The sequence below is a fragment of the Leuciscus leuciscus genome (genome assembly GCF_965113295.1).
Source record: "Leuciscus leuciscus genome assembly, chromosome: 16".
In the NCBI taxonomy this organism is placed as follows: domain Eukaryota; kingdom Metazoa; phylum Chordata; class Actinopteri; order Cypriniformes; family Leuciscidae; genus Leuciscus; species Leuciscus leuciscus.
In genome coordinates this window covers 3,722,181-3,794,269 of record NC_138740.1, presented here as the reverse complement: position 1 = coordinate 3,794,269, position 72,089 = coordinate 3,722,181, and the positions used below count along the sequence as shown (strand labels likewise).

General features: G+C 39.0%; 2 protein-coding genes and 2 long non-coding RNA genes across 5 annotated transcripts in view; 2 read left to right on the top strand and 2 right to left on the bottom strand.

The window, feature by feature from the left end:
- Positions 1–2,937, top strand: part of LOC309477576 (uncharacterized protein) — a gene marked incomplete at its 3' end in the record, with an annotated part of 3,358 nt that extends 421 nt beyond the window's left edge. Inside the window, exons 2-3 of the mRNA XM_082140850.1 lie at positions 334–621; positions 2,881–2,937. Coding sequence (XP_081996976.1) covers positions 334–621; positions 2,881–2,937 — 345 coding nt within the window. The remainder of the gene's footprint in view (positions 1–333; positions 622–2,880) is intronic.
- A 19,615-nt stretch (positions 2,938–22,552) lies between these two features.
- LOC309476813 lies at positions 22,553–25,896 on the bottom strand. 2 transcript variants are annotated; one of them, XR_014198376.1, is made up of 5 exons: positions 25,831–25,896; positions 25,125–25,190; positions 24,809–25,031; positions 24,557–24,685; positions 22,553–23,374 (listed from the first exon to the last, which is right to left on the bottom strand). It is a non-coding gene; the product is annotated as an uncharacterized lncRNA (long non-coding RNA). The 2 variants fall into 2 exon arrangements; XR_014198377.1 differs by having other exon boundaries at positions 24,557–24,657.
- A 21,149-nt stretch (positions 25,897–47,045) lies between these two features.
- On the bottom strand, positions 47,046–47,829 carry LOC309477469. The gene is made up of 4 exons (XR_014198647.1): positions 47,593–47,829; positions 47,512–47,557; positions 47,258–47,352; positions 47,046–47,081 (listed from the first exon to the last, which is right to left on the bottom strand). It is a non-coding gene; the product is annotated as an uncharacterized lncRNA (long non-coding RNA).
- Positions 47,830–69,126: 21,297 nt separating this feature from the next.
- The window catches only part of LOC309477823 (uncharacterized protein), a 10,385-nt gene continuing 7,422 nt past the window's right edge, over positions 69,127–72,089 (top strand). Inside the window, exons 1-4 of the mRNA XM_082141259.1 lie at positions 69,127–69,465; positions 69,939–70,033; positions 70,147–70,282; positions 70,363–70,392. Of these exons, the coding sequence (XP_081997385.1) occupies positions 69,950–70,033; positions 70,147–70,282; positions 70,363–70,392 (250 nt within the window). The 5' untranslated portion in view covers positions 69,127–69,465; positions 69,939–69,949. The remainder of the gene's footprint in view (positions 69,466–69,938; positions 70,034–70,146; positions 70,283–70,362; positions 70,393–72,089) is intronic.

Sequence of the window (72,089 nt, the reverse complement as noted above, 5' to 3'; positions counted from 1 at the left end):
TTCACTCCCATTATAAAGCTTGGAAGAGCCAGGATATTTTTTTTAAATATAACTCTGATTGTGTTTGGCTGAAAGAAGAAAGTCATATACACCTAGAATGGCTTGAGGGTGGGTAAATTATGGGGTACATTTTTGGGTGAATTAACCCTTTAATACTTTCTATATATTTGCAATATTCAGAAAAGTTTAGCAAATTATACAGAAATAAAGGGAAAATAAACCTGTCCTGCTCCATCACATTCTCTAACTTATTCTGGAATGTGAAAATTGGCTTTATGAGTGTTTTACAGACTTTGTGACAGAACTTTCTCTCTTTCTCGTGACCGACCCCAGGGCAGCGGCTCGGCAGTGGTGGACAGGGAGAATATGGACGACACCTCGGGCTCCAGCTTCGAGGAAATGGGAGAGATGCATCAGCGCATGGAGGAGGAGGAGGAGGAGGAGACGGAAGAGGAGGAGGAGGAGGAGGAGGAAGAGGAGGAGGAGGAAGAGGAGGAGACGGAAGAGGAGGAGGAGGAAGAGGAGGAAGAGGAGGAGGAGGAAGAGGAGGAAGAGGAGGAGGAGGAAGAGGAGGAGGAGGAAGAGGAGGTGACGGAGGAGGAGGTGACGGAGGAGGAGGACGTGGAGGAGGAGGAGGAAGAGGAGGTGACGGAGGAGGAGGACGAGGAGGTGACGGAGGAGGAGGACGTGGAGGAGACGGAAGAGGAGGAAGAGGAAGAGGAGGAGGAAGAGGAGGAGGAGGAGGAAGAGGAGGTGACGGAGGAGGAGGACGTGGAGGAGGAGGAGGAAGAGGAGGAGGAGGAGGAAGAGGAGGAGGAAGAGGAGGAGGAGGAGGAAGAGGAGGAGGAGGAGGAGGAGGAGGAGGAGGAGGAGGAGGAGGAAGAGGAGGTGACGGAGGAGGAGGACGTGGAGGAGGAGGAGGAAGAGGAGGTGACGGATGAGGAGGACGTGGAGGAGGAGACGGAAGAGGCAGCCGCTACTGACGAGGACAACAGAGGATATGGAGAGTTCCTCGGGATGAAGCATAGACAGTATATAAACTGGACACAGCGACCCCATTGGATTCAATGGAGACAAGTGAAGTCAATTAGAAGCTCTCACTTCCTGATGGTCGAGCGTACTGCGCAGACTCAAACCGAGCTTGACGACGTAGATGTGACGTGAGCAACCCGTCTGTCTTCTAGTAGCTGTGCCGAGAGAAATCTGAATCATTCCCTTTCCGAAACTTGCAGAGACGGAGAGTGTGAGTAGGAGGTGTCCATGAGCTGGAGCAGGAGAAACTTTTGCTAAGCATTCTGATTAATTATTTTGTCATTTTGCCTCCACGTCCCCCCTATTGCCTACGAGCTTCTCCTCCTGTCTGTACGGTAATCTCTCTACTGTGCGACAGAGAGTCGAGTGGTTATGACGCAATCGTTAGCCCAGTGGTTCCCAATCCTGGTCCTGGGGACCCACAGCTCTGCACAGTTTGCATGTCTCCCTCATTTAACACACCTGATTCAGATCATCATCTCGTTAGGAAAGAGCTCTGAACTGAACTGGGTGTGTCAGATAAAGGAGACATACAAACTGTGCAGAGCTGTGGGTCCCCAGGACCAGGATTGGGAACCACTGCGTTAGCCTATTTTTACAAAAACTGCTTCTACGGGGCCATAACGTAAGATACAAAGTAAGGGAGCATTTTACACATTTTCGTGTTTCTTTAGAAATAAATAATGGACAAATGGAGTCTTTAAACGCCTCAGATGTAAAGTTATTCGCTGTCAAAGTGACGCCAAAATGAATGGGAGTCAATGGAATGCTAACAGCAGGTGTTGGTCCGCTAATCAATGGCGGCGCCCGGGGAAGCTTCAATATTTTATGAAACCCTGCCCCCCTGGGATGAAGGGCTTGAAGGGACAGTTGGGCAGACATGTTGCTGATGAGGTGAGACAGAGGGAGGGCTAGGAACCTGATTGACATGTGAGGCCTGTTTACACCTGGTGTTAATATGCGTTTTGGTCGATCGGATCACAAGTGGACGACACTAAGTACAGGTGTAAACGGGGTCTAAAACATTTTGAGCTTGTCCACTTTTAACCACTTCCAGAGGAAGAAAACACATTCAACCGGATTGTTTTCGTAGTGTAAACGCTCATGTGATCAAATGTGTTGAAACAGCAACAAAAGACCGTCTACTCTGCGCCTACTGGCCTAATGCGTGAACATTATGGGAAGCGCACTAGCCTGACGGGATTCAAACTTTATCGGCTGAAGACCCAAGTTTGGTTTGAAGATGAAAAATGTATCAAGCACAATGTTCTCTCACCATCATCGTTATTTGTTCATCGTTCTATCATTTGCATCATTTATTTGTTGGAAACACACATTAAATGTTCGACTCGTCGGAGTCGGGCTTTAACAACAGCATAAACTGTGTGCATTGCCCTGAGATTCTTAGCAAGTTCCTTATGGAACAAACATATATGGGAATATACTGCAAATTATAATGTGATATATTACATAACGTTATGAAATCTCTTGAATAAAGACCCTGACCTTGGTTCAAATCTTTCAGCAGATCAGCCTGGTATGCTTTCAACACAGCCATTGTGTGCAAGGCATCACCAGCCAGACCCGCCGTCGCGTATGCCCTGCCATTAAAGCGTGATGTTTGTGAAGGCAGGGCCGGAGCACTTAGAGGATCTCATGTTCTCTAGGCGCCCCTTTTATACTTTCATCGAAACGCGAGAATGATTCTGATTTTATTACATTCAGTGTAAACAAAGATTGATAATGGATAGTGTTGTAGGCTATATCCGGTAACAAGGTGGCGCTGTTGAGGCTCGCTGAGACCCTGCTTTCCAATATGTACATAACAAACATGCATATCATTTGCAGCCATCAGAGAGCCTCTATCAATATCTAGGAGACAACCGGACCTTAAAGATGTCCTGAAACCTCTCGCTGTAGTCCCTGGCTGAATCTGAAATCGCTCCCTATACCCTCAAATAGGGCGTTATTTGAGGGGACAGCCATTTGTAGTGTCCAAAACCATAGTGGACATTATTGAGTGCACTTATTCAATCCCACATTGCACTGCAACAACGAGTGTAAAACCGATGTATGCTCAACGGCTGTTCGAAATCCTCCGTTATGAGGTTTGATCGACAGTTTGATCCAATGGAGTTATGAGGTTTAGTCACAAGCTCTTTTCAGTAGGTTTAATTGGTCAGTATTCACAAAAGAGGTAAAGGCTAAACAATAGTAATCAATTATGGGGGGTTCTTTATCTCTCTTTTTTTCTTTTTTTTTTTTGTGGCTTATTTTATCTGTAAAAGAAAACTTGCCTAATAATTATGCACACCTGAATACAAGGCGTTTTTCATTTCCAGCTTTCATGAACAATTATATATCACTTATCAATGATTCAATACAAAATGAATAGTAGTTATTAAGATTAATGTGGTTTGGAATTGGTAAAATGTGCCTGGAGAAAAAAAATATGATCAGAAAATCAACGGCCTAATTATTCTGGGCCGTCATTTTTTTTAAACGCATGTGACTTGAGGCCGAGCTCTAATTGGTTTGTTTCAGATTGGCCTTGTGTCAGACCCTCCCACTTTTGATTTCAGCGAATCAAAGTTATTTTTTATATTTTTGTCTTGTGTGATTGGACCGTTCTCGACTTTCAAGGTAAAACCAGCCGCAATATCTCTGAATTTAAAATCGGTTTTATCTTTACAAAATCCTTTCTCAGGGTGTTAAAACGAAGAAAAAATAAGGATGCGATGTAAGTCATGCCTTTTATTGTTTTAGCTGTTTGCTGTTTCAAAGTCCTGTCACGTAAGCGTTGTGGGCAATGACACAGAAGGTAAATGAAACAATGCAGTTTAACTTGAGGCGATCGTCGGTGTTGAAGCACAATGGCTTGTGCTGATGATATATAGTTATACAATGGATGGACATGTCTCTTTTCAAATAAAATATGAGTTTTTAAGTGTCTCTTTATGGAAGTATTAATATATGTACTATATAAAAGTAGACAGTTAATATAGTGCCTCTTCTTCAGTTGGACATACATTCATGTCTGCAACTTGACAAATATGTTGTCAATATCATTCAAATTAAAAAATTAAAAATTCATGGTCTGTAAGTTTTTGCAAACTCATTCTTGGGGGTCCGTGTACTTTTTGATCATTTGATTTCCTGTTTGGAATGGAATAACGAGAAATGAAATCCAGCTCGTTTATTCGTTTTTTAGTTTAGTTTAAAAAACGAAAAATTAGATTTTGGCTCGATTTTTCATTTTTCGTTAGTGGTTTACAAATCGGTTAATGGCCTCGATATTTCATTTGCACACGTGGGCGGCGCTGAAACGCCCCTTTCATCTGATTGGTCGAAACGCTCCGCCTTCAGTAAGCTACGAGCTTTTCTTTCTTTCAGGCAGAATAAGAGTCAGTACGAGTGCGGCACTGACAAATGCACTTTAATAAAATAATGTCTGAAACCACCACTCACTGTTAACTACACACAATATTTGAAGCAGAAATATGTTGCTGGTCACGTAATTCGGGTTGCTGAGACTTGCAAGCGACCCCAATAATGTGAACTACAGTATGACAGATTATTTTAGCATGATGTATTTCCCATTGATAAATACAGTGCAAATAGTTCCAATAGCATCCAAAAGGGAAGTGGAAATAAAAATCAATAATAGGCTGAACTGTACCATGATAATATGTCCGTAACATTTACCACTCTCGTCTTTTATTTACATCAAAAGGCAGGTAGGCGTGTAGGCTTATATGTAGGCTATAAATCATTTTGAAAATTGAATAGAAATAAAGTTTATATTTATGAATGTAAGCATGTGTAGCCTACTCAGTTCACATGAAAAGAAAGAGACAGAAAAGAAAGAAGCTAGAATCAGTGAACGTACATTAATAATGACAAAATTACCAGGTTTGGGATTAATTAAAATCATGTAAATTGAAGAGCACGGCATACCTTTAAAATGTTATTAGTTTTATTATAAAACTAATACAATTTTATTACATACTGAATTGGTCGATGTTTCTCTGAATTTTCTTTATTATGTTGGCTTAAGAAAGCCAGCATATTTGAATATTATTATTATTATTTATTATTATTATTATTATTATGAGAAATTGACTCCGCCTAGAACTTTAATGCTTCACCAAATTCAGCTCAGACCTTCAGACTGGTCTGACTCGCTTATATCTTTTCTAACTGGTCAGACTTATTTCCCTCAAAAATCCATTGACTTGCGTTATCTGAGCAATGAAGGCGGTAATACTTAATGCTGTCCACTAGAGGGGGCGACAGGATAATAAGTGTTTTCTACTCTCTTTCCCTGTTTGCATCAGTTTAAATGACAAATAAATGCATTAATTTCATTCATAAACAGGCCATATCTGTGTATCCACTCTCTAGTTTATTTTAAGATATTGTTATTCACTCTGGTTTTTGCATTTAATGTTTGTCCATATGGAACTTTTATTTGTCATGAGCTCTATATTTAAAGATGTAGCCTACTAGAGAGAAAAAATAACACAAACACTGTTTTTACTTGGCAAATTTGTTTTCCTTTCAAGTAGGCTATAGCCTACAAGTTATCCTGCTTTTTGCCATGGCTTTGCCATACTGCCCAGAACAAACAATATTTTCTCCACACGAAATGTTTAAAAACCCTGCATGTAGTTTTTGTGAAGACGAGCGCATATCTTACAAAGGCGCATCTATCTATCTATCTATCTATCTATCTATCTATCTATCTATCTATCTATCTATCTATCTATCTATCTATCTATCTATCTATCTATCTATCTGTCTGTCTGTCTGTCTGACTGACTGACTGAGCTTCCTTTGAGAAAAATAGCAGACCACCTTTTTTAAACTGTTATTTAAAACTGTGGTCTGCTATATTTCACAAAGGAAGCCCATTTGTGCGGTTGTTGGCGTTATACGAAAAGGACATTCTGAATATGAGCCTAGGGGTGACCGGGGACAGTTGCAACACTTTTTGCATTTCTCTCAATTACTCAGATACTATTTGGACTAGACCAACCAAATTTGTATATATTAAACTTGCATCTGTCTGCTAATTACCCATACCATTTAAAGATGATTATATATGACATATCGTTCACAGTATTTATTTGAATGGAAGAAGTCAGATGTTGCAACTGACCCCAACCCAGGAGACGGTTGCAACATGTTAAAAATACCTTAAATTTCATTAATTAACTTAAGCTTTTTGTCTCAATGAGCAAAGAATTCTGAAAATATTAACTGTTTTAGGCCTACTATAATATTATAGTATTATTTATTTCAATAATATTATTGTAGCCTATTATTTATTTATTTAGTCATATTTATCAAATAACAGTTTTTGAGTTTTGTTTGTTTAGGCCTACATAGATTCAGTGTGCAGGTGTTATAGATGCTATTCAATCTCTCCATATTTCAGTGTCAGACAGGAAGAATTGAACAATTTGCAATGCAACAAACCTTTATTAAACATGCAATTTATAACATGTTGCAACCGTCCCCGACCCTATGAGCCATGACAGAACATCATATTCCTGCTAGACACACTGACTTTGACACATGCTAACCATGTCACTTAGAAGTCAACAAAACAATAATTCAAACGAAGTAAGTTTTGATTAATTCATACAAAATTTCAGGACAGTATGACAAAAATATATCTCATGGAAAAATTTACTTTCATACCTCCAAAACAAGTTTTGTTCAATAAATACATCAGCAGATGTTGAATATGTCTACTGTCTTCTTGGTGGGGGGAGGGTCTAACTGTGCATGTGCAGTGTGAGTGTCATCACTCTAGCTCAGCTATTCCCAAACTGTGGTCCGTGAGGGTACTGCAGGTGGTCCGTGGAAAGGCAAAATAAAATATAAAATAATATTTTTTTTACCTTAATTTTACCAGGAAATTCCCATAAAAAAAAAGTAAAAGAATAATATGTAGGCCTATATTGATATAACATTTTAATTAAATTGTCAAGTTATTGTGTGATTACTAAAATAGCCTAGTGGTGTTCGGCCTTGACATTCAAGTTCAGTGCCGTTAGAACCACAACATTGGTTCGGTGGATAGCAACAGGTTCTCTGAAGAGAAAAGGGCAGAGGCAAATATGTTCTCATTATCACATCACACGCATAGCCTTTAATGGTGCGTTCACACCGGACGAAATTTCGCTTCAAACTTTTGTTTTTACGCGCGTCAATTTCGCTCTCGACGCGCGAATTGATACAAAGTGGTCAAGCGTATCACTAGACGCGGTAGGCGCGAATTTGACATATGATCCCTTTTTGAATTTGACGCGCAATTCGCGTCCGGTGTGAACGCACGGTTAGGCATAGGCAGTAACGAAATGTTTATAAATGGAATGAATAAGGCCTGTTATTATTTAAATTTCCAGTTAGTTTCTTGATCTCGCGTTTCTGAAATGTTTTCCAGATGTGCTGTTAAGTGGACAAACTCAAGCCTAGGTACTTTTTGAGGACTTGTAAAACTAAAACTCTGAAGATTAATAATCCCCTAAAATCGCCAAAGGTTTTGAAATGTTGACTATATTCCAGTGTTCTGTATAGATTTCATACTCCATTGCTATGGAAATAAGCCTGTTGTTCAAATGAACCTGATTATGCCCTCGGGCGCTTGAGTAAATAAATAAATTAAATATGTGGTAGCCGTTGTGTGCAGTAAACTTTCTTCTAACAAGCCTGTTGTACTGATGTGATGACCAATGATAGTTTTAGAGCTAGTAAGCCTATTTAGAGGTGCAGATTAATTCAGGTAGGACTCTGTGTAGACATATTTTATTATGTGTATTATGAGGTGGTCCGCGAAAATTCTTGATTACAAATAGTGGTCCACACACACAAAAAGTTTGAAAACCCCTGCTCTAGCTTGTTTCTGATTGGAGAAAAATGACATGTTGCAACCATCCCCGGTTGCAACTGTCCCCGGTCTCCCCTACTATAAAATTAGCTGGCTTAAAAATGTGGATTGATCAGTGCAGAGTTATTCCAGACGCCTCCCGGTGCTATTTGTATTGGAATTGTGTAATCACAGATTATGAACAGATGTTTTCAGAGGTGGACAAAGTACACAACTTCCTTACTTGAGTGAAAGTACAGATATACTGGTCAAATATTACTCCGTTACAAGTAAAAGTTGTAAAGACCGATTTTTACTTAAGTAAAAGTACAGAAGTAGCCTACTCGTTTTTAAAAGTACTTAAGTATCAAAAGTAAATGTCAATGCATTGTTTTATTATTGTTGCATTGTTGTGTGTAATACTTACAGTAGGCCTACCTTATGCCTCTGAATCTATGCCTGCCTTTCTACCCTCATATCAACATCACATTTATTTCTAGAACACAGTTCCAGTAATGGGATTTAATGTTTTTTTTGGCTTTTAGTATGAATATGTTAGCCTTACTGTTATCTATAAGCCAAAACAATGACAACATTTGCATTTAGAAGACCAAACCCAACGTTGAAAATGAAAATCAGTTTCAAGTACAGTAAAAGTACAGTAGCCTACAGATACTCAAAAAGTGTACTTAAGTACAGTACTCAAGTAAATGTACTTTTTTACTGTCCACCTCTGGATGTTTTACGCATTAAGGATATATTCCCATTGGGTTGTTGGGTTTTCATGTTTAATGGGAACTTGAGACATAATGATTTTTATACTGTACAAACTGTGTCATCCCCTAACTCTAATGTAACAGTTATGGGTAGGCTATGTCATCTACGGGCATCTAATATTATGGACATATTATCATGGCACAGTTCAGCCTATTATTGATTTTTATTTCCACTTCCCTTTTATCCAAGGAGATATTTGAACTATTTGCACTGTATTTATCAATGGGAAATACATCATGCTAAAATAATCTGTCATTTAGATGGAGTCACACTTGCAAGTCTCAGCAACACGAATTACGTGACCAGCAACATATTTCTGCTTCACATATTGTGCGTAGTTAACAGTGAGTGGTGGTTTCAGATATTATTTTATTAAAGTGCATTTGTCAGTGCCGCACTCGTACTGACTCTTATTCTGCCTGAAAGAAAGAAAAGCTCGTAGCTTACTGAAGGCGGAGCGTTTCGACCAATCAGATTTTTCGTTTTTTAAACTAAACTAAAAAACGAATAAACAAGCTAGTTTTCATTTCTCGTTATTCCATTCCAAACAGGAAATCAAATGAACAAAAAGTACACTTGGGCTTTATTCAACTTTATGAAACTATAATGAATGTATATGCTATTTTGACTACAAGTTATTGAACAATTTTCATAGTCTTTTAATTTGCTGTTCTGTGGCTCCCTCTGGTGGACGACATTAGTATTCGTCTCTGAATCGCATTGACATAAATGTCTAAATACTTTTTTGAACATTAACATTTTTTATATATATTTTTTTTTATTACTGATATAATAATAATATCAATCAGGGTATCTTCCGTCCATTTCATTTCCTATTTGAAATGAAATAAGCAGAAACGAGAAACGGCGCCTTTATTCGTTTTTTCGTTTTTTCCAAAAAACGAAAAACGAGATTTCGGCTTGATTTTTCGTTTTTTTAGTTCACGGGCAAAAAACGAATAAATGACTTCAAAATTCGTTTTGCACATGTGGACGGTCATGAGGCGCCCCTGTCAGCCGATTGGTCAAGAAAATCTGAGCATGTGACGTCATCGGTAGTTCCCCAGGTTTATTCAACAAAATAATAGTCCTATGGCTCTGCGTACCGCATATTAAACTGTTCAGGGCAGGTCCTGGGCTTACTTATGTGCAACTTAACGCATTTCAGAGAAATATTTATATATCAGAAATATTAAATATTAATCTGCACCCAGACGGTTTTATTAGCTGTGCGGAGTTAAATCTGTGTGAAGCACATACGCAGCAGTCATAACTCTTCTTTTAGAAGCTCAGTTTTGGACAAGGGGTGGTTATTGCAAATACTGTAATGCAAAACTGCTGATGGTGGTGGGTACCGCGATGATGGTAAATAAAATTGCACTGTAACTGTAGCTAGCCTGTTCTTTGGCAGTTGGGTCTGTTCGAGGTCGGATCACGTTCTCACCACAAACGAACCGCTCCAGAGTTCGTTTGAAAGCGTACCGCTTTTGGTGCGCACCCGAGTGCGATTGCTGCATTCACACCTGCCCAAGCGAACCGCACCAAGGGGGAAAACGAACTCTAGTGCGATTCAACAGAACTAAATGAGGCAGGTTTGAAAGAAGTAAGAACCCTTAGATTTTCTAGTTGTTGGAAATACTGTTAACCCTATGGTTTTTTTCTTGATATTTTGTGACTTTCTCATTTATCATGACGAACATGCAAAGTTTCAACATGCTGATGTGTTTTGACCATAGGTTTTGACATAGCCTATACAAACAAAATGACTATAGTAGCCTAGGCTACGTTCCTGATGTTCACGGGCCAATTTGACCCAAACATTTTAACACTCTAATGCAACTGTAGGCTACTGACCCAAAATAATAAAATTGCTTGGTTATATTTTGTTATTTTGTTTGTTTTTTTACAACCTTATGAAGCTAAAATTAGCTTTTCCACACTTATTTTAATACAGAAAAATATTTTGTTAGCCACAGATGGTAAAAATGAGCCATCATTTATTTTTTCAATCTACCTGAAATAATATTAAACCTTTGTTTGTTGGTATTTTGTGACTTTTTTTCATTTATCATCATGATCATGCATGCAAAGTTTCTACATGCTGATGTGTGTTGACATACAAACAAAATTACTATTACATTTGTGATGTTCCCGCCCGGGTCAATTTGTCCCTCAGCTATTAAAATGCAATACGGACACATGTGTTTGTATGACAGGGCACGTCAACTCCAGTTCTAAAGTGCAAGTGTCTTAAAGTGATCTAACCCTATGAAAAAGCTAAATCACGTTGTTCAGAATTAATTGCAAATTACAGATGAAAATCTTTGTCAGACAAATAAGCTCTCATTTCTATATTCAAGATATCTGAAATACCTAGCTTTTAACCTTTTATGATTTTCAAAGGCAGCTTTACAGAGCCAATAAATGAATAAAAAACATTTATTTGATGTATGTTTTTGTTATGTTTTGTTTCTCACTCCCATGTGAGTGAATAATGAGCTTTCCCACAATTTTGCTCAGTGTGGCACAAGACTTTGACATAGACAGCAGGAAAAATGAGCTCCCAAAAATTGACATTTAAATAAGTAATTTCACAGGTTTTTGATGATACTGATACAGATGAAGATGTTTCCGAGTTAGAGGATGCTTCAGAGATTGAGGAAAATGTTGTTGAAGATACAGAAAATGAATGAAACTAGGGAAACTAGGGAACTATGTCTATAGGAAACTAAAGGGAAAGTTAACTTAGGAAAAGTCAACATTATTTTCATACAGCTACATTGAATTGTTCAGTTATGATGTTATAAGCATAAAATGTATAAGAAAAAATGAAAACGTAAACAAAACAAAAAATATGGAAAAAAAGTCAGTAGGCCTACACTGTTTATAAAAAGAAAACGGTTTTAAAAAATGGTTACAAAAACAATTTGACCAAGGCTACGTTCAGCATATAGCGCTTATTTTAGATTTTTTTAATGTTTGACAACATCTTCCTCCACTCTTTGAACAATTTTAATTAACATTAGCCTATTCGTTATTAACAAAGAGAATAAGACGGATGAGATAACACAAGTAAATGAAAGACCTATGGATTAACCTTTCAAACGAATGCGGTTCATTGTCATTTTTTAATGAAAACACAACAACAATAAAATAGTAGGCTACAATAAAAAAAATAAAAAAAAAACTCCTGCATAGTATTAAACTTGAATTAACAAAACGATTAAGACAGAATAACAACAGCATAGGCTAACAAATAAATAAAATATATTTGGAAATGTCCCTTTAAAATGAACACTGTTATTAAAACTTTTTGTTGTTGTTGTTGTTTTCAAAGACAAACTCACTTCTTTACTAACAAAATCTTGCGCTTTTTCCTCCGCTATCGTCCTGTCAATCATCTCGCTCTCGCAGCTATGATTAGCTACAGTTACAGTACAATTTTATTTACCATCATCGCGGTACCCACCACCATCAGCAGTTTTGCATTACAGTATTTGCAATAACCACCCCTTGTCCAAAACTGAGCGTATTGTCTAAAAGAAGAGTTATGACTGCTGCGTATGTGCTTCACCACACAGATTTAACTCCGCACAGCTAATAAAACCGTCTGGGTGCAGATTAATATTTAATATTTCTGATATATAAATATTTCTCTGAAACGCGTTAAGTTGCACATAAGTAAGCCCAGGACCTGCCCTGAACAGTTTAATATGCGGTACGCAGAGCCATAGGACTATTATTTTGTTGAATAAACCTGGGGAACTACCGATGACGTCACATGCTAAGATTTTCTTGACCAATCGGCTGACAGGGGCGCCTCATGACCGTCCACATGTGCAAAACGAATTTTTAAGTCATTTATTCGTTTTTTGCCCGTGAACTAAAAAAACGAAAAATCAAGCCGAAATCTCGTTTTTTCGTTTTTTGGAAAAAACGAAAAAACGAATAAAGGCGCCGTTTCTCGTTTCTGCTTATTTCATTTCAAATAGGAAATGAAATGGACGGAAGATACCCTGATTAATATACACACATCAAACTCAAATTCACTGATTCGTGGTACCTTATTTCATGCTTTAACATATCAAATTTTTAGCTAAGCAGTTAAGATACATTATTATTACAACATTCAGTCCTGATTCAGTTTGTTTCCAGATTCGATGTGCGGTCACGCGCTCTGCTCACGCGCGCGACTTCAGGTATTTCGAATAATGCTGTGTTGCTAAAGCGACGCGTGATTTGAATTCGTTATTGCGGCGTGTTATGAATTCTGTCTGCAAATATCTACAGATCGCTAGATCACTTACTGCTGGTTGAGACTGAATATTTGCTCTGCTGATCTTGCGATTTTGAACCTGTTTGGAGGATTTCAGAGAGGAGACTTTTATTCTAGAAGGAGATCGGAGGATATAATCATTTACATAGTTTTATTTATAGTTTTATCATATTATTTCTGAGGACACTTCTATTTGATTGTTCTTTTCTGATTTTAGAGGGAGTTTGAAGGTTTTTGTTGTTGTTGTTGTTGTTGTTGTTGTTTTATTGGGAGGGGTATTTCTGAGGAGAATTGTATTTTATTGTATTGTATTTGTATTGTTTTTTTTTAAAGTTTGAAGGAGGATGCCAGGCCCGAGCCGGGAGATTATTCCTGGATATTTAACACCTAACGTTATGTCTTGTGAGTTTGTTTCTGTGTCCACAGGTCCGGCTCAGAGGAAGAGAGAGTTGCAGAGGCCAGAATCAGATGATGGACGTCCGTCCTCTTCATCCAAACGCTCTCGCAGAGGTCAGAATTGGTTTTTATTAAACTTCATAAATTATTTGTCATTGAAAATAGAAAGTTGCATTTTTTTTTTTGGGTGTAACCACTGACATTGATTATTAATATTATTAGAAATGTTCCAAGAGTGGATGTGTCCTCCACTGCCAGGTCAAGTTCCCGTCGAGCCAGTGAAGACTTCAGACGTCCCGACTGCTCCGGCTGCCATGGAGGATGTGATCAAGAGCTCCACAGGTGAGACTGAAATAAGGCAGAATGGAGACTGCTTAAAATAGAAAGTTGCATTTGTTTGGGTGTGAGACCACTGACATTGATTATTAATATTATAAAAAATGTCTGGTATATTCCAGCCTCAGGCAGATCCAGTGGAGATGCTCCCACAGATTCTCCACCGGACATCATGTCCACACCATCTTTGTCCGACTGCGTGAGGGATGTGGTGCGGCGGTATTGTGGGTCGTCGTCCAGTTCCGACAGCTTCCAAGAGTGGATGTGTCCTCCACTGCCTGGTCAAGTTCCCGTCGAGACTTCCAACATCCCGACTGCTCCGGGTGCCATGGAGGATGTGATCAAGAGCTCCACAGGTGAGACTGAAATAAGGCAGAATGGTGACTGCTTAAAATACAAAGTTGCATTTTTTTGGTGTGAGACCACTGACATTGATTATTAATATTATTAGAAATGTGCCAAGAGTGGATGTGTCCTCCACTGCCTGGTCAAGTTCCCGTCGAGCCAGTGAAGACTTCCAACATCCCGACTGCTCCGGGTGCCATGGAGGATGTGATCAAGAGCTCCACAGGTGAGACTGAAATAAGGCAGAATGGAGACTGCTTAAAATGTTTGACAAGTTAAGGTCTGGTCACATTTACTGTTTCTGTTTGCATGGTCAAATACTGACAAAATTGTGTCAAAATGGCTGTTGTGACCAGTATTCATGTAAACAGAGTCGGTTAAGTTATGTCTTTAATAAGACATTGCTGTATTTAATAAAATCAATGTTTATTTAAATATATTATATTTCATAAAAAATAAATGTGAAATATATTTTAAGACATGATGGCTCATATGACCTTTACCATTGCCAGAACTGTGCCAAATGAGGCCTGGAAATGTATGCTCTCTTTTTAATAAAAGATCAAGTAAAATAACAAAAAAATCATTATCGTGAAATAAAATGATTATTACTTAATATTGTGAAAAAAATGTTGGTCACCGCTAAGGGACATTTATGCAGGTATTATGCAGAAACAGGGCGTCGTCAGGCGGATAGCTTGGAAATATTTGCATTACTTTGGATTTGTGACATTAAAGATAAGAATTTAACAGTAAAATGGAAGTTATATCATTGTTAAATGTGAGGTCAGAGATGTTTCTAATTAGTTTTTTTAGTTTTTTCAGGAAAACCTACAAAACGGAAGAAGATGGAAAGAATTCGTTTGTTCATCAGGAACTTGTGGAGGAGTCTGTCCCGCTGCTGTTCTGGCAGTAAATCTGTGGATGCTGTGGAGCGTTTCGTTCCTCCTCTAGATCTGGACTCAAATCATGGTAAATCTGCAGTCATTATTGTTTTAAACAGTATTATCATCTTGTTTTCCACTAAAGATATCTTGAGGCTTGTTTTCAGAGAATATTAATATAATTTTTTCGACCTGCACTGATATTTCTAATATAAAACAAAGGAAGCTCATATATTTCTCATATTTTCCTGTTTGTTTTTCAGACTCCTCTGAGTCTCGGGAGAGATGATTGGATCCGGAGGATTCGGAAGAGTGTTTGAGGGAACATGCAAATTTGATGGCAAAAAGGTTTTTGCTGATTTTGCTGAATTGTATAAACATTTTGCTCTTGCACGCATCAAAACATATTTAATACACATGGTTTAATACTTAGAAGCTCAAATGGTAAATGTTATGTGCACGCTCAGGCGCTTGAATGCTGTTACTGTTATTGAATACCGTTTCTTTTTTCATTTTTGCAGGTTGCCATCAAGCGGATGCGCAAGACTTGCTACGATCTTTATCCTGCTATTATTGTAAGTTGGCCAAAAGCTGAATGTGTATTTAGTTGTTTAAGTGCTGATTACTGTAGTCAATACACCTGTAGGAAGCATTAGGTGTAAATGTAATAGACAAATAAGCCTGGAAAGGCTCTGTTGATCGTATCTACAAAGATCAAAGAAAAGTACCTTTAAAAATGAAGTTTTCTTCAGATTTTTACCCAGCTAATCTTCTGTCTTCTTTTCTTTTCTCTAGCCTGGACGTCCTGAACCTCTCATTACAGAAGTGGCTCTGCTGCTAACGAATGGAGTATCCCGAACCCTGCGAGAGCTTGCTGGACTTTATCAATCGGAATCCTCAACTGGACGAAACAACCGCACGGGTCATCATGAGACAGGCTGTTCTGGCAGTGCAACACTGCATTGATCATGACGTTTTTCACAATGATGTTCATGCACACAATTTCCTGTTGAAGAAGGATGTAATGACTTGCTGATTATTTGACACTTTGAAAAAATTGCTCAACAATGCACAAATGTCTTTCTTACAGGAGTCCTGGATTACTGCCCTCCTGAAGTCTTCACAGAACCTCGATTTCACGCCGTCCCAGCAAATGTCTGGGCTCTAGGAGTGTGTCTGTACGAGATGGTGAACGCATGTCCTCCTTTTCACAATCCAGCGGAAATCAAAGAAGCCAAAGTTACATTTCAGAACACCAGCTTATCCACCGGTGAGTGAATGATATTGATAACATCGATAAACACACACATAAAGCAAAAGGCTCAGTACAGACACAGTTAAAGGTGAAGTATGTAACATTCTTGATATATAGTTAACTACTATAAGAAATGTAGCTTTAGTCACAGAAGTGAATGCCAAAATTCACTGCATTTCTACTTTCGGAGATTAAACAGGTCATGAACTCGTCAAAGTGAACCGATCATTGTGATGCTACACGCTATAAAGCATGCTTTAATACCATACAGCATCATCATGCATCCGTTCAGATAGACAAATGTTCATAAAGACAAATGCAACACAGTTAAAAGTATTCCTAATATGTTGGACCTGAAACATGCCTTCACAAGAACCAGTAAGAGTTGCGTTTGTGATGTTTGAGTCGGGGATGACGTGATGACGTAGGTTTTTTAAAATATGCTTTATTTTGTAATTTCGCAATGTGCCACTAGTGCAGAAGAAAATATATACTTCACCTTTAAAGAACACTTTACCTTATATTAATCATGTTTCAGATGCTGTTTTCATAGATGCCAACATTAGTGTCACATGGTCATGACTAACCAGCTCTCTCTCTCCTTGATAAAATGTGTACAGAATGCAGTGATCTGATTAGCCAGTGCCTAACCCTGGATCCAACTAAACGCCCGACGTTAGAGCAGATCTTACAACATGAGTGGATTAGAAATGATCTACTGTAGGATGGAGAACTTCAGGAGATTCACTCGATCAGTGATTACAGGTGTGAGGAAGTGTAACAGACAGAGTAGGATTATTAGCATTTGTCTTCAATTCTGGATTATTTGTAGTGAGGTTTTCACATTTTTGTTCATTGTAATGTTCTTTTTATAGTCAAGTCACCTTCATTTATATATATATATATATTAGTATATTATTTTCACCAATTGTGCCACTTAATGATTTTATTAATGTTTTATTCAGTAGTTTCTGACTCTAAACACGCTGAAGAAGAGAAGGCTGAGTTCAGAAGGAAGCTCCAGACCTGGTTTCCTGACCTCTGAGGTAAAAACTTCAGCTAAGGCTGAAACCACCATAGACATTGAGAGGGACCCACATTTCCCCCCAGATATTCAGGGTAATTGCAGAAAATGATCTCTTATTATGATCAATTATTTTCAGATTTATTAAAAACAAACAAACACGGTCTTCAACTAAGCTACTTTGTTTGTTATCCTCAATTTACTTTGTATATTTCAGTAAAATTCATAGACCCCTCATGGTAAAACAAGTGAAGTGATATGTCTTTTTGACCTCCTTCCAGCTTATTAAACCTGATTATGTCTATTTCCTCAAAAGGAAAATGTAGGTGCAAGTCAGCGAAGTCCATGTAAAAAGCGGAGCATGCCTAAGGATACCAGCGAATCAACAAGGGAACGAAGCATCACCAACATTTGTACTTTGTAAAATGAACTGAATAAAAAAATGAAACTATTTATTTATTAGGACGATACACATGAATTAACAATGGTGTTTACATTTAAAGCCAAAATAGCTAATTTTCATGTATAAATATACTATATTCTCTGTATTATAAATATACATTGAAGATAAACAGAGTATGCATGTATTTCCCGATTCGGTTTTATTTGATTTATATCATATTTTGTTTAATTATAAATATGCATAAAGTGAAGATAATCATAGTATGCATGTGTTGCCTGAACAACATATTAAAGTCACCATGAAATGGACAATTGGACAATTCTTGTTTTTATTGAATATTGCAATAAAGAAATAATAATTTATTATAAATGATTTATCCATGCACATCATATATGTATATATATATATATATATATATATATATATAAATTAACGTGCCCTCGTCCAAAGGACGCAATTCTGAGAACCGCTTAGAGAAAACTGCATTATACACACATAGGAACACTCCCACCATCACAATGCAATGGACATTGTGCAGGGATGATTTTTGTCCAAATTAATCAAGGCTAGAAATTATGAGGAAAAAAAGTCAGAATTGCAGGATATGAGGAGTTTAGAAATGTGAATTGTGAGATAAAAAGGCGCAATTACCTTTTATTCTGTGGCGGAAACAAGCTTCTATACATCACTGAATTAATACAGCTGAAGAAACTAAGAGGTGGATCCTGTAAAATCTTTTATTAGCTTTATTATAATATCATCATCAACATCATATTCTGAGAGTAGAAAACCAGCTACAATGTCAGAGTCTTGCTCACATGAGGCATTCTTACAAATCAATTAGTGGTAAAAACAAACAAACATTCAAATCAGACAATCTCAAAATCTGTCTCTTAAATCGCAATGTCCCTCAACCTGTGACAGACCGGCTTATTGTTTTATAAATGAGCTATAATATACCCATTAATGCGACTTTTGGTGCTGGTTTTGTGCAGTGCTTTGTAATTAGCATCCATTGTTTAAACGACGCAGATTCAGATCGCTTCATAAATGTAAATTCGTCTGTCCATCTAATTTTCAAAGATTTATGAATGACTGGAAAATTACCGCTCCACTTCACATTGTCCAATGAAATTTGAACTTGTTGTGCCAGATAACGATTGGTCGGTGAATTATACATGACAAACAGGCTTCATTGAATTATGTAATATTTTAAAATATGTGATATGTGTATTTTTAATTGAATTGACACTTTTATTATAAAAAAAATAAATAAAAAAAAACGTTTAAAAATGGTTTGGATATTCCTTCCTGCCGTCGAGCCACATAGGCCACTGAAATAACTATATTTGGCTCGAGAATTTGGCTTTTCATTTTAAAATGCATACCTTTTGCTACGGTTACGCCTGCCATCCACACACACACACACACACACACACACACACACACACACACACACACACACACACACACACACTACTCTGGAGTTTTAGACCCTCATCCGAAGAAAGACACGCGCAAATTGACGCAACCAATAGCAACGCGTTGTGGCAACGACACCGACCTCAGATTGACAGAAACGTAAAAATAAACGTGAATTTAGGCTACTTTAGTTTTGTACACATTGTCATGTTAATTATAATCAAATGCATTTTGTTTTATTGACCAGGGGATCGAGATAATTCTTTTAATCAATTTGTATGCTGAAATGTATGTAATTACATATCAATGTTTGGTAGTTATTATTATTATTATTATTATATAATTGTATAATTAACCCTTAAACAGGCAAGAGTGGAAAATGATAAGCAAAAAATAATTTCATGTAATTTTTTGTATCATCTGGACTTATCCAGAAGATATCCAAAATAATTTTTGAAATATTTGATATATTTTGGATTTTTTAAGTTTAATTTAAAAATTAAGTTTAAATTTACAGTAAATCAAATATACTGTAGGGCCTACTTAATATTTTTTTATATAAAATTTTACAAAATATTTTTTACTCTAAAATTAATATAAAATCAAAGCCATATATCTAACCAAGTTGTGTTCCAAATTTGAAGTTGATATCACAAAACTTGAAGTTCCCATGAGATTTTGTTTAGGCGTAATACCAAAAATAGCCACCGGGTGACAAACATTGCATTGAATTTAATTGTATGCATTCTGCCGTAACAAATTAATACATTTCTTTCACAAAATATCAAACCTTGAGACTCAGACCTATCTAGATACTAGATACTACAAATACTAGATTATATGTTTTATTATGAACTTTTAGCATGAAAACCAAAGCTTCAATTATCAAAAGTGTCCAGAACTCCTGTTATGATGTAGATTTTTTGAGGTGCACTCTTGTCATAAATGTATCTATTACTGTTCCTACATAATTTGTAACAAAAAACAGTGCTAAAATATCTATTTAGGAGTCTTAGACCTTTCCAACGATATATAGTTTGTCATGATTAGATTAGGATTTAATTGTAATATAGTGAATTAAAAACTCAAAATACAAAGATGGTCAAAATGAATCCCTTTTTTATACCCAAAAAAGGCACCGTGACTCAGGAGTCGCATATATTTCAAAACGTGCTAAATAACAACATGAACAAAATATTATTAAATGTTCTTCTTCAGCACCTTAAGACAATGTTCAAAATTAATGTTAGCAGTATTATTATTATTTTTTCCAGAAGAAAAGTAAGTTTAATATATATTTACTTTCCTCAAAATCTGAATGTCCTGCACCACCGGTAGCCATGTTGGATTTAGGTCAGGCTGACTAATTTATCACAAAAAACTTGAAGTAAATCATGTGACCAGCATACTCAAGACAGACCAGGCTGTGAGAAATGATAAAAAGGATTTGATGAAAAAAAAAAGTTCTTATGCCCCAAAAAAGACAATAAAAACGATGTGACTCCCAGGTCACGCTGCCGGTTTTAGGGTTAAGTAGGCTATAATTATCTACATAAAATGTCTAAATATTTGTATATATATATATATATATAAATATTTGTTGATAATTATAGCCTACTTAATTATATAATTATATAATAATAAATTGACAAATAAAAACTAAGACAAATAATTTGTATATATTTGCTGATAATTAAAGTCCAGATAAAGTCTTGATACGCGTTATAATCACGTCGATCACCAACACAACTTGTCAATAGTCAAGGTAGTTTCCGAAGTTCTTAAAAAAAATTTCACTGTATAATTACTTACTTTAGTATATTTAAAAATAAAAGTATAATAACAACACTTTTAATACAGACATTTTTTAATACAACACAAGTTAACTTCATCAACTTTGTTGTTATATTAATTTTTTTTATCATTTTTGTCTCCTTTTCTTCCTCTGATGGACTGCCACTGGGCATATCGCTTATTGTAAAGAATAATAATAAATAAATAGATTGATACATTTAATGAATGTTATAAAACTAAGGCAATCAGCTTCCGGAGCTCCTGGGTGTACACTCAAAAAAATATTTAACCCCAAAAGTTAAAACTTATGTATTTCAATTACATGTCAATTTTCCATCCAATTTAATCACATAAATCCAACGTAAAAGTTAACATTTTATTTAAGCTTCACCATCATGTTCAGTTGATGTGAATGAATTAAATAATGGTTATGTGAACTAATGAACTGTGATTCAAGATTGTGTATTAATTAAACTTTACTCATTTCAAATAAATAGTTATTACTTGCTTTATATAACTATCTTACATTTCATTAATTCTATTGAATAAACTGTCAAACACGTTACATTTTCAAACATTTATTGTGTGCAATTTGCTGCCCAAGTCAAAAGCATCATCCAGTCTGACAAAAGAAACAAATAATGACATATACAGCACTTTACAAATTAATGCAACAGTTTTATGCATCCTCCCAAACTGTACTTTCTGTGGTTATTACTCATGTTACACTTTTAGTTTAAAACCTGTGTGCCAAGTAACAGGGATCCAAATTTCAGGGATCAGACATTCTTTTCACATTTTTAAGGTAAACATTTTGACATCACTGCATAGTACAGTAATCAGTTTGTGCCTTCTTCTGATCTGAAATTTCAAACACGAATGTAATTGGTACCATGCATCTTCATAAATATTTGTAAAACAAATAAACAATCAGGACATTGGATAACAAATAATACAAAATGAACACATACCCATCTTCCTTAAAAAAATTTTTTTTAACATATAACACGTTTTCACAATTCAACATTTAGGCAAGAACAAAGTGTCCTACTCACTGCCTCAGCTGCCTGATCAAGCTATCCATGGAGTATGCTGCATACCTAAAGAAGATCTCCACCAAGAATGTCCAATCTTAGTTTTGGTGGTGGATTATTGCTGAACTCTGTGTAAGCTCTCTGAAGCTGAATTTCAGCAGAACACAGGAACAAAAAAAAAATCTGAGGCAAAGAACTGTTCTTGACTATAACAGTCTCGGCTCTGCTGCAAAAGTCAACAGCACAAGGGCTAACATCTCTCGTGTCAAGAGTATCAGAGCTACAAAAGCATGAATGGTGCATTAGGTGCAGTCTCTTGCATGCTGGAGTTAGTGTCATCAGTCCGTCGAAAAATTCCTTTCAGGGCATCACTGTCTTAAAAGTTTTTAAAGTTCTTAATCTCCCTTCAGTTGTTGGAAACATCTAGGCAAGAAGTAAATGTCCTATTCACTTAAACATTGTGCCTGAACCTTTGGGGAAAGCTTGCTGCCATCCAAATTCATCATAACCTTTTGAAAGAATTCAAACATGAATTTGAGACTCTGAGGGTAGCTTAAGTTGAGAGCGTAGATCAGTCCGAACAGCATTAGCAATCCAAAGGAAACACTCTTTCAGGGCTGTAGCCGCTGCACACCCTATATCACTACTCCAACATCCTCTGGCTCGTCCTCAGCGCAGCACCTTCTTTACCAATCACAAAAAGCCCCAGATACCCCTTTTCCACCAAGGCAGAGCTGGTGCTGGTTCGGAGCCAGAGCCTAGTTTCAAATCGGTTCTTTGTTTTTCCACCGCCAAAGCACCAGCTCCGAACCAGTAAAACTGGTTCTTAAGTAGCACCAAATCATTGCAGGGTCTAGAACGGAGCCAAGAAAGAACCGCTTGCGTCAGAGGCTGGGGGCGGGGTTACCGTGGCCAACAAGACTGAAGAGAAACTTGTGACCGCCATTTTTAAATAGCAGCTAGTCGAGCTAATAGCAGCTCGATTATAATATCCGTCTATGTAAGTTACGGCGAGCTGCACGAACGCGTTGGATTCGCCGTGTTTGGATGCCGATTTATTTTCGCAAACCCATGAGCATCCATAGTAACGCAACGTCTATTATTGTTGATGCCTTGTTCGAGATGCATCGGAGCAGCGTGGACCGATCAGAGCTGCGGGAGTGTTTGGAGATCATACGACTCCTTGTGCTTTTTAAACGCTTTCGCAGTGCTTTGATTTCATGTGCTGATCGTTCTGCGAGAAGCCGATGCATCTCGAACAAGTCTGGTGTGTTTGTGTTTGGCGCTGCCGCACTAGCGTTGCTGTGCAACATGATACGTATGCAGTGACGTAAGATATAGCTCTGTTGTGGCTCTCTGGCCGGTGGAAACGCAAACCGGTTCTTAGTAAGCTCGTCAGTCGAACCAACTCCGAACTGGCAATAGCTCTAGCTCTGAACCAGCACCCGGTTCTTGTTGGTGGAAAACGGGTAAGAGTGGTCTCAGAAATTCCTCTCTCAGCTTCTTCAGGATTGCAGTCCTAAGCCAAAACAAAAGACAAACAATCAAATAATAATTAACACCTTGTTTAGTTTCACTGAAATATTGGTAACATACAGGCTGGCAATAGGTTTAGGCAATTACAAAAAGTACATAATATACAAACCTCAATTTCTTATATATATATTAGGGCTGGGGGAATTAACGCGTTAATCTTTGCGATTAATTTGAAATGTTTAACGCGTTAAAAAAAAATAACGCAATTGACGCAGCACTTTTTTTTTTTGCCTCGTTTTAATGATTTCCTGTTGCGTCTGCTATTAAAAAGGCCGAAATATGCCGTCCCGCCCCTCCATGTTCGGCGGTCAGGTTTCATTCTCGGGCAGCTTTCATGAGCGGGTCTTTTCCGCTCGGTATGTGCGTCGTGCTCTGTGCTCTGTGCTCTGTGCTCCGCGCGCACGCGCGCGTGAGTGTGTGTGTGTCGGTCGGCGCGTGCGTGCGTGCGTGTGTGTGTGTGTGTCGGCTCGCGCTGTCGTTAATGGCCCAGCAGCGGCGAGCTCTCCGTTCCGTGTGTGTGTGTGTGTGTGTGTGTGTGTGTGTCGGCGGCTCTGTCGTTAACGGCCCAAAGGCTTCAATCATGTACTAAGCACTGGAAAAGTAAAGTCCACTCAAGTAACGTGAAATTTCTCTGTTGACTTCTGTTTGCTGAGCTGGTATAGCCATGCTGGGCAACAATGGTAAAATGACCTGCTCTGATCACATGCTCTGGTAATAATAGCTTTGTAGGACTATATTTTGTTTTAATAATTAATAAAATAATAATAATAATAATAATAATCTGTTAAATTGATTATGTTGATTGATTATTGAAAAAGAATAATATATTGATATATTGATGTTTAATATTTTAATATAGGGCTATTTTCTGTTCCCTTTTTTTCCTGTGTTGTTTAATTAGGTGATTCTAAGTTTAAATATTGATGATTACAAGCTTGGGGGAAGCGCAATTAATTGCAATTAATTACAGAAATTGTGCAATTAATTAGTAAATTTTTTTTAATCGATTCCCAGCCCTAATATATATATATAATAATAATAAAATATAAAAAAAACACTGATTATAGTACATTTTAAATATATATGTATATATTTTATATGATTATATATTTTATATACAATATCTGTAATTAGTTATAAATAAATCAAATGCAGTTTACCACACCTTGTCTGTAATTGCCATAATGTTCTTCTGTCCAGAAGCACCACCTTTGCTGCTGCAAAGCTTGTGTAGATAACAGTGTATCTGTCCAGCTGCGCCAAGAACTTTGACAGAATTGGCAATTTATGAATTCTAAAAAAATAATAATAATAAAAAAAAAAAGAGAGAAATAAAGATGGCCATGAAATATGCCTACTGTGGAGGAATTCATTGTAATTTACTATTTATTCTTGTGTAAATATCAATAACACTTACTTCATTTACTGTGAACAGTGCAGGCCACCTGGTTTGTAAATCAGACACCAATTGTCCTAAAAGTGCAAGTACAAGTCAATTACTATATATTACTATACACAAGGATGCCTGAACCTCACCCCAAAATGTCCATGTTTAAGCTTAGAATGTTTCAATAACTCATACCTACAGGATCATTCTGTGCCACACACTTTACATTGCCACATTTCCAAAACTCACATATCTGAAATTCAAAAAGAGAGGAAAAACAACAGACATCACACTTTTGCAAAGCAATTAAACGTCAAGTATAAATTATTACAAAAAAAACATATACCGTAATTGGGTGATTGTGCCAAACCAGAGCCAGAAATGTTGGAATAGTGTCACATCGATGAGGACTCTGAAATAGCAAAGACATACAGTTTTATTTTTTTGTAATGAAACTACAAATCAGCATGGAAAAAATAAGCATTTTCCACTTAATTGAATCGTATAAACCTTTGCATGTGGATAACTTTCATATACAGTCGATTAAGTTTGTGCAACGGTTTGGCATGTTCAAAGGATTTTTCAAGCAAAGTAAAATTTAGGCCTAACTTACGTCGAGATGAATAAGTTACACGTTGTTATTAAAAATGACGCACATATTGTCATTCGACCGTAGGCCTATAAATGAACAAAGTTACAGATATTTTTTAAGATATTTGTTTTAACGAGAAATCCTATACAATTTTACCTGAAAACCTTAATTTGGGCCTACGTTAGATTGACTTTGTTTGTGCAACGCAAATATCATACGCGTAATCTGCCTAAATGCAAAAATGATGAACATACAGGTAACAGTTAGTCAGTCGACAAAAAATCTTACAAAAGATATTTTAACGTTACTCTTTATATAACTGGAAAGGCCGAAAAGGTTCATTCGTCTGAAGTGCAGTCACGGAAAAACTAAGATATTAATTAAATCAGATCCATCACATTTATAAAATAATAGTTGATGTTGAAGTCTAAATCATTTATAAATATAGAAAATAACTTACCTTGTTGAATATTCGACATCTGTTAAAGCAAATCGCTGACGCTGAATCTTGTATCGCACCTCCAAGCTCAACGACTGTTGCCGCCTGCGCTTTCACAATGTTTTTTTTTATTTTTTTTTATTTTTTTTACTCTAGTGCGCATGCGCCACATCTGAATCTGCTCCTTACGGCAACAAATCAAGTATAGTGTATGTAATTTGATCAGTTTGGACTTGGATCCATTACATTCATGTTGTGTAAGAGTAATTCGCAACAATAATGATAATTTTATAAATTTTTTAATATATTTTAGTTAAATTGTTTGCTTAAAGTCAATTAGTGGCAAGAATCATTTTTAAGTCATCTCTTCTCTTCCCTCTCTCTTTCTCTCACAGTTTTTCACAGATAGTTCACTGTTGCACACGAACAGCCATTCGGTTAAACACTTTTTTTGAACAACATGTCTTGCAGCCATCAAAGATGCTTATCCATCAAACTGAGCATGTCCACCATGCCCTCCTGTTTCAGAGAAACAGAACCCTTAAGCCCCTTAGATGAGAATGAGCTCATCACAGCCCTCCGCACAGGGAGGTGGTGGGCAATAATGGAGGTAGAGGATCGTTTACGCTCATCATTTGAGAAGAACGGGTGTGGGCTCACTTCAGGCCAGTGGGGAATAGTGGAGGCCCCACAAGGAGCCCCAGCCACTGCTAGGTACCAGCAGGGAGAGCCTGTGCCTGCCCAGTCCCCTGCGGGAGCACCCATGCCAGACGGCTCCCCACAGGGAATACCTGTACCTAAAGCATTAGTGACCACTGTGTCCTCTGAGGAAGCACCTGTGCCTGCCTTGTCATCTGAGGAAGCACCCATGTATGCAGGATCCCCTGAGGAAGCACCAGTACTTGCCAGGTCCCCATTCAGGAGAAAAGTGAGGATCCCATATAACGTGCCCACCACGTCTCCAGAGGAAGTACCTGTGCCCAACTCATCCCAAGAGGAAGCACCTGTGCCCACAGCCTCCCCAGAGGAAACCCCAGTGCCCACCACATCCTCTGAGGAAGCACCTGTACCTGCCTCGTCCCAAGAGGAAGCACCCATGTCCACTGCCTCCCCAAGAAGCACATTTAATTCACTAGTAACTGACTTTAAACACATTGAAGAAGAGAAGGCTGAGTTCAGAAGAAAGCTCCAGACCTGGTTTCCTGGCATTGAAGGCAAGAACATCAGCGAGGTCCAAAACAACAAAAGATAGTTTTCTCTTAGATTATTAGTAGTGCTGTCAGTTAAATGCGTTATTAACGGCGTAATACCCAGACAAAAGATTCTCAATTGTGTCATATTTGCTCTGTCTTTTTCTTCAATAGATCTATGCAACTGTACGTTGGATGAATCATGCATAAACCTGGAAAAAAAATGTGTTTGAATTTTGCCACGGTTCTTTTTAAAAATGTTCTTCACCAGATCTGTAACCAACAACAGTTTTATGAGAAAATGAGAATTCATCAGCCATGACGGCGCCTCATACGCAGTGTCAGGTTTACGCTCACTAATGTAAGTTGCAATACGATCTGAAATGGAACTCTTGAATTGTTCAAGCACCATTAATTCTTTTAAATCGTCAAGTGTTTTTACATCAGAAGCTACACACCAACGATTAAAATAGACCGAAATATCGTGTACAAAGTCAACATATGTCTGCTTTTCACTTTTCTTCCAGGACCTAAATCTTTGTCTATAGGAACCAGTTCAAAAGCCTCGAATTTAGTGATCTTAAAGAGCGCGATGGATTGTAGGGCGATAGAAGTTCCGTTAAATACCCAGGAGCTAAACCATTTAGGGCTTTATAGGTCAGTAGTAGTAATACTTTGTAATTGATACGGAACTTAATAGGTAACCAGTGTAGAGATGATAGAATTGGTGTTATAGGATCATATTTTCTTGACCATACAAATATACATACTGTATATTTATCACTTAAAAAATGAAGCGTCCATATTTATCACACTAACAAACTACGAACAAATCTTTATGAAATAACAATTGGCCGGACGACACAAACAAACTACAAACAAATCTTTATCAAATAACAATTGGCTGGACGAGCCCCCATATTTGTCATGACCGGCTCAAAGCCGTGACAAATAAGTGGAGGACATAGTAAAGGTTGGTAAAGTTGCAACAAATATTTATTAATATAAGTAGAAAAATATGTCAAACGAGAATCAATTACAAAATAACTAACAATTTCTGTCTGACAAACAATGTTAAAGTGTCAGACAGAACCAAACTCAAAGTTAATACAAAGGAGAACATAAACAAACAAAACAGAAACCAAACACAAAACGAACGGGAGCAAACAAGTCTCACAACGTCTTTCAGCTCTGGAGTTCTCCGAAGCACACTCATCATTCTCAAAGCCTAAGCTTATATATCAGTCTCCCGATGACCCTGCACAGGTGTACATCATTCTCCTGATGGGTCTCCCAGCCAGACCCACCGGTCGACAACAGCAGGAACAACCGGAGACTCGTCACAAGATAGTCCAGGCGCAGGTCCTTCATCAGATCTGGATACGGCCTGGATCCGGCGGACTGCGGTAAACCTCGGGATAAACAGAGAGACTAATATTAGCGTAGACGCCATTCTTCTTATGATGAAACGAGTACATCAGGATTTATGGGAAGTGTTCCCGGTTCCAGCTGATCTAATCTATGCAGCCTAACATTGAATTATAGAAGTCTATAATGTGTAATGTGTATGCTAGGTCAAAGAGATGTGTTTTTAGTCTAGCTTTGAACTGACAGAGTGTGTCTGCTTCCCGGACAATGTTAGGAAGCCTGTTCCAAAGTTTTGCCGCTAAATAGCAAAAGGATCTACCGCCAGCAGTCGATTTTGATATTCTAGGTATTATCAACTGGCCGGAATGTTGAGATCGCAGTAGACGTGAAGGACTATAATGCGTTAAGAGCTCGCTCAAGTACTACGGAGCTAAACCATTTAGTGCTTTGTAAGTAATCAGCAATATTTTAAAATGTATTCGATGTTTAATAGGGAGCCAATGCAGTGTTGACAGAACCGGGCTAATATGGTCATACTTCCTGGTTCTGGTAAGAACTCGAGCTGCTGCGTTTTGGACCAGCTGTAGTTTGTTTATTAAGCGTGCAGGGCAACCACCCATAATAGCATTACAATAATCTAGCCTTGAGGTCATGAACGCATGAACTAATTGTTCTGCATTTGTCAAAGAGAGCATATGACGTAATTTAGATATATTTTTAAGATGGAAAAATTTGGTTTTACAGATACTAGACACGTGACTTTCAAATGAAAGATTGGTATCAAAGAGCACACCCAGGTTCCTAACCGACGACGAAGACTTAACAGAGCAGCCATCAAGTGTTAGACAGTATTCTAGGTTATTACGTGAGGATGTTTTTTGTCCAATAATTAGAATCTCTGTTTTTTCTGAATTTAGTAGTAGGAAATTACTAGTCATCCAATTTTTCATATCAGCTATGCATTCCGTTAATTTAGTGAATTGGTAGTTTTCGTTAGGTTGTGAAGAAATATAGAGCTGAGTATCATCAGCATAACAATGAAAGCTAATTCCATGCTTCCTAATGATATCTCCTAATGGTAGCATGTACAGAGTGAACAGCAGTGGTCCCAGTACTGAGCCTTGTGGTACGCCATACTGAACTTGTGATCGATAAGACAACTGCTAAATATAACTTGATCAACATCACACATTAACCTGACATCGCTAGCTTCAATCTAAATCTTTATTGCTAGCACAACACGCTTGAAATTCACTAGCCTGTTAGAATAGGCTACCATCCGTGCGCTCTATTTATTATTTATTCTCTAGCATGCCCGCGCCTTCTGTTCGCTTTTTATTTATTTATTTATTCTCTAGCACGCCCGCGCCTTCTGTTCGCTTTCTATTTATTTATTTATTCTCTAGCGCGCTCGCACCTTCCGTGCGCTCTTTATTTTTTTTTTATTTTTTTTTATTTTTTTTATCTCGCACCTTTTACGAGTTCATCAAAAAACTTTGGTGAGTATCAGTCAACAAACACGGTGAGTCATGTCATCTTCTCCTCTTATTGTCACCTGCACCTCATGTAACATGTATAGCATAGCCTTCTCTGCCAGCACAGGATTTACATGTGATAAATGCAGGGAGATAGTAAAGCTGACGGGGAAGATTTCAGAGCTAGAGACACGCATCCAAACTTGAATCGAGGTTAATTGTAAGAGTGCAAGGGCTTTAGATACTACTTTGGATGTGACTAGCTTAGTGAACTCTGTACATTGTTCGGCCCCGTGCAGCAGGGCAATTGGGTGACGGTGAGGCGCTGTAGTCGCGGGACAAAACACCGCTCTTCCGTTACGATTACAACATCAAACAGATTCTCCCCCCAAAGTGAAACACCCACTGAGAATCCTGTTGATTGTGCCCTAGTTATTGGCGGTTCTATTACACGGAACGTGAAAATAGAGACACCAGCCACCATAGACACATGTTTGCCGGGAGCCAGAGCGCCTGACATCAGAGCAAATTTAAAAGTGCTGGCTAATGCTAATCGTAAATTCTCTAAAATTATTATTCACGTCGGCACTAATGATGTTAGGCTCCGCCAGTCGGAGATCACTAAAATTAACATTAAAGAGGTGTGTGAACTTGCAAGTACGATGTCAGGCACTGTAATTTGCTCTGGCCCCCTTCCTGTTCGCAGGAGTGATGAGATAGTTAGTAGACTGTCCTCCCTCAATGGCTGGCTGTCTGATTGGTGTCCGCGTAATAATATAGAATTCATTGACAATTGGACAAGTTTTTGGGGCAGACCTGACCTGTTGAAAAGAGATTGTGTTCATCTCTCCTGGGATGGTGCTGCTCTTCTCTCTAGTAATATGGCACATAGTCTTAGAGCTCAAACATGAATTGGGGCTCAGGTCAGGAAGCAGACAGACTGGCTAAACCGACCGTCTGCCAGCCGTCTCACGTCACCAAGGTCAAATAAATCCCATCACATAGAGCCTCTTTCACCTAGATATCATCATATAGAGACTTGTGAATTGATGTTCAACAAATAAAAAACAGATATAAAACAAATGAGCAAATGATAAAGCTTGGGTAGCTGAATATTAGATCCCTTACTTCAAAAGCTATTGTTAATGATATGATTACAGATTATAACCTAGGTGTGCTGTGTTTGACAGAAACCTGGCTAAAACCAAACGATTACATTACTTTAAATGAGTCCACCCGGCAAGATTACAGTTATAAACATGAACCTCGTCTGAAAGGCAAAGGGGGAGCTGTTGCTGTTATTTATAGTAATATTTTTGGAATTACTAAGAAGTCTAGTTTCAAATATAATTCTTTTGAAGTGTTGGTGCTTAAAGGGATACTTCAGGATTTAGCATTAAGCTTTGTATTAGTAGAAAACCAGTAGTATTTTCGAATTACCGTGCTTTCCACCCTCATATCCCCCTGAGACGAGAGATTTATGTATTTTTTTGTCTGGAAAAAATCCTCCGATGACGCAAAAATCGTCATTTTGCGTCATCTGAGGATTTTTTTGGCCAGAGGCTAAAGACTACAGCCAGTAGTAGGGGCTGTCCCGCATGTGTTCAACCCGCCCATAGAGGGTGGGATCTCACTCACAGAATGTACACATAGTGTCAGCCATCTTTTTTTGGAAGCTAAGCTAGCAGGCTCTTGTTCTGTGGAGAAAGCTGAGTAGTAGGAGAAAGCTGAGTAGTTACCATCCTCTTTTTCCTGGACATGTCCGGCCGTCGAGATCGTCCAAAATGTCCGGGATTCGGCTTTTGCTTTCTGCAGTCGCCATTCATTGTTTACATGCACACCTTTTGTTTCAATCTAACTGAATTAATTCCGATTGGTGAATCTGGATGTAGTGTTTACATGAACGCTAAACAAGTGATCGGTTGATGTGCGAATTAACATTGCTAAGAAAATTCCCGCTCCTCCGTGAGAGATACGAGACCAGTGCGTCTCAGTAATCACGCCACCGGCCTCGCACCGTTCTCCCGCGCCCCTCAGCCTCGTCCTGCTCGCCACAGTAAACATAATGAATGGCGACTGTAGAACGCATAAGCCAAATCCCGGACATTTTGGGCGATCTCGAAATCCCGGGCAGACTCGTCATCACGGAGACTCACTAGTAGCCTAGCCTTGTTGTTTTCAACTGCGCTCTCTTACCGGTAGGCGTGGCTTGGGAGTGGCCTCCTAGGGCAGCGAAGCAAGTGCATTCTGGGAGTTGTTGTCTTTCATCCACATAAGCCAAAAATCTATTTTCTGGCTTTTCTCAGTCTAGAAAGCTCCAAATTCAAAAAATAATTTCACATTTCTTCTACATAAATGACCCATTTTAAATACAATTCATCTTTCCAGAGGTGAAGTATCCCTTTAATATAGCAATATATAGGCCTAGTGTAAATGATAAATCACGTTTGAGATTTGTGCTGGCTACTGTATACAGGCCACCAGGGCACCATACAGACTTTATCAAAGAATTTGCTGACTTTCTATCAGAGTTATAGTATATATTAGTACTGGCTGCTGATAAAGTCATAATTGTTGGTGATTTTAATATACATATAGATAACGAAAAAGATGCATTGGGATTGGCATTTAAAGACATTCTTAACTCTATTGGATGGAGTTAGACAACACGTGTCAGGACCTACTCATTGTTGTAATCATACCCTAGATCTAATATTATCACACGGAATCAGTGTTGATGCCGTTGAAATTCTGCAGCAGAGCGATGACATCTCAGATCATTATCTAGTCTCGTGTAAACTTCATTTAGCCAAGGCTGCAAAGCCGACTCCGTGTTACAAATATGTTAGACCTATCACTTCTGCCACTAAAGATTGCTTTATTAATAATCCTCCTGATCAGTTTCATCATCTCAGCATCCCAGATAGCTTAGAAGAACTCGATATTGTGACAGAACTCTCTCTTTTCCAGCACTTTAGACACAGTTGCTCCGTTGCGCTTAAAGAAGATTAAAGAAAATATTCCAACGCCGTGGTACAACGAGCACACTCGGGGCCTTAAGAGAGCAGCCAGAAAAATGGAGCGCAACTGTAAGAAAACAAAACTAGAGGTATTTCGCATTTCATTAAAAGAAGAGAGCTCGATTGCATACAGAGAGGCCTTAAAAGCTGCTAGATCTGCTTATTTTTCAACCCTATTAGAAGAAAATAAACAAAACCCTAGGTATTTATTTGAAACAGTGGCTAAACTAACGAAAAATAAAGCCTCAAGCCCAGAAGTTTCCAAGCAGCACAGCAGTAATGACTTCTTCACTTACAAGATTGATAATATCAGGGAGAAAATTATAACTATGCAACCGTCTACTACAGTATCGCATCAGGCAGTGCATTGTAGTCTGCCTAAGGAAAAATTTGATTCATTCATTGCTATAGAAGAGGAAGAATTCGTTAAACTCGTTAAATCATCTAAATCGACAACATGTACTGTATGTTAGACCCTATACCGACTAAGCTACTGAAAGACATGCTTCCAGAGGTCATAGATCCTCTTCTTAATATCATTAATTCATCTTTGTCATTAGGATACGTACCAAAAACTTTTAAGCTGGCTATGATTAAACCGCTTGTTAAAAAAATGCAACTTGATCGTACAGAATTAGTCAATTACAGGCCGATCTCGAATCTACCTTTTCTGTCAAAGATACTAGAAAAGGCGGTATCCTTACAACCATGTTCCTTTTTAGAAAGAAATATCTGTGAGGATTTTCAGTCAGGATTTAGACCGTAACATAGTACTGAGACAGCTCTCATTAGAGTTACAAATTGGATCAGATCGGAACCACGATCGGATGATAAGAGCAAATCATTTGTAACTCTAATGAGAGCTGTCTCAGTACTATGGTACGGTCTAAATCCTGACTGAAAATCCTCACAGATATTTCTTTCTAAAAAGGAACATGGTTGTAAGGATACCGCCTTTTCTAGTATCTTTGACAGAAAAGGTAGATTCGAGATCGGCCTGTAATTGACTAATTCTGTACGATCAAGTTGCATTTTTTTAACAAGCGATTTAATCATAGCCAGCTTAAAAGTTTTTGGTACGTATCCTAATGACAAAGATGAATTAAGGATATCAAGAAGAGGATCTATGACCTCTGGGAGCATCTCTTTCAGTAGCTTAGTCGGTATAGGGTCTAACATACATGTTGTCGATTTAGATGATTTAAAGAGTTTAACGAATTCTTCCTCTTCTATAGCAATGAATGAATCAAATTTTTCCTTAGGCAGACTACAATGCACTGCCTGATGCGATACTGTAGTAGACGGTTGCATAGTTGTAATTTTCTCCCTGATATTATCAATCTTGTAAGTTAATAAGTCATTACTGCTGTGCTGCTTGGAAACTTCTGGGCTTGAAGCTTTATTTTTCGTTAGTTTAGCCACTGTTTCAAATAAATACCTAGGGTTTTGTTTATTTTCTTCTAATAGGGTTGAAAAATAAGCAGATCTAGCAGCTTTTAAGGCCTCTCTGTATGCAATCGAGCTCTCTTTCCATGAAATGCGAAATACCTCTAGTTTTGTTTTCTTACAGTTGCGCTTCATTTTTCTGGCTGCTCTCTTAAGGCCCCGAGTGTGCTCGTTGTACCACGGCGTTGGACTATTTTCTTTAATCTTCTTTAAGCGCAACGGAGCAACTGTGTCAAAAGTGCTGGAAAAGAGAGAGTTCTGTCACAACATCGAGTTCTTCTAAGCTATCTGGGATGCTGAGATGATGAAACTGATCAGGAAGATTATTAATAAAGCAATCTTTAGTGGCAGAAGTGATAGGTCTAACATATTTGTAACACGGAGTCGGCTTTGCAGCCTTGGCTAAATGAAGTTTACACGAGACTAGATAATGATCTGAGATGTCATCGCTCTGCTGCAAAATTTTAACGGCATCAACATTGATTCCGTGTGATAATATTAGATCTAGGGTATGATTACAACAATGAGTAGGTCCTGACACGTGTTGTCTAACTCCATCCAATAGAGTTAAGAATGTCTTTAAATGCCAATCCCAATGCATCTTTTTCGTTATCTACATGTATATTAAAATCACCAACAATTATGACTTTATCAGCAGCCAGTACTAATATATACCATAACTCTGATAGAAAGTCAGCAAATTCTTTGATAAATTCTGTATGGTGCCCTGGTGGCCTGTATACAGTAGCCAGCACAAATCTCAAACGTGATTTATCATTTACACTAGGCCTATATATTGCTATATCAAAGGGATACTTCACCTCTGGAAAGATGAATTGTATTTAAAATGGGTCATTTATGTAGAAGAAATGTGAAATTATTTTTGAATTTGGAGCTTTCTAGACTGAGAAAAGCCAGAAAATTGATTTTTGGCTTATGTGGATGAAAGACAACAACTCCCAGAATGCACTTGCTTCGCTGCCCTAGGAGGCCACTCCCAAGCCACGCCTAACGGTAAGAGAGCGCAGTTTAAAACAACAAGGCTAGGCTACTAGTGAGTCTCCGTGATGACGAGTCTGCCCGGGATTTCGAGATCGCCCAAAATGTCCGGGATTTGGCTTTTGCGTTCTACAGTCGCCATTCATTATGTTTACTGTGGCGAGCAGGACGAGGCTGAGGGGCGCGGGAGAACGATGAGAGGCCGGTGGCGTGATTACTGAGACGCACTGGTCTCGTAACTCTCACGGAGGAGTGGGAATTTTCTTAGCAATGTTAAAACGCACATCAACCGATCACTTGTTTAGCGTTCATGTAAACACTACATTCAGATTCACCAATCGGAATGAATTCAGTTAGATTGAAACAAAAGGTGTGCATGTAAACAATGAATGGCGACTGCAGAAAGCAAAAGCCGAATCCCGGACATTTTGGACGATCTCGATGGCCGGACATGTCCGGGAAAAAGAGGATGGTAACCCCTACTACTCAGCTTTCTCCTACTACTCAGCTTTCTCCACAGAACAAGAGCCTGCTAGCTTAGCTTCCAAAAAAGATGGCTGACACTATGTGTACATTCTGTGAGTGAGATCCCACCCTCTATGGGCGGGTTGAACACATGCGGGACAGCCCCTACTACTGGCTGTAGTCTTTAGCCTCTGGCCAAAAAAATCCTCAGATGACGCAAAATTAAGATTTTTGCGTCATCAGAGGATTTTTTCCAGACAAAAAAATACATAAATCTCTCGTCTCAGGGGGATATGAGGGTGGAAAGCACGGTAATTCGAAAATACTACAGGTTTTCTACTAATACAAAGCTTAATGCTAAATCCTGAAGTATCCCTTTAAGCACCAACACTTCAAAAGAATTATATTTGAAACTAGACTTCTTAGAAATTCCAAAAATATTACTATAAATAACAGCAACAGCTCCCCCTTTGCCTTTCAGACGAGGTTCATGTTTATAACTGTAATCTTGCGGGGTGGACTCATTTAAAGTAATGTAATCGTTTGGTTTTAGCCAGGTTTCTGTCAAACACAGCACACCTAGGTTATAATCTGTAATCATATCATTAACAATAAGTGCTTTTGAAGTAAGGGATCTAATATTCAGCAACCCAAGCTTTATCATTTGCTCATTTGTTTTATATCTGTTTTTTATTTGTTGAACATCAATTAAATTTTTACCCTTAGATGGGTTTGGAAGTTTTTTGTGTTTTCTAATTCGGGGAACAGACACAGTCTCTATATGATGATATCTAGGTGAAAGAGGCTCTATGTGATGGGATTTATCTGACCTTGGTGACGTGAGACGGCTGGCAGACGGTCGGTTTAGCCAGTCTGTCTGCTTCCTGACCTGAGCCCCAATTCATGTTTGAGCTCTAAGACTATGTGCCATGTCTATAATGTGTAATGTGTATGCTAGGTCAAAGAGATGTGTTTTTAGTCTAGCTTTGAACTGACAGAGTGTGTCTGCTTCCCGGACAATGTTAGGAAGCCTGTTCCAAAGTTTTGGTGCTAAATAGGAGAAGGATCTACCGCCAGCAGTCGATTTTGATATTCTAGGTATTATCAACTGGCCGGAATTTTGAGATCGCAGTAGACGTGAAGGACTATAATGCGTTAAGAGCTCGCTCAAGTACTGCGGAGCTAAGCCATTTAGTGCTTTGTAAGTAATCAGCAATATTTAAAAATGTATTCGATGTTTAATAGGGAGCCAATGCAGTGTTGACAGAACCGGGCTAATATGGTCATACTTCCTGGTTCTGGTAAGAACTCGAGCTGCTGCGTTTTGGACCAGCTGTAGTTTGTTTATTAAGCGTGCAGGGCAACCACCCATAATAGCATTACAATAATCTAGCCTTGAGGTCATGAACGCATGAACTAATTGTTCTGCATTTGTCAAAGAGAGCATATGACGTAATTTAGATATATTTTTAAGATGGAAAAATTTGGTTTTACAGATACTAGACACGTTACTTTCAAATGAAAGATTGGTATCAAAGAGCACACCCAGGTTCCTAACCGACGACGAAGACTTAACAGAGCAGCCATCAAGTGTTAGACAGTATTCTAGGTTATTACGTGAGGATGTTTTTTGTCCAATAATTAGAATCTCTGTTTTTTCAGAATTTAGTAGTAGGAAATTACTAGTCATCCAATTTTTCATATCAGCTATGCATTCCGTTAATTTAGTGAATTGGTAGTTTTCGTTAGGTTGTGAAGAAATATAGAGCTGAGTATCGTCGGCATAACAGTGAAAACTAATTCCATGCTTCCTAATGATATCTCCTAATGGTAGCATGTACAGAGAGAACAGCAGTGGTCCTAGTACTGAGCCTTGTGGTACGCCATACTGAACTTGTGATCGATAAGACAACTGCTAAATATAACTTGATCAACATCACACATTAACCTGACATCGCTAGCTTCAATCTAAATCTTTATTGCTAGCACAACACGCTTGAAATTCACTAGCCTGTTAGAATAGGCTACCATCCGTGCGCTCTATTTATTATTTATTCTCTAGCACGCCTGCGCCTTCTGTTCGCTTTTTATTTATTTATTTATTCTCTAGCGCGCTCGCACCTTCCGTGCGCTCTTTATTAATTTTTTATTTTTTTTATTTTCTCTCGCGCCTTTTACGAGTTCATCAAAAAACTTTGGTGAGTATCAGTCAACAAACACGGTGAGTCATGTCATCTTCTCCTCTTGTTGTCACTTGCACTTCATGTAACATGTATAGCATAGCCTTCTCTGCCAGCACAGGATTTACATGTGATAAATGCAGGGAGATAGTAAAGCTGACGGGGAAGATTTCAGAACTAGAGACACGCATCCAAACTTTAATCGAGGTTAATTGTAAGAGTGCAAGGGCTTTAGATACTACTTTGGATGTGACTAGCTTAGTGAACTCTGTACATTGTTCGGCCCCGTGCAGCAGGGCAATTGGGTGACGGTGAGGCGCTGTAGTCGCGGGACAAAACACCGCTCTTCCGTTCCGATTACAACATCAAACAGATTCTCCCCCCACAGTGAAACACCCACTGAGAATCCTGAATGTGCCCTAGTTATTGGCGGTTCTATTACACGGAACGTGAAAATAGAGCCACCAGCCACCATAGTCACATGTTTGCCGGGAGCCAGAGCGCCTGACATCAGAGCAAATTTAAAAGTGCTGGCTAATGCTAATCGTAAATTCTCTAAAATTATTATTCACGTCGGCACTAATGATGTTAGGCTCCGCCACTCGGAGATCACTAAAATTAACATTAAAGAGGTGTGTGAACTTGCAAGTACGATGTCAGGCACTGTAATTTGCTCTGGCCCCCTTCCTGTTCGCAGGAGTGATGAGATAGTTAGTAGACTGTCCTCCCTCAATGGCTGGCTGTCTGATTGGTGTCCGCGTAATAATATAGAATTCATTGACAATTGGACAAGTTTTTGGGGCAGACCTGACCTGTTGAAAAGAGATGGTATTCATCCCTCCTGGGATGGTGCTGCTCTTCTCTCTAGTAATATGGCACATAGTCTTAGAGCTCAAACATGAATTGGGGCTCAGGTCAGGAAGCAGACAGACTGGCTAAACCGACCGTCTGCCAGCCGTCTCACGTCACCAAGGTCAGATAAATCCCATCACATAGAGCCTCTTTCACCTAGATATCATCATATAGAGACTTGTGAATTGATGTTCAACAAATAAAAAACAGATATAAAACAAATGAGCAAATGATAAAGCTTGGGTTGCTGAATATTAGATCCCTTACTTCAAAAGCACTTATTGTTAATGATATGATTACAGATTATAACCTAGGTGTGCTGTGTTTGACAGAAACCTGGCTAAAACCAAACGATTACATTACTTTAAATGAGTCCACCCCGCAAGATTACAGTTATAAACATGAACCTCGTCTGAAAGGCAAAGGGGGAGCTGTTGCTGTTATTTATAGTAATATTTTTGGAATTACTAAGAAGTCTAGTTTCAAATATAATTCTTTTGAAGTGTTGGTGCTTAAAGGGATACTTCAGGATTTAGCATTAAGCTTTGTATTAGTAGAAAACCTGTAGTATTTTCGAATTACCGTGCTTTCCACCCTCATATCCCCCTGAGACGAGAGATTTATGTATTTTTTTGTCTGGAAAAAATCCTCAGATGACGCAAAAATCGTCATTTTGCGTCATCTGAGGATTTTTTTGGCCAGAGGCTAAAGACTACAGCCAGTAGTAGGGGCTGTCCCGCATGTGTTCAACCCGCCCATAGAGGGTGGGATCTCACTCACAGAATGTACACATAGTGTCAGCCATCTTTTTTGGAAGCTAAGCTAGCAGGCTCTTGTTCTGTGGAGAAAGCTGAGTAGTAGGAGAAAGCTGAGTAGTAGGGGTTACCATCCTCTTTTTCCCGGACATGTCCGGCCATCGAGATCGTCCAAAATGTCCGGGATTCGGCTTTTGCTTTCTGCAGTCGCCATTCATTGTTTACATGCACACCTTTTGTTTCAATCTAACTGAATTAATTCCGATTGGTGAATCTGAATGTAGTGTTTACAAGAACGCTAAACAAGTGATCGGTTGATGTGCGTTTTAACATTGCTAAGAAAATTCCCGCTCCTCCGTGAGAGATACGAGACCAGTGCGTCTCAGTAATCACGCCACTGGCCTCTCATCGTTCTCCCGCGCCCCTCAGCCTCGTCCTGCTCGCCACAGTAAACATATTGAATGGCGACTGTAGAACGCATAAGCCAAATCCCGGACATTTTGGGCAATCTCGAAATCCCGGGCAGACTCGTCATCACGGCGACTCACTAGTAGCCTAGCCTTGTTGTTTTCAACTGCGCTCTCTTACCGGTAGGCGTGGCTTGGGAGTGGCCTCCTAGGGCAGCGAAGCAAGTGCATTCTGGGAGTTGTTGTCTTTCATCCACATAAGCCAAAAATCTATTTTCTGGCTTTTCTCAGTCTAGAAAGCTCCAAATTCAAAAAATAATTTCACATTTCTTCTACATAAATGACCCATTTTAAATACAATTCATCTTTCCAGAAGTGAAGTATCCCTTTAATATAGCAATATATAGGCCTAGTGTAAATGATAAATCACGTTTGAGATTTGTGCTGGCTACTGTATACAGGCCACCAGGGCACCATACAGACTTTATCAAAGAATTTGCTGACTTTCTATCAGAGTTATAGTATATATTAGTACTGGCTGCTGATAAAGTCATAATTGTTGGTGATTTTAATATACATATAGATAACGAAAAAGATGCATTGGGATTGGCATTTAAAGACATTCTTAACTCTATTGGATGGAGTTAGACAACACGTGTCAGGACCTACTCATTGTTGTAATCATACCCTAGATCTAATATTATCACACGGAATCAGTGTTGATGCCGTTGAAATTCTGCAGCAGAGCGATGACATCTCAGATCATTATCTAGTCTCGTGTAAACTTCATTTAGCCAAGGCTGCAAAGCCGACTCCGTGTTACAAATATGTTAGACCTATCACTTCTGCCACTAAAGATTGCTTTATTAATAATCCTCCTGATCAGTTTCATCATCTCAGCATCCCAGATAGCTTAGAAGAACTCGATATTGTGACAGAACTCTCTCTTTTCCAGCACTTTAGACACAGTTGCTCCGTTGCGCTTAAAGAAGATTAAAGAAAATAGTCCAACGCCGTGGTACAACGAGCACACTCGGGGCCTTAAGAGAGCAGCCAGAAAAATGGAGCGCAACTGGAAGAAAACAAAACTAGAGGTATTTCGCATTTCATGAAAAGAGAGCTCGATTGCATACAGAGAGGCCTTAAAAGCTGCTAGATCTGCTTATTTTTCAACCCTATTCGAAGAAAATAAACAAAACCCTAGGTATTTATTTGAAACAGTGGCTAAACTAACGAAAAATAAAGCTTCAAGCCCAGAAGTTTCCAAGCAGCACAGCAGTAATGACTTCTTCACTTACAAGATTGATAATATCAGGGAAAAAAATATAATTATGCAACCGTCTACTAAAGTATCGCATCAGGCAGTGCATTGTAGTCTGCCTAAGGAAAAATTTGATTCATTCATTGCTATAGAAGAGGAAGAATTCGTTAAACTCGTTAAATCATCTAAATCGACAACATGTACTGTATGTTAGACCCTATACCGACTAAGCTACTGAAAGAGATGCTCCCAGAGGTCATAGATCCTCTTCTTAATATCATTAATTCATCTTTGTCATTAGGATACGTACCAAAAACTTTTAAGCTGGCTATGATTAAACCGCTTGTTAAAAAAATGCAACTTGATCGTACAGAATTAGTCAATTACAGGCCGATCTCGAATCTACCTTTTCTGTCAAAGATACTAGAAAAGGCGGTATCCTTACAACCATGTTCCTTTTTAGAAAGAAATATCTGTGAGGATTTTCAGTCAGGATTTAGACCGTACCATAGTACTGAGACAGCTCTCATTAGAGTTACAAATTGGATCAGATCGGAACCACGATCGGATGATAAGAGCAAATCATTTGTAACTCTAATGAGAGCTGTCTCAGTACTATGGTACGGTCTAAATCCTGACTGAAAATCCTCACAGATATTTCTTTCTAAAAAGGAACATGGTTGTAAGGATACCGCCTTTTCTAGTATCTTTGACAGAAAAGGTAGATTCGAGATCGGCCTGTAATTGACTAATTCTGTACGATCAAGTTGCATTTTTTTAACAAGCGGTTTAATCATAGCCAGCTTAAAAGTTTTAGGTACGTATCCTAATGACAAAGATGAATTAATGATATTAAGAAGAGGATCTATGACCTCTGGGAGCATCTCTTTCAGTAGCTTAGTCGGTATAGGGTCTAACATACATGTTGTCGAGTTAGATGATTTAACGAGTTTAAAGAATTCTTCCTCTTCTATAGCAATGAATGAATCAAATTTTTCCTTAGGGACACTACAATGCACTGCCTGATGCGATACTGAAGTAGACGGTTGCATAGTTATAATTTTCTCCCTGATATTATCAATCTTGTAAGTGAAGAAGTCATTACTGCTGTGCTGCTTGGAAACTTCTGGGCTTGAAGCTTTATTTTTCGTTAGTTTAGCCACTGTTTCAAATAAATACCTAGGGTTTTGTTTATTTTCTTCTAATAGGGTTGAAAAATAAGCAGATCTAGCAGCTTTTAAGGCCTCTCTGTATGCAATCGAGCTCTCTTTCCATGAAATGCGAAATACCTCTAGTTTAGTTTTCTTCCAGTTGCGCTCCATTTTTCTGGCTGCTCTCTTAAGGCCCCGAGTGTGCTCGTTGTACCACGGCGTTGGACTATTTTCTTTAATCTTCTTTAAGCGCAACGGAGCAACTGTGTCTAAAGTGCTGGAAAAGAGAGAGTTCTGTCACAACATCGAGTTCTCCTAAGCTATCTGGGATGCTGAGATGATGAAACTGATCAGGAAGATTATTATAAAGCAATCTTTAGTGGCAGAAGTGATAGGTCTAACATATTTGTAACACGGAGTCGGCTTTGCAGCCTTGGCTAAATGAAGTTTACACGAGACTAGATAATGATCTGAGATGTCATCGCTCTGCTGCAGAATTTTAACGGCATCAACATTGATTCCGTGTGATAATATTAGATCTAGGGTATGATTACAACAATGAGTAGGTCCTGACACGTGTTGTCTAACTCCATCCAATAGAGTTAAGAATGTCTTTAAATGCCAATCCCAATGCATCTTTTTCGTTATCTACATGTATATTAAAATCACCAACAATTATGACTTTATCAGCAGCCAGTACTAATATATACCATAACTCTGATAGAAAGTCAGCAAATTCTTTGATAAAGTCTGTATGGTGCCCTGGTGGCCTGTATACAGTAGCCAGCACAAATCTCAAACGTGATTTATCATTTACACTAGGCCTATATATTGCTATATCAAAGGGATACTTCACCTCTGGAAAGATGAATTGTATTTAAAATGGGTCATTTATGTAGAAGAAATGTGAAATAATTTTTGAATTTGGAGCTTTCTAGACTGAGAAAAGCCAGAAAATAGATTTTTGGCTTATGTGGATGAAAGACAACAACTCCCAGAATGCACTTGCTTCGCTGCCCTAGGAGGCCACTCCCAAGCCACGCCTACCGGTAAGAGAGCGCAGTTGAAAACAACAAGGCTAGGCTACTAGTGAGTCTCCGTGATGACGAGTCTGCCCGGGATTTCGAGATCGCCCAAAATGTCCGGGATTTGGCTTTTGCGTTCTATAGTCGCCATTCATTATGTTTACTGTGGCGAGCAGGACGAGGCTGAGGGGCGCGGGAGAACGGTGCGAGGCCGGTGGCGTGATTACTGAGACGCACTGGTCTCGTATCTCTCACGGAGGAGTGGGAATTTTCTTAGCAATGTTAAAACGCACATCAACCGATCACTTGTTTAGCGTTCATGTAAACCCTACATCCAGATTCACCAATCGGAATTAATTCAGTTAGATTGAAACAAAAGGTGTGCATGTAAACAATGAATGGCGACTGCAGAAAGCAAAAGCCGAATCCCGGACATTTTGGACGATCTCGACGGCCGGACATGTCCGGGAAAAAGAGGATGGTAACCCCTACTACTCAGCTTTCTCCTACTACTCAGCTTTCTCCACAGAACAAGAGCCTGCTAGCTTAGCTTCCAAAAAAAGATGGCTGACACTATGTGTACATTCTGTGAGTGAGATCCCACCCTCTATGGGCGGGTTGAACACATGCGGGACAAGCTCCTCCTACTGGCTGTAGTCTTTAGCCTCTGGCCCAAAAAATCCTCAGATGACGCAAAATTAAGATTTTTGCGTCATCTGAGGATTTTTTTCAGACAAAAAAATACATAAATCTCTCGTCTCAGGGGGATATGAGGGTGGAAAGCACGGTAATTCGAAAATACTACAGGTTTTCTACTAATACAAAGCTTAATGCTAAATCCTGAAGTATCCCTTTAAGCACCAACACTTCAAAAGAATTATATTTGAAACTAGACTTCTTAGAAATTCCAAAAATATTACTATAAATAACAGCAACAGCTCCCCCTTTGCCTTTCAGACGAGGTTCATGTTTATAACTGTAATCTTGCGGGGTGGACTCATTTAAAGTAATGTAATCGTTTGGTTTTAGCCAGGTTTCTGTCAAACACAGCACACCTAGGTTATAATCTGTAATCATATCATTAACAATAAGTGCTTTTGAAGTAAGGGATCTAATATTCAGCAACCCAAGCTTTATCATTTGCTCATTTGTTTTATATCTGTTTTTTATTTGTTGAACATCAATTCACAAGTCTCTATATGATGATATCTAGGTGAAAGAGGCTCTATGTGATGGGATTTATTTGACCTTGGTGACGTGAGACGGCTGGCAGACGGTCGGTTTAGCCAGTCTGTCTGCTTCCTGACCTGAGCCCCAATTCATGTTTGAGCTCTAAGACTATGTGCCATATTACTAGAGAGAAGAGCAGCACCATCCCAGGAGGGATGAATACCATCTCTTTTCAACAGGTCAGGTCTGCCCCAAAAACTTGTCCAATTGTCAATGAATTCTATATTATTACGCGGACACCAATCAGACAGCCAGCCATTGAGGGAGGACAGTCTACTAACTATCTCATCACTCCTGCGAACAGGAAGGGGGCCAGAGCAAATTACAGTGCCTGACATCGTACTTGCAAGTTCACACACCTCTTTAATGTTAATTTTAGTGATCTCCGACTGGCGGAGCCTAACATCATTAGTGCCGACGTGAATAATAATCTTAGAGAATTTACGATTAGCATTAGCCAGCACTTTTAAATTTGCTCTGATGTCAGGCGCTCTGGCTCCCGGCAAACATGTGTCTATGGTGGCTGGTGGCTCTATTTTCACGTTCCGTGTAATAGAACCGCCAATAACTAGGGCACATTCAACAGGATTCTCAGTGGGTGTTTCACTGTGGGGGGAGAATCTATTTGATGTTGTAATCGGAACGGAAGAGCGGTGTTTTGTCCCGCGACTACAGCGTCTCACCGTCACCCAATTGCCCTGCTGCACGGGGCCGAACAATGTACAGAGTTCACTAAGCTAGTCACATCCAAAGTAGTATCTAAAGCCCTTGCACTCTTACAATTAACCTCGATTAAAGTTTGGATGCGTGTCTCTAGCTCTGAAATCTTCCCCGTCAGCTTGACTATCTCCCTGCATTTATCACATGTAAATCCTGTGCTGGCAGAGAAGGCTATGCTATACATGTTACATGAAGTGCAAGTGACAACAAGAGGAGAAGATGACATGACTCACCGTGTTTGTTGACTGATCCTACTCACCTAAGGCTTGATGAACTCGTAAAAAGGCGCGAGTGAGTTTGCGAACAGGCTAGCGAATTACTAGCGTGTTGTGCTAGCAATAACGATTTAGATTGAAGCTAGCGATGTCAGGTTAATGTGTGATGTTGAGTAAGCTATATTTAGCAGTATAAACAACAAGGAATGATAGTAAATAATGATTCAAAACAGAAAGATATACGAAGCTTACAGACGCAAGCCAACTCAGCAGCAGCAACGAGGCAGACAGGAGCAATCGATCAGACAGGAGCAATCGAACCCCTGATAGATTTCTATGAAACCCTGATAGAAGAGGCTTTGCAGAACATCCACAAACACAATCACACAGAATGGCCCAAGGCCTTTGAGATGGCTGCTGGTTGGGCGGGTAGAAATTTTCATAGCCGAATTAGTATGGAGGCAATCGAGCAGGCAGAAATCACGGCGGAAATGCCGAACACTTCGACAGCACAGGTGGTAGAAGTTACACGCGCACCGACTTATGCGGAAATAGTAACATTGGGCGGACATACAAGACAATCCATCGGCAACAATCCATCAGGGACGCTGGAAAACGTGGAAGGACAACATCTTCATCTCTTTGAAGGGTTTTAAAACCAGTCATGATGTAAAATGGCATCTAAGGTGATCCCTGACCCTTTGTCGAGAAGTTTCTCAAGAAGATCCAGGCATTCTGTCAAAGTTTTCAAAAAACAGTTGATTAGTCATGTTTGTCCTTATAGACACTCACAAACAGATTTTGAGAAATGTAGTTCATGTAAGGTCATGTTACCATGAAATTCACAGCATTTCTTGCTGTTACTATGATATTCTCTGGATGCCCATGAACGTTTATTCTATTATTGCTAAACATTCATTGTCAATATGCTGTGTTTTACACTTTGCTCATCATGGACACTAATAATTTTACTGAGCTCTTCATGTTTTTAAGCAAAGTTATTTCTATTTCGTTCTTGTTGTTGGTCTCACCTTTGGACAGATGTGGCCTTTGCCAAAACCAACGGCCTATTCTTTTGACCAGCTGATCCAGCAGTAGGTGTATGTCCTCCTCAGTCGGGACCCACTCAGCGGACTTTCTGACCTCTGTTTTTAATATGGGTTCATCAGCACCTGTAAGAATACATTTCCAGTGTTTAGTAAAACATCATCAAACACATCAACAGTGAACAGTCATTCATTGAAGCCATTAGTTGATTAATCGCATGTTTATATTAATTTAATTACTTAAATATATTTGGGGCTAAACCACATACTTTGGGCTTAAAGAGTTAATTTAGCAATTTACTTTACAACTGATGTTTCTAGGCTTTCAACTATATCTTATACTGTACAGGTGTATCAATTACCAAATTACAATTTAATAAAACGATTCTTGGAGAATTTCATGAAGAATAAAGTTGTCAACTTACCAGCTTCTCAGGCCGGCTCTTCTTAATACAACGGATGATCACCTAAAAAATGAAGAAAATTGTTGCAAACGTAAGTAATCTGAATCCATTTTTGTTTGTGTGCATGGTAATCTACAATCTTTACATTTCTGATGAAAACTGCAAACACTGATGTTTATGTCGGGAATGAAAGACTAAAGATAGAAGGAAACAAGAGGGGAAAAGTTTGAGCAACATACTTGTTTCTCATCCGAGATTCGAACTCCCTTATAATCACTGCGATCGCCTCTGGATTTCAGTTTCCGTCCCACTTCATAAAGAGATTCAAATGATCCTGAAAAACACACGTTAGCATGTTAATATACAGCATGAGATTCCAGCAGCAAACACACCTGAGATCAGGTGAGGAACCGACAGGAGTAGAGATTAAACTAAAGCCAGAAGCATCAGGCAGAAATGGAGATGAATCAGAGTGATAATAATAAACACTCACTGTCTCTCCGTATGAAGTTGTGCGGGACTCGAGCGGGTCTGTCGGCCTGGATTAGGATTCGAGCGCGGCGGGTCTGTTGGCCTGGACTCGAGCGGGGCGGGTCTGTCGGCCTGGACTCGAGCGGGTCTGTCGGCCTGGACTCGAGCGGGTCTGTCGGCCTGGACTCGAGCGGGTCTGTCGGCCTGGACTCGAGCGGGTCTGTCGGCCTGGACTCGAGCGGGTCTGTCGGCCTGGTCTCGAGCGGGTCTGTCGGCCTGGACTCGAGCGGGTCTGTCGGCCTGGACTCGAGCGGGTCTGTCGGCCTGGACTCGAGCGGGTCTGTCGGCCTGGACTCGAGCGGGTCTGTCGGCCTGGACTCGAGCGGGTCTGTCGGCCTGGACTCGAGCGGGTCTGTCGGCCTGGACTCGAGCGGGTCTGTCGGCCTGGACTCGAGCGGGTCTGTCGGCCTGGACTCGAGCGGGTCTGTCGGCCTGGACTCGAGCGGGTCTGTCGGCCTGGACTCGAGCGGGTCTGTCGGCCAGGACTCGAGCGGGTCTGTCGGCCCGGACTCGAGCGGGTCTGTCGGCCCGGACTCGAGCGGGTCTGTCGGCCCGGACTCGAGCGGGTCTGTCGGCCTGGACTTGAGCGGGTCTGTCGGCCTGGACTTGAGCGGGTCTGTCGGCCTGGACTCGAGCGGGGCAGGTGTGTCGGCCTGGACTCGAGCGGGGCGGGTCTGTCGGCCTGGACTCGAGCGGGTCTGTCGGCCTGGTCTCGAGCGGGTCTGTCGGCTTGGTCTCGAGCGGGTCTGTAGGCCTGGTCTCGAGCGGGTCTGTAGGCCTGGACTCGAGCGGGTCTGTCGGCTCGACACTGGGTATGTGTGGAAGCTCCTGCGACGGCACAAAAGCACACACTTGGGTTTCGTTGGTTTGGAAGAGACGTTTCCCAGCATTCCACACTCTCGAGACGCCAGCACGGAAACTCATCAATCTTGATTGCTTTCCTGCAAACAACAATATTGATTAGAAACATGTGTTTTATTAGCACAGATTACAGCTGAGTGATTGTCCTCATGTACAGCTGCTTTATGTTGCTAGATCAAAACAAATGGGGGAAAACATTTGTGAAAAACAGTATTTTATTCATATGTTATGCTATGTCCTCTGTAGTGGACACCGGGACTCAGTTGTTTAAAAATAAAAGGAATTTATTTTAGGATTAATTTATTTTTCATTCACCAATCAATTTTTAGGTTTCAGGATTTTTTTGATACATGAACTGATATGCCATTTTACTTTATGCAATATGAGGGTAAAATGGCCATAAATGTCATTCCCATTCAGTACAATGTATCAATACACTATCTAATTTGCATATTTATGCATTTTTCAAAGCAGCTTTACAGAAAGTGCATGAGTCCATATTACAATTTAGAGTCTGTTATCAGAGGAAATGGTCCAAGTTATGCATTTTAGAAATGTACATATAGTCACAGTTAGCTAAAAAACAAACAATTTAAACAATGTAACAATTTAATGCAGAAACAATGAGTTCATTGAAGTAATGAATACTTGTTTGTTAACAAATGATTATGACATTTAGAAAATATATCATTGGTGCCAAATTTTGCAAAATACTCCTCTCGTGCTATGATCATTAAATGGCTTTCCTGGGGTAAATGTGGCAAATGTTCTCCAGCTATTTTATTGACCATTTCCACGAGTGAAAAACACTGAATGATCGACATTCTGTATGAGGCAGAAACATTTCGGTAAGTTGTAACTTAGCCTACTGTATCTTTCAACACACCTATCGTTCGTTCGTGTTTATTTACTATTAACTAGTAGTAGTAAGAGTAAGATGATGTGAAAATGGATGTGTGGCGTGAGAGCGTGTGAAGTGTCAATTGCGTGTCATTTGGCAGCCCTGGTGTGTGTGTGTGTGTGTGTGTGTGTGTGTGTGTGTGTGTGTGTGTGAAAGCACCTGTGTTGTCCTCCGACGCGACTCTAGGGGGAGATCTGCAGATATCCTCATCCATTGGGAAGTGTTCAGAGATGGTGCAGATCCTGGACTTTATCACTGTTTGACTCTGAGTCTGAGTTTCTACAATGTTTGACTAATAACTCTGAGTCTGGTAATCGCTGCACTGACCTGAACAACTGCCTGTGATGTCATATGGAGCTCGCGCTGCCTGTGACGTCACAGCGGCTGCTCTGGGCGCGGCCGATCGATCGCCGCGAACACATTTAAAGGGACATTCACCCAAAAACAAAAAAAGTCATAATTTAATCACACTCATGTCATGTCGGTCCAAACGCGTGAGACTTTTGGTCGTCTTTGGAACACAAATTAAGATATTTTTAATTAAATCTGACAGATTTCCACGCAACAGAGTGAAAGAGATTGTTAAACTATAATCCATTTAAATCGAGCGACCATTTAGTCCAAATCTCCTGAAGAGACTCGATCGTTTTATATGACGAACAGATTTAATTTAGGCTTTTATTCTCTGCTGTAAAAAACAAACCCTCTAATGTTAGCGTTATAGGGAATTGTATTGTTTTTATGTCCAAAACCACACTGCATTCGTTTATTAATCAGCATTTATTCAGTGTTACACAGCCAATACATTTTGAACATTAGGCTACAGATTCTTTAACCATGTACAGTATTTCAAAGTCATTAGTAGAGAAAACTGAACACATCAATTCATAAATTAAACAATATAATAAGTGAATGAAGAGGATAATCATGATTCATTGGTATAGTTTAATAATGATTTAATCCATGATACTCTGCATAATTTGGCCCAAAACATAAAGACATTATGAAAAGATTGAGCAGTCACTGCAGATCTGAGTGTCCTGTATAAATGAGGTTGATGTAGGCTACTTTAATTCTGATACTTTCATTTCAATTCTGTGGTTTGTTCATTTACTTGGAGCTTAGGCACTGCATTGGTTATAGCCTGAAATTGATATCAACTGTAAACGTATATATTGCTCCATGATGATCAAAAAGGACGTTGATTCAGGGATGTTGTACTTGATGAAATCATGTTCACCCATATCCTACTAAATCCCTTTGCACATACTGTTTGCCCTGAATGTCCTTTTACAGTTTTTCTCAGTCACTTTGGTACATTTCTTGAATCATCCTTAACATTTGCAATAGCCTACCAGTAAATGCATTTCTCAAAATAATTAATACTTGCAGCACCACACAGTGGATTTAAATGCTTGTAACTTGCTCAAAATCCTTAATTCATCTCTCAAAAGTCAGTATTCATGTCAATGAACATACTAGTGCCATCAGAATGAAAAGTCCTTGTGTCATTGTTCACAAACAAGATAGTCAAAATACTTAGTCATGTTGTCAATATAAAAGTGTACTCGTTCAGTATTTTCAGATTTAAACTATATGGCTACGATTTATATAGTCTTGTCTTTTTCTTTATATCACAATGAATGACATACATATACATATATATATATATATATGGGTGATTCTCCAACTACAGGCACTTTTGTGTCCTTGGCCTTTTTTTAAAAAACAAATAAACAAACAAATGCACAAATAAATTGTCATTATGAAGTTCATGCTCCAACATCCTAGTAACCACCAAATCTTGCCCCTGTTTTCTTTTTAAAATGTTTTTGCAAGGCTGTTTATTAGCAGATTTTGCAGTTCTATGCTTCTCCCCAACCCAGACGGGCCCTCTTTGAATGTTAAAAAATTATATTAAAGGATTGATTTAAAAATATTTTTTAACATGTTTTTCTTAAGGACAAATAAAATAATATCATACCATCGAAATTCCATATGTATATCACAATTTTAAACTATTTTTAGAATAATATAAGGCTGTCCCCAGGTTTTCCGTCATTTCCACCTCCCTCAACAAAATCCACCTCAAAAGATCCACCTTAAATATTTTATTTACTTGGTAACCATGGAAATAATAGTGAAAAGGATGTATTAGATGAAACTTCAGGCACATAATCAAGCTCAAGCTTTTATACAGAGTATTTTTATTCAGCGTCATTTCCACCTTGGCTGTAGTTCGGTTGAATTATGTACAACAAATATGAAAATAATGTATTTATGTTTATTACGAGTAAACAACATGCTAAGTCCAAAAGTAGCTAAGCCTGACATGAGGGTGTGCTAATATTGCAGAAAAACTGCTCAAATGTCATTTCCACCTCTGGGAAATTACAGGCGTAGCTTTGGACATTATATATGGCGCTTGTGTGCGCTATTTGCATGTTCTCATGACATATTTGTGCTTTTGGACTGAGAACTTTATATATCACCATTCCAGTAGACTCTATGTTTATTTTTTATTTATCTATATTTATATGAATGGTTTGAGCAGGTTCATATAATTTGTAATCATTAAAACTATTAGGCACTGTTTACTGTAGGCACACTGGGAGAGAGAGAGAGAGAGAGAGAGAGAGAGAGAGAGAGAGAGAGAGAGAGAGAGAGAGAGAGAGAGAGAGAGAGAGAGAGAGATGACTTTAAGATCACTTTATTTACAAAAACATTAAAGATTCAACATTTTTAGTAAAAAAAGAAAACCTTTAAAACCAATTAGAATGAGAGCAATGGATTTTAAAAAACAAAACCAGAAACTCAAGACAAATAAAAAAATAAAATAAAAATAATAATTCCCCTCTTTTTCTTACATTTCCTCTACTACAAAACTCACTCAAACATAAATTTGAAGACATCCATCAATGTCAACATCACAAATACATTTTTTTATGCCCCATTTACCTCTGAAAACATCCAAATCATTAACCAACTTGTAATAGCTAAACTCTATATTTATACGGGATTTTATTAACCCCTGTAACACTGAAACCACATCAATTGATCCACCATCATTCAATTTTCTTTTTCGGGACAACCAGATTGCCATTTTGGCTTGCCCAAATAAGCAATTTAATAAAACATGAACTTCTTTTTTTTCTTGCTGTATTTAGGCCCATAAATAAAAAACATAGGCATAAAAACTTCACCAAGGGTCAGACACCACTCTTCTAATTTGTTAAATAATGGCTCTAGCCTAAAACAATCAAAAAACAAATGAAAAACTGTTTCCTGCATCCCACAGAACGGACAGCCCTCCCCTACCTGTGGGTCAAGGTGTGCTCTGTGTCTGTTTGTGGCTATTATCCCATGCACAATCCTCCACTGAAGGTCTCCGGACCTTTTCTCTATAGGAGTCTTGTACAGGGACCTCCAGCAGCCTTTAGGGGAAGCGCCTGGCCCAAAAAACTCCTGCCACTTTGACTCTCTCACACTCTCAAGTGAGTGCAGATGTGACACTTTCACACACAGTACATAAAAAGCTTTTTTCCCAGTGTTACTAAAAAGTTCCAACTGGGGGGTCTTAAAAGAAAGCAGGCCTCCCTCAGTCTCTTGCCATATTCCAGTTTCTGCTGAAAACACCAGTTCTGGGAAAGTAGAGGTTTCCTCCTCCCCACCAGATGACTCTAAAACCAGTCTATATTCCTGGGGCAAAAACTCCCGTATTTGAGTCAGCATTCTTCTCCACCACTCGAACTGATCTAATATCCAGTTTTTGAGCCAAATTTTCAGCAGATATCCACCCATCCTCAGAGATCATAAGTCCAACTTTTGTAATGTTTGCAGACCATAAAGCTCTTCTGAGGGAGACTGAGTTAAAAATGTCCAAAGCCAGTGCCGGGTTTAAGAGCAGAGGTTCTTCCCTCATCCACAGGTCCAGTGCACCATTTGGCTCCCGAGATATTTTTAAAAGTGTCCATGCTCTCAGTACTGACCGGTAGAAAGGTGTCAATCCTGTTAAGTCCAGCTTGTTGATGTCCATGAGAAAAAGGTGTCGGTCTAGCCCCATGTTACCAGCTCTCCTCAGAAGGGAACAGGCCACCTCAGCCCAGCTCACATGCTCCCCATAGAGTAGTCTCCGAGCCGCCTGGAGCCTGAAGGCTCGGATTCTGGAACTGATGTCGACCAGCCCCTGTCCTCCTTCCTGAATAGGCAGATACAGTACTGGCGCCCTCAGCCAGTGCTGTCCCGACCAGAAAAAGTCCACCAGGTTTTTCTGGATTTCCTCTGGAGGCTCTAGAATCATCATCCTGTGCCATAACGATGAAGCCACTAGATTATTGCAGACCAGGACCCTCCCCCTGTAGGACAGCCGAGGCAGCAACCATTTCCAGTGAGACAACCGAGCACACACTTTCTCCACTAAGCCCTCCCAGTTTTTCCTTTTATATTCGTCTACTCCTAAAAACACCCCAAGATATTTAAAACCTGTTCTCCCCCACTGTAATCCACTAGGAAGTGCTGGACTATTCAGACCAAGACCACACCAAAGAGCCTCACTTTTACCCCAGTTAACTTTAGCCGAAGATGCCTTCCCGTAACATTCTAGAGCTCCTTTTAAAGATTGAACCTCACTCTGACCACTAATTAACACTGTAATGTCATCTGCATATGCAGAGAGTTTAGTAGGTTCTTTAAAAACCAGTGTACTAACATTTAAACCAGTGAGCTGTCTTCTTAATCTACATAACAGAGGCTCAATAGCTATGCTGTACAGCTGACCCGAGAGAGGACACCCTTGCCGAATACCTCTGTGGATCTTCACAGGAGTACTTAGGCCACCAACCATTTTAACCATACACGTAGCCTCAGTATATAACAGTTTAATCTTAGAGATAAAAACATCCCCAAATCCAAAAGCCTTTAACGTATTAAAAAGATAAGTATGGTCAACTCTGTCAAAAGCTTTTTCCTGATCTAATGACAGAAACCCAATATTAATATTATTTTGAAAAGCAAAATCAAGCATGTCCCATACCAAATGCAAATTATCTGTGATGGATCGATCTTTTATACAGTAAGACTGGTCTTTGTGTATGATTTCATACAATACAGTATTTAGCCTGTTGGCCAGACATTTAGAAAATACTTTGTATTCGGAGCAAAAAATTGCTACAGGCCTCCAGTTCTTTAATAGCGTTAAATCGCCCTTTTTTGGGAGTAGTGTTAAAACAGCCCGCCGACAGCTTGTGGGAAGGATTCCTTCTGTAATGCAGTTTTGCAAAACCTCAAAGTAGTCATGTCCTAAAACAGTCCAAAAGTTCTTATAAAACTCTGCAGATAATCCATCTAAGCCAGGTGCCCGTCCTGAAGAGAGCCCCATGACTGCAGCGGTAACCTCCTCAAAGGTGAGCTCAGTCTCTAACATCTGTTTGTGTTCTGGAGTTAACACAGGAAGATCCTGAAGCAGTTCATTTGTGCAGTAGCGGTTTTTGGCACGGGCGAACCGGGCAATCGCCCGGGGCGGCATTTTTTGGGGGGCGGCGCCGCCGGCACGAGCAGAAAATAAAAATACAAAAAATAAATCTGCGCCGCGAAGCGGTTTTCTATTATCTATCATTTCACTGTGTGGGGAATTGGCAAATTTGCGCCCCCTGCAGCTGCAGGCGCCCCTGCTTGCTGAGAAGATGCCGTGCACAGAAGCTGTTTGTTTGAGAAGGGGAAAGGGGAGGGGGCGCGGAGGCGCGGGCGCGGATGACCTTTCACCTCTGGGTCTCTCCCAAATGGAACGGACAAGGGGGGGGGGGGGATCCATATAGTTATCTAAGTCAGTCACACCTCGACTTTCTTCCAAATAACGCACATTTCATTCAGAATATTATAAATACAGGCCTCTATATTTCCTGCACATTTTTGTTTTTCTGAATTGTCTGCATGGCTAATAAAAATAGGTAATACAAAACGATAACTTGGTCACCACCACCAAGGTGAATTGGTTTAGTCTTGACTTCTGGTCGTGACTCGTCGTGAGTGACAGTTGGTATGGAGGGGGTCAGGGGAAATCTGTTGATTGTCGATGTCGAGTGCCAAATAAGAGATGGACAAGAAAGGTCAAAGCCATCAGGTGCCCAATTTAGAAACGAGCGAAAGATAAAGGTATGCAACTATGTTTTCTCTGTATGATTACGGTATCCATGTCATGAATGAAGGGGCAATATTAATTGGTGCGTATAACTCTTATTTGTTAGCCTTTTTGCTATGATTCTTGCTATGCTTAACAATAATTCGGTTTTAACTTAAACACGAGATCTAATTTCACCATAATATTGTGCTTTGCAACAAAACTGTTACAAGTTCAGTTATTACACTGCAAAAAAATGCTTTTCTTAGTATTTTTGTCTTGTTTCCAGTCGAAATATCAAACATTTCTTAAATAAAGATGCATAACGTTATATTACTAAAGTAGTAAAATTACATAAGATATTAAGTCTTGTTTTCTGGTGGAAATAAAGAAAAATTGAGTTTTTGCTTAAAACAAGCAAAACATGATCTGCCAATGGGGTTAGAAAAATGATGTCCAAATATGGGGATGGGGGGGGGGGGGGATTGGGGGGCGCTGGAAGGGGGTCTCGCCCAGGGTGTAATTCAATGTAGAACCGCCACTGCATTTGTGCACTCTTCATCCGAGGCTTCAGCATTAAATAAATCAGAGTAAAAATCCACAGCGATTCTACGCATTGTGACTGGATCAGAGGTTTCTTTTCCATTATTTTCTTTTAAACAGTACATCTGCTTTTCCTGTCCAGCTTTTCTCTCCAAATTAAAAAAATAAGATGTAGGACCATCCATGTCCCTTGTTGTTAAAAAACGGCTCCTTACAAGGGCTCCTTTAACTTTTTCATTTAGAATGAGGCTCAACTGGTTTTTCTTTTCTGTCCACAGTTCTTGTAAATCTGCAGTATCATTAACAGTCATGGTCTTCTCAATGTCAATGATCTCCTTTTCTAGCAACTCTAATGTCTTTTTTAAAACCAAAGAAGAATGGGTTGCATATTGCTGACAGAACCCTTTTATATGAATCTTGCTGATTTCCCACCACTGAATTATACTTTCATATAAACATTTCTCAGTTTTACAGGTTTCCCAAAAAACTCCAAAGTTCTCACAGAAGTACTTATCATCCAGAAGTTTAATGTTAAAATGCCAGTAGTAACTCTTTTGAGCTCTTTTCACCAATGAACACTGTATTGTAATGAGTTTGTGATCAGAAAAGGATACAGGAGTGATAGCTGTGTGTTTAACTCTATTTCTCATATTGTGTGATGTGTAGAACCTGTCCAATCGTGCCCCAGAAATCCTACCATTACTAAATTTTACCCATGTATATTGTTGTGCTGATAGATTGTGTTCCCTCCATACATCTGATAAATTTAGTTTTTTTTATCACATTGGCTAAAACTGCAGCTGACTGTGCGTGAGGTTCTTCTCCATTCCTGTCTTTTGTGAAATCTAAAGTGCAGTTCCAATCTCCTCCTAATATTATTAAATCCCCATCCTGCTGTTGGCTTAAAATTTTCTCCAGTTTGTTAAAAAACTGCAACCTATCTGGTCCTAAATTAGGAGAATAAATATTTATGAACACAAAAACAAGATTTCTAATTTCAGCTCGAATAAGTAATAATCTCCCTGGTTCTACCTCATTTTTTAATAACATTTTTGCATTAAGACCAGAGGAAAAAAGCACAGCCACTCCAGCACTAAGATTAGTCCCATGACTGAGAAACTTCTCTCCTTCCCACCACAAACCCCAGTCAACCTCATTACTTTGGTCACTATGGGTCTCCTGCAAAAATACAACACTGAGATCTTTTAGGCGTATAGTTTCTGAAAGTAACCAATTTTTCTTCCCATCCCTCATCCCATTTACATTTAGGGAACCCACCCGTAAGGTCTCCATAAGGAAGAGAGAGAGAAAAAGAAAGCAGTAAAGAAAAGAAAAATGAACTGTCATAATTATTTAGCTTTCCCCCTCGCTTTTCCTGCTTTCTTACCTACTCTTAAATTAGTTATATGTTTCTTTAAACGAAACCTCTTTTGTTGTGAAAGCTCTTCATAGTTGCTCATTTTTCTAGCCCACATTACAGAAGAAATAAACTTTTCCACATCAGGGAAGTAGTCAGCTATTTCAACTCCGGGTTTTCCTTTTGTTTTGTCAAGAAAAGAGTTGATTTGTTCAACAGTAGGGTGATATCAGGTAAAATGGGCCATCAGGTAAAATGGGCAATTTAAGGTTTGTGAGTCCCAGCCCCTCTGGAATTTAGAGCCAATGACTGCAAAGCATTTCAAACTGTTGTCATAACTGTGCTTAACAAGTAACAGGTGATTTGATTGGTTTATGGTTGCTATGGTGGGCAGGGCAATCATTCTAATCAAGACTGCACCAGAAAGCTGCATGGTAAGTAGTCTGGCATACCAAATGTGACTAAACTATTATAAGGATGATAAATCTATAAATAAAAAAAACATGCACATAAAAAAATATGCATAATATCTGTCTTGATGGCATCAATCAGAAATAATGTTGTTAGTTTGGTATCTGAACATATTTTTTGATAAGGAGATGATTTTCTTGGTAGCCCAATTTACCTTAACCCACTAAGGTAAAATGGGCTACATGGTTTCAGCAGCCCGATCTCACGGGAAAACGTACAAATTCTACAAAGTGGCTTATTCGTACGAATTAATACGACCTGACTCGTACGAATTAGTACGATTTTTGCAAAATCGTACATATTTGACGAATTGGCCAATTCGTATGAATTCATACGAATGACCTACCCCTGACCCCGCCCCTAAACCTACCCATCACGTGGGTTTAGACAAATCGTACAAATTCGTACGAGTGAGGTCGTACGAATTAGTACGAATTAGCCAACTTTTTATCATTCGTACGAATTCGTACGAATTGGTCGTGAGATAGCGATGGGCCATTATATTTTTTATATATTTAAATTGATAATAGCCTATATTATTTATAAAAATGTATAAATGTAGTGCATGTCACATTCACACACACACACACACACACACACACACACACACACACACACTCACTATGACCCCCACCCCCCAACAGTAATAATGGTAATAGACAACCCGTTCTCATTCCCGGGGCGTAATATACTTACGCTTTTGACACGTCCGTCAGCGTATACTTTCAACGCACATGGCACCCATTAGCGTCAAAAGAGACGCACAGAGCTTTCCACTAACTCCAATGTAAACCCATCCGCGGTACTATTTTTTTTTATTTTTTTTTATTTTTTTTTTATTAATGCCAAAATGAAGATGTAACAAGTACATAACAGGAACAATAATAATAATAAAAAAACATAGATCACAAAAAAATAAATAAAAACAAAATAAAGTGCCAGAGGAAAAAAAAAAAAAAAAATTATACAAGATTAAACATAGAAAGCAATCTTTGACTTTTCAAAGACTTTTTGTTTTTTATGCCCATCAAAGACAAAACATAGGAATTATAGTCTACTAGAAAAATAGACAGTAACGGGATCTTACCCAAAAATTTGCATTTGTGAATAAAAAATTTACCAAGAATCATAAACAAATTAATAACGTATTGAATTTGAGAATTTGGATTATGATAAAGAAAAATAATACTAAAGGTGTTAATACATATTTTGACATTTGTTTTCTCTGAGAGATAGGTACATAACTCATTCCAAAAAGCTTTAACACAAACACATTCACAAAAAATATGTACAATTGTCTCTTCAGCATCACAGAAAGTGCATTTATCTTCTAGGTTTTGGATATACTTATTGAGTACACTATTACAGGGGTAACATCTATGTAATATTTTAAATGTAATTTCTTTTATCTTGTTTGTTAACAAATATTTGTGTGGAAGAGACCATACCACTCTCCAATTAATATTGTATAACGCCATCCACTTGAAAGATGATACTGGCATAGATTTTCTGTTCATAAGATTACGAACAAACTGGTTATTGAACTTGTCATCAGTAATCAAAATCCCTTCAATTGAAATAGAAGTGTTATATAAAGATATAGGACTATAAGTGTGCTCTCCTTTCAAAAGAGTTTTTATACCACTAGGAATGGCATTGAATACAATATTATATTCCTTTAACGAAGCCCCAAAACCAAATTTTCTGGAGAATTCTGGAAATGAATAAAACTGACCATTGTCATCCATCAGCTGAATAACAGTATGTATGTTGTTTAAATACCATCTCTCAAAAAACAATGATTTATTTCTGTAAATAATATTCTGATTATTCCAAATAAAACAACGGTGAGGTGAAAAATTATGTTTGTAAACCAGTAACCATGATAATAAAACCTGTTGGTGAAATTTTGCTAATTTAATGGGTAGTTTACCAAGTGAGAAGGGGCACTGTAACAAAAATTCAATACCTCCAATTTTCTTAAAAACAAAATTAGGAAATACATTCCATATAGAGTCTGCTTTTTTAACAAATCTTTTTAACCAATTTACTTTTAACACATGGTTAAATAGGGTAAAGTCAACAACTCCAAGACCTCCATCACCAATCCTATTTTTTAGAACCTCCTTTTTAATTTTGTGTGATTTATTTTTCCATATGAAATTATATAATAATTTATCTAATAAGGAACATAATGACTTGGGACAATCCATTACAGAAAAGAGATAAGAAACTCTAGATAGACCCTCTGCCTTTGATAATAAAACTCGACCAGTATGAGACAAATCTCTTGCCAACCAAGAATTGAATTTCTTTTTAATTACATCTCTAATAAGGTTTAAATTAATTTCTGTTATAACCATATTTGAATTCAATGATACTTTTACTCCCAAATAATTAACTACATCTTTAATTTGAATTCCACAGATCGCTGTTTTATCATTATTTTTTAAGGATAATATTTCACATTTTGAAATGTTGAGAGAGAGGCCAGAGATCTGAGAAAATTCTTGAATGGTCTCCAATGCTTTAGGAACTTCCAATTGATCTTTTAGGAAAACTGTGGTGTCGTCTGCAAATTGGGAAATTTTTATTTCTTTATCATGAATTTTAATACCTTTAATCATATTATTCTGCTTGACCATTACATTTAAAACCTGAGTAACTATCAAGAAAAGAAAGGGTGAGATAGGGCAACCCTGTCTTATTCCTCTGTGAATAGGAAATTTAGGTGTTGTTCCAGAAAAAAGTTTAACACAACTACTTCCTCTTACATATAATGTTTTTACTGCATGGGTAAAATAGTTATTAAAGTCAAAGAATTGTAATACACTAAAAATGAAATTATGGCTAACTGTATCGAAGGCTTTTTGGAAGTCTAAAAACATAATTAGAGCAGGATCCAAAACCAAATCACGATAATCAATCAAATCAAGAACTAACCTTACATTGTTTGATATGTGACGTCCCTTCATAAATCCTGACTGGCACTCGTCAATCAAATCATCCAGGCCATATTTTAGTCGTTTTGCCAGAACAGATGCCAAAATTTTATAGTCGTTATTTAATAATGTGATTGGGCGCCAGTTATCAATCAAAAGAGTGTCTTTATGGGATTTTGGTACTAGGGTTATAACACCCTCTCTCATTGATGGAGGAAGGCATCCATTTACAAATGACTCTTCATACACTGCCAATAAAAATTTAGATAAAGGGACACAAAAAGTTTTATATAGCTCTGAAGTCAACCCATCACTCCCTGGAGATTTGTTATTTTTCAAGTTATTAATCCCTTCTTTAACTTCTTCCAATGATATATTTTTTGAACATATAGAATTAAAATCATTACTAACAGTTTTTATTGAGGTAATAGAATTTAGAATAGGATAGGGGTCAATAACATTAACATCCTTTTCATACAATTTACCAAAAAAATGTGTTATATGGGATGAGATAAGAGTTGTATCCTCACAGACAGCACCATCAATTTTCATTTTTCTAATAGCATTTACCTCCACCCTTCTTTTTTCAAGACTAAAGAAATATTTACTGTTTTTTTCTCCCATCTCTAACCACTTCTTTCTTGACCTAATAAAGGCCCCCTTGGCTTTTTCTTCATATATTTTGTTAAGTTTATTTTGGAGTTCATTCAAAGTGGCCTGATCCTCGACAGTTAAAGTGGCTTTCTCCATTAAATGAGTCATTTCAGCTGAAATTTCAATTAAGTCTGCCCTTCTTTTAATAGCTATTTTTTTACCATAGGTCCTAACAGCACACCCTATTTCAAATTTCAAATGTTCCCATTGTTTACCAAATTCACCATTATTAATTGCAGAGTTCCAGTGATTTTGGATGAGTCTTTCTATAATGGATTTCAAGTCTTTAAAATTTAGCAATGAATTATTGAGCTTCCAGTATCCTCCACTAAATCTATGATCCTTACGCCCAGACAATGCAATTTTAAGGCTAATAATTGTATGGTCAGTTAAAGCAGCAGGCAAAATAGATGTTTCTAAAATAGAAGGTTCTAAGTCTGAGGAAACCAACCAAAGGTCAATACGCGACTGTAATGAGAGATTTTTGTTGCTCCAAGTAAACTGCTTAGTTGAGGGGTTTTTTACCCTCCAGATATCAATCAAGTCAAGGCTGTAACTTAAACGTATAAGATCACTGGATTCACTATTTGCTCTAGGAGGAAATCTATCCATTGAACCATTCATGACCAAATTAAAATCACCACCAATTATTAATTTAGCATTAGGGTTATTACTCATGGCAGAATTGACACAGTCTTCAATTTCACCTAATAACAAAGTGTTTGCATCTTTTGAACAGTACCCATAAACATTAACAATAATGAATTTACAATCATTGATATCAATCAGTAGCATTATCCAATGACCTTTAGAGTCACCCTTGCTCCATACACATTTTCCACGGAAAGTATGTGACAAAATTGCAACTCCAGCGGAGTGACTTGACCCGTGAGCTAACCACATCTCACCTCCCCATTGGTTTTTCCAAAAATTTAAATCCTCAGGGCACGAATGAGACTCTTGAATGAAAATTAAGTCGCTTTTGCATTCTTTGCAAAAAAGAAAAAAAGCTTTTCTTTTGACCAAGTTCCTCAAACCTCTGGCATTAATGGAACATAGTTTTAAAACCATCCAACGTCGAAACAAAAACAAATAAAAAGAGTCGAAAAAAGAAAGAAAAAGAAAGCTTAGCTTTTCTCCTTCTAAATTTGAACATATAGGCAAACAGCCATTAAATGATTGTAAACGTACCAAATAAAGAAGTGCTTATTTTCAGTAGAATCTTCCTTGATTTTACTCAAACACTAGTATAGCAGGAATCAGGAAGTATCCATTTTTTCTGGAACGATTTCTTTGCCGGCAATATATGCTTTAGAGCCGATGAAGTAAGCCTTTTTCCCTTCGTTGCGTGCTTTTTGTACATAAGGCCAGAGTAGTGCACGGGATCCTTTTTCTTCTTTTGTCAGGTCTTCTCCGAAGCGTATTTTGCGTGGCAGGGGGAGCTGCCACTCGACCAGTCACGGATATATGCGCCTGCCACTCGACCAGTCACAGATATATGCGCCTGCCACTGCGTTATATGCGCCCGCCACTCGACCAGTCACAGATATATGCGCCTGCCACTCGACCAGTCACGGATATATGCGCCTGCCACTGCGTTATATGCGCCCGCCACTCGACCAGTCACGGATATATGCGCCGGCCACTCGACCAGTCACGGATATATGCGCCTGCCACTGCGTTATATGCGCCCGCCACTCGACCAGCCACTCAAACTTACACAATATGTAAGGTTTAAAAAACAAAACAAATGCAGCGCGCGTCTCGTGGCTCTATTAGCATCGCGCCGGCCATACCAGCCACACAATCTCTCACTGTTTACATCCATCAGACACTCCTTATGATACACAAAAGCACACATACAGTGCAATACATATCTTATTTACCTATTTCTCATCTTATCTGGTTTTTTATTTGATCTTTTTACCCGTATGGGAGCGCGCTCGTGGCTAAGCGAAGCGTCGTACCAGCCACACGATCTCTCGCTGTTTACGGCCACTACCAGCCACACGATCTCTCACTGTTTACATCTTTCAGACACTCCTAATGATACACGAGAGCACAAAGACAGTGCAATACATATCTTATTTACCTATTTCTCATCTTATCTTGTTTTTTTTATTTGCTCTTTTTACCCGTATATGGGAGTGCGCGCTCGTGGCTCTATTAGCATCGCGCCGGCCACTACCAGCCACACAATCTCTCACTGTTTACGGCCACTACCAGCCACACGATCTCTCACTGTTTACATCTATCAGACACTCCTAATGATACACGAGAGCACACACACAGTGCAATACATATCTTATTTACCTATTTCTCATCTAAATCTTATATTCTTTTCGCTCTTTTTACCCGTATGGGAGCGCGCGCTCTTGGCTCTATTAGCATCGCGCCGGCCATACCAGCCACACAATCTCTCCCTGTTTACATCTATCAGACACTCCTATTGATACACAAAAGCACACATACAGTGCAATACATATCTTATTTACCTATTTCTCATCTTATCTGGTTTTTTATTTGCTCTTTTTAACCGTATGGGAGCGCGCTCGTGGCTATAAGCGAAGCGTCGCACCAGCCACACGATCTCTCGCTGTTTACGGCCACTACCAGCCACACGATCTCTCACTGTTTACATCTTTCAGACACTCCTAATGATACACGAGAGCACATAGACAGTGCAATACATATCTTATTTACCTATTTCTCAACTAAATCTTATTTTTTATTCGCTCTTTTTACCCGTATATGGGAGTGCGCGCTCGTGGCTCTATAGCATCGCGCCGGCCACTACCGGCCACACAATCTCTCACTGTTTACGGCCACTACCAGCCACACGATCTCTCACTGTTTACATCTATCAGACACTCTTATTGATACACGAGAGCACACAGACAATGCAATACAGATCTTATTTACCTATTTCTCACCTTATCTTGTTTTTTATTCGCTCTTTTGACCTGTGCCGCGCCAGCCACACGATCTCTGACTGTTGCAGCTGCCTGATACTCAGATAGACATTCTGAAGAATGATTTTGACCACTCCATTAAGTTTTGTATAAAGTCTTTTTTTTAAAGTCTGATTAATTTTGTGTAATTGTATATTCATTTTAATCAATGTTTGACCAAACAATTCCCTTGATTTAATAAATAAGAAGCATATATAGAAGACATATATAGCCTATAGCAATACAATCGTGGCATGGTTTCTGTGCGATCACTTGCATTGTACGTTCCTCACATGCACAATAAATATATACAGGGTGTGATTTGCCGGGGGGGGGGGGGGGGGGGGGTGCGTGGGATTTCCCCCTTTTTGGTCAATGTATCCCTGCCTCTGCTTAATTATCACGGATCCGTGGTTTGATTAAAGTCAATTTTATTTTAAAATGCGCTACTTAGATATAGCTGCCGCAGCCTCTGCAGACTTGCTCAATGTCCCGCCCACGGCGCTATCTGATTGGTTACACCTCACGAGTAATAGCCTATCAACACTTGCGAGACGGTTGCAGGTCCTGGGCAGTGTTTCGTGTTTCGAAAGGAAGGCATCTTAACATATTACTGAAGCGGGAATAAACATCACAATCTGATTATCTGTTTCTAATGATGACAAGCAGAGTTAGTGTCCCAGTCATGAGTCACGCCACTGAGAATGTCCGAAGTTACACACGGTGTTTCACTCAATTGAGGCTAAAGCAAAGGTTTTTTGATTACTCACTCACTCTTGAGCGTCTGGCGCGAGTGATTTAAATTTCAATGTAAAGACGCGTTTACGCGCGTCTAGAGGTCCTGCGGCGCGGGCGCGTCCAGTTCGCGCGAATGAGGCGAATTGACTAACACAGATAATGCATCTGTCTTTTCTATCATTTCACTGTAGCTCAGCATCGCGATATAAAAATAAGATTTAGATGAGAAATAGGTAAATAAGATCTGTATTGCACTGTCTGCGTGCTCTCGTGTATGATTAGGAATGATAGATGTAAACAGTGAGAGATTGTGTGGCTGGTAGTGGCCGGTAGTGGCCGGCGCGATGCTATAGAGCCACGAGCGCGCACTCCCATATACGGGTAAAAAGAGCGAATAAAAAATAAGATTTAGTTGAGAAATAGGTAAATAAGATATGTATTGCACTGTCTATGTGCTCTCGTGTATCATTAGGAGTGTCTGAAAGATGTAAACAGTGAGAGATCGTGTGGCTGGTAGTGGCCGTAAACAGCGAGAGATCGTGTGGCTGGTGCGACGCTTCGCTTATAGCCACGAGCGCGCTCCCATACGGTTAAAAAGAGCAAATAAAAAACCAGATAAGATGAGAAATAGGTAAATAAGATATGTATTGCACTGTATGTGTGCTTTTGTGTATCAATAGGAGTGTCTGGTAGATGTAAACAGGGAGAGATTGTGTGGCTGGTATGGCCGGCGCGATGCTAATAGAGCCAAGAGCGCGCGCTCCCATACGGGTAAAAAGAGCGAAAAGAATATAAGATTTAGATGAGAAATAGGTAAATAAGATATGTATTGCACTGTGTGTGTGCTCTCGTGTATCATTAGGAGTGTCTGATAGATGTAAACAGTGAGAGATCGTGTGGCTGGTAGTGGCCGTAAACAGTGAGAGATTGTGTGGCTGGTAGTGGCCGGCGCGATGCTAATAGAGCCACGAGCGCGCACTCCCATATACGGGTAAAAAGAGCAAATAAAAAAAACAAGATAAGATGAGAAATAGGTAAATAAGATATGTATTGCACTGTCTTTGTGCTCTCGTGTATCATTAGGAGTGTCTGAAAGATGTAAACAGTGAGAGATCGTGTGGCTGGTAGTGGCCGTAAACAGCGAGAGATCGTGTGGCTGGTACGACGCTTCGCTTAGCCACGAGCGCGCTCCCATACGGGTAAAAAGATCAAATAAAAAACCAGATAAGATGAGAAATAGGTAAATAAGATATGTATTGCACTGTATGTGTGCTTTTGTGTATCATAAGGAGTGTCTGATGGATGTAAACAGTGAGAGATTGTGTGGCTGGTATGGCCGGCGCGATGCTAATAGAGCCACGAGACGCGCGCTGCATTTGTTTTGTTTTTTAAACCTTACATATTGTGTAAGTTTGAGTGGCCGGCACATATATCCGTGACTGGTCGAGTGGCCGGCGCATATAACGCAGTGGCAGGCGCATATATCCGTGACTGGTCGAGTGGCCGGCGCATATATCCGTGACTGGTCGAGTGGCGGGCGCATATAACGCAGTGGCAGGCGCATATATCCGTGACTGGTCGAGTGGCAGGCGCATATATCTGTGACTGGTCGAGTGGCGGGCGCATATAACGCAGTGGCAGGCGCATATATCCGTGACTGGTCGAGTGGCAGCTCCCCCTGCCACGCAAAGATTTTTACCCCCTCTCCTCTTCCAGATGAAGTCTCTCACCCAGCGCAGTGCAAAGAGGATGATAATGGCCCTCGCGCGACCCGACACCGGCCTGCCCAATCTATGAGCAACGTCCACCGCCTCGCTCATCTTTTCCGCAAGCTCAGGTACCACTCCTTTGCAGATCTCTGTCACTTTGATCTTAACATTTTCAGTTTCTGTTTCTGGAACTCCGTATAGTCGTAGGCACCACCGCCGTTTGTAGCGCTCTGCTTCCACGATTCTGTTTTCCAACTGAGATATCGTTGCTGCTTGTTCGGAAACTTTAGCTGTTAGTTCGCCTTTACACTTCTGCAGATCCACAATTTCTGCGTTGACAAAAAGTAGTGACGATTTCAGCTCTTCAATGGTGTTTGAATTCGTTTTTATCATTTCTTCAAGGGAGTCCGCTCTCTTGTTAAGGGCTGTGATAATGTTTTCTTGAAGCTCGTGCAACGAGAGATCAGCTTTTTGTTTTTTTGACGCTGGGCTCAGTGGTGTAGTCTAGTTTTTTGTAGTGAGTATACTGTAATCCCCCCCCCTCCCCCACCCACACACACCCACCCCCCACCTCATACTCGCCCGTCCCAGAGCGTCACCCCATAAGCACCACCACACTCACTAATGCATACAGTATGCATCGACATGTAATTGAGAGCATTATGAAATACTAAGTGTTATCAACATGTCAATTTATTATAAGAAACACAACTCAGCCAGTTAAGAGCTACATTTAGCCTTAGATGTTACATGAATATGGTCCCTGAACCACAGGTTTTATCAGCTGACAATAAAAAAAAATTAAAAAAATTTAAACATTATACAAATTTGCTTTTAGAAATGGTGTTTAAAAAAAAGTGTTATTGTTTTGGCAAGTTTACTGTTGAAAAACTTTGTGTGATATTCCCTTAAAATAACGTTTTAATAGATTGTATTATTATTATTATTATTATTTTAAAATACATTTTACTGTGCAATTTCTTTCTAATTTATGTGAGTTGGACCGAACTTTTATTTTGGTGGGTTGTACACATATGAGTTTCTGTGTGTTTTAATGAACTATTATTATTATTATTATTATTATTATTAGGCCTACTTGAAGTATACTCTACTGTGCAATGGTAATATATTTATTTTATAATTTCTTCAAGTTATACCGAACTTTTATTTTGACAGGTTGTCGTAAAGACATTACAGTTTCTGTGTGTAGGCTATATGAAACGAATGAATGACGATAGTTTTATTAAATGGTGAAATTCTCGTGAAGTGACTTTCATAGCAGCTCTGCGATGAAGTGCACATATGTATCCTACATCATGTCTCAATACAGTGAAACGCTGAAAACAACACGAGCGTGAGTCAGAGTCACGCGTGCGTATGTGTGTGTGTGTGTGTGTGTGTGTGTGTGTGGCACACATTGAGCGCTCATTCCCAGAGACGCGTAGAACAATTGCAGTCTCTTTTAACTTTAATATTCACAGACACTAGTCCATATCGAGATTTATTCATTCAAAAATAGCCTAATTCCGTGACTGGATTCCGCGATTCTATCCGTGTCGCTTCGCAAACACAGACGGGGTGAATTTATGAATGAAAGTGTGAAAGTTCTGACACAAAACGAAGTTGTTACGTATCCTCACGCTTTTTTTAAGTGGGTATACGGAAATCCTTGGCCGTTTCTAGTGGGTATACGGCGTATACCTGCGTATCACGTAGACTACACCACTGGCTGGGCTATTTGTCGGCGTTCCGGCGAGGAGAGGTGGAAATGATTCGGCGCTAAAATCCAGCTCTTTTGAAAGATGCTTTTTCCCACTTAGACTTTTGGACTTGTTAGATTCCATAGGATACGAGTGGTCCAATTTCTGGATACCTTTCTTGCTCTTTTCATTTGCGCCACTCATATTTGCGATGTTAATTTCGGTTAACTTTCACTGATTTCTAATTTTTCTCTTTTTACATTATCAAGTAAAGTGTTCAAGTGTTCCAACGATTCAAGCACTTAAAAAAACTAGGTAATCTGTTTAAAACAACATTTTGAAGGAGTAATGGCCAAAGCCTATATAGAGAATCTTACAACGCGTGTGTTTTCGGCGCCATCTTGTCGCCTCCCTCCGCGGTACTATTGAACGCCCAGGGCACGGCGAACTGAGTGTTGATATAACACCCCGGAAGTGTCCTCATTGTCAATTCAAAGTTTTTTTTTAGATTTTAATATATACATATATTCATTGTTTTGACAATTTCACTATTAATAATCAATTAACTCGATAAAATATTTGGCAGGCGGAGCCAGTGGATTCACCCTTCACCCAATCAATTCAAAAATTTTTTTTTTTTTTTTTTTTTAAACATATATATAATTTTATTTTTATATATTTCAACACAAAAATGTGATTGATAATTCTACAATATGAAAATGTTATGGTCTTTTTTTTTTTTTTTACTTTACAACAGCGTCATGAATATTGATTGGTTTAAAGATTATTTTATTGTTAATATTTATATTCAGCCTACTATTAGCCACAAACGTTACCATTTCACCATTAATAATAAATTAATCTCGATAAAATCTTTGGCAGAAGAGAACTACCCATAATCCGTTGCTATGGAGACACTGACGGGGTCGGAGTTTGATGGGAGTTTTTTCTAGTTCGTGAGCATTTTGACGCAGGTAACGTTAAGTCAAACTTTGGCTATTATTTAAGTTCTGAAGGTGATATTATACAGCTGTTTTAGAAAGACAACGTGTCTGGTTTGATTTGCTAAAATCTCGCAAACCTTTTTCAAGAAGTAAAACATTTAAATGTAAATCGTTGACTCGTTCTCATAAGCCAATTTAAACTAGCTAACGGGCTTGCTAGCTAAAATTGCTAAATTGCGTTATTAAAGTGTTAATATAATTACAATATAATTTAATAGTGTGTAAAATAAAAATTCTGGTATTTATGTAAAAAACAACAACAACGTGGCTAATTATGACAATATAACCTCACTTTATAACTTTGCATGTATTTTCATATTTGTTTTAGGCTACTTTACATTTTCACCCGAATACAAACTATGAAGATGCATTTGATTGTAGGTTTTTATTAAGTAAGCTATCTGTTTATTTTGTGTTCTGTCAATATTATCTCTCCTGTTTAGTTTGTTGAAAAATGAGTGGTTTTAATTTTGATGCTGAAGATTTGGAGTTAGAGGATACGCTTCAGGATGTTGACAGATTTCTTCAGGTTTTGGAGGTAAGTTAAGTGTTGCATTATGGCAAAACGTTCGAAGAAAATTATTTTACACCTAAATTATATATTCATTATTTGGAGTGTTGCTTTTTTGTGTGTCTTGTTGAATTACACAGAGTGAGGCTCAGAAGGAACTCAAGGCACAGAGGGAACAAACCCCAACCCCTGTTCGATGGAAGAAGCGTGACAGGCATGGGTTTGTTATTCCTAAAAGGCCTTCATCCAGTAAGAAATCCAGTGGAATGCCATCTGGTTAGTAGTCCTACTTATATTTCTCCTTTCTGTTTACTTAACAATTTCCATTACTAAATTGGTCTCAATGTAATTTCCAGCGCCAACTACCAAGCAAGATCAACGCACAGGTAAAGCCAAAACACATTTTGTGATTATGAAAAACTAAAAAAGATGGATATTTATGGCGCGTTTCCACCGAGCGGTACAGTACGGTACGGTACGGGTCGGTACCCTTTTATTTGCGTTTCCACTGCCAAAAGTTGAGAATGGTACCAAAAAGCCGAACCGTACCGTACCACTTTTTGGGTACCCTTCCGTTGGGGTACCTAGCACAGTGGTACGGTACTAAAAGGTGGAGCTAGACTCACTGCAGGACGTTGATTGGTTGACAGAGAATCGTCACTTGCGCGTGCTACGACGAGGGGAATGACAACATAAGAAGCGCCATTTTTTAATATACAGTTTAATATAATACTACTGTTACTGTGTCACGAAATGTAATTTTAAGAGTTTTTCAGGCGAGAATGTAGTTGTTTAAAGCTCAAATCTGTGGTTTATTTATAAAGATTATTTGTTTTTCCCCGGTTGTGAGATCCATGCGATCAGCGGGCGCTCGGCGCTCATGTTTCCCGGCTGGATGAGCCTTTCCTCGGCTAAGTTCTTCTGACGTTCGCCGATGACTCCGACGGTAGTGGTTAAACATGAGATATAATAATTCGTCTTGTGCAGACCTAACGGGCGATCTTTGGTCTCGTGAATATATAATTCGTTCCCTGTCAATCGTTTTGGCCGAGGGCTAAGTTTAGTTTCATATTATAGGCTATTTGTATTTAACTTTACTGTTGTAATGTTAGATTAGAGCGCAGCATTTGGACATTTGACTGAATTGTTTGCTTTATTTCTTATTGTATAGCTTCTTGTACCTTTTACTTAAACTTTTATATTGGCTATTATTGATAAAACTGAAATTTTACAAAAAGAAATATGGTTTCTTGTCATTTTCTTATTACAAGATTAACACTGATGTTTATTGCAACATTTGTACAAATGCATATATTGCCTGTAATATGTGTAATTATTTGTATTATTTAAACGAAAAGAGGTAACGTTAGGGTTGTGTTTTAAATTTCGTTTTGTTATAACGTTAAATAGAATAACGTATAACGTGCAGTGAATAATCAATATGCGTTGTGCATGAACCACATTTGTGTCCCTATAATGTTTAATTTATTTAAATGAAAACGAAAAGAGGCAGAGTAGTGTTTTATAACATATTTCGTTTTATTGTTGCTTAAAATGTACATACAGAGTAACAGAGATAACCGGAGTAGCAGAGCGAGCTGATCGAGTGACCTTTTAAGAACGCGCTGTACCATTTGCATGTAGGAGTCGCACATGGCAAGTACAAACTTTGCGTACTTAATATTGAGAAAAGCCTAATGTCGGCGCTTGTCTTCTTGTGACAAACATGTCGAGGAGCAAGAACAAGATCTGCTGTATATGTCATCCATTGTAGTTTACTATGTTCTTCTTCGCGCGAAAATGACGTCGATCGAAACACCACGCCCATCAAGTAAGGGTACTGTTGGCAGTGGAAACGCTAGCCAGATCATGGTTAACAGACCCGAACCGTACCGTACTGTACCGTACCGTACTGTACTGCTCAGTGGAAACGCGCCATTACATGGTTTTAATCTCCATAACCTTATTAGAGTCCGTGAAAAGGAGTTTCAAAGTTCCAGATTGTCTTTCTTCTCTCCTTATGTCATGTTGAAGGGGTTGGAGTCTCAGCAGCAATACCATCAATTAATAAAACAGACCAAAT